The 72,089-nt window shown below is 37.0% G+C and overlaps 6 protein-coding genes across 6 annotated transcripts in view; 4 read left to right on the plus strand and 2 right to left on the minus strand.

The window, feature by feature from the left end:
* The first annotated feature begins 3,714 nt into the window (after positions 1-3,714).
* On the plus strand, positions 3,715-5,470 carry LOC117272935 (probable E3 ubiquitin-protein ligase RHY1A). Its single transcript, XM_009614811.4, has 3 exons — positions 3,715-4,144; positions 4,502-4,623; positions 4,986-5,470. Exons 1-3 carry the CDS (start codon positions 3,977-3,979, stop codon positions 5,305-5,307), a joined length of 612 nt encoding a protein of 203 aa, XP_009613106.1. The 5' UTR covers positions 3,715-3,976; the 3' UTR covers positions 5,308-5,470.
* Positions 5,471-31,780: 26,310 nt separating this feature from the next.
* LOC104106297 (uncharacterized) lies at positions 31,781-35,774 on the plus strand. Its single transcript, XM_009614812.4, has 4 exons — positions 31,781-31,893; positions 32,263-32,348; positions 32,442-32,542; positions 35,130-35,774. Exons 1-4 carry the CDS (start codon positions 31,785-31,787, stop codon positions 35,425-35,427), a joined length of 594 nt encoding a protein of 197 aa, XP_009613107.3. The 5' UTR covers positions 31,781-31,784; the 3' UTR covers positions 35,428-35,774.
* Positions 35,775-38,761: 2,987 nt separating this feature from the next.
* LOC104106938 (uncharacterized) lies at positions 38,762-41,924 on the plus strand. The gene is made up of 5 exons (XM_009615598.4): positions 38,762-39,366; positions 40,147-40,956; positions 41,036-41,115; positions 41,210-41,281; positions 41,359-41,924. The coding sequence occupies exons 1-5, from the start codon at positions 39,034-39,036 to the stop codon at positions 41,675-41,677; spliced, it is 1,614 nt and encodes a 537-aa protein (XP_009613893.1). The 5' UTR covers positions 38,762-39,033; the 3' UTR covers positions 41,678-41,924.
* A 942-nt stretch (positions 41,925-42,866) lies between these two features.
* On the minus strand, positions 42,867-49,058 carry LOC104106939 (uncharacterized). The gene is made up of 6 exons (XM_070188090.1): positions 48,796-49,058; positions 46,936-47,883; positions 46,680-46,853; positions 44,046-44,188; positions 43,717-43,827; positions 42,867-43,534 (listed from the first exon to the last, which is right to left on the minus strand). The coding sequence occupies exons 1-6, from the start codon at positions 48,907-48,909 to the stop codon at positions 43,453-43,455; spliced, it is 1,572 nt and encodes a 523-aa protein (XP_070044191.1). The 5' UTR covers positions 48,910-49,058; the 3' UTR covers positions 42,867-43,452.
* A 13,419-nt stretch (positions 49,059-62,477) lies between these two features.
* Positions 62,478-68,775, plus strand: LOC104106940 (110 kDa U5 small nuclear ribonucleoprotein component CLO). Its single transcript, XM_009615600.4, has 11 exons — positions 62,478-62,616; positions 63,629-64,382; positions 64,732-64,800; positions 64,899-66,092; positions 66,239-66,337; positions 66,417-66,575; positions 66,698-66,783; positions 66,853-67,051; positions 67,476-67,586; positions 67,686-67,892; positions 68,215-68,775. Exons 2-11 carry the CDS (start codon positions 63,642-63,644, stop codon positions 68,311-68,313), a joined length of 2,964 nt encoding a protein of 987 aa, XP_009613895.1. The 5' UTR covers positions 62,478-62,616; positions 63,629-63,641; the 3' UTR covers positions 68,314-68,775.
* An 883-nt stretch (positions 68,776-69,658) lies between these two features.
* Positions 69,659-72,089, minus strand: part of LOC104106941 (probable protein phosphatase 2C 27) — a 4,403-nt gene continuing 1,972 nt past the window's right edge. Inside the window, exons 3-4 of the mRNA XM_009615601.4 lie at positions 70,927-71,138; positions 69,659-70,532 (exon numbers count right to left, since the gene is read on the minus strand). Coding sequence (XP_009613896.1) covers positions 69,974-70,532; positions 70,927-71,138 — 771 coding nt within the window. The 3' untranslated portion in view covers positions 69,659-69,973. The remainder of the gene's footprint in view (positions 70,533-70,926; positions 71,139-72,089) is intronic.

Below are 72,089 nucleotides of genomic sequence, written 5' to 3' on the forward strand. Positions count from 1 at the left end.
TCGTCGGAGTTTGATCCTTACATATTGCTCTTATTAAATAAATTTTTGTAGCCGCTTACTTTCAATTATAAAATTTTAAATTTTAAATTTCAAATTTAAAACTTTAAAAAGTTTAATTCTAAGCCTTAAAATACTTATTTCCTTAATTAAAAATTTGCAAACACTTAAGTATCAATAATATTGAATAAGAAAAAATGTACTATACTTTAAAAAAAAAACGGCCCGGTCCGGATCCGCTAAGCCCAAACCCGGACGAGCCCTAATTAACCCGGAAATTCCCAACTCGTTAGCAGCCTAGTTAGTCAGCCCACTCCAGCACGGACCACTAATCGGACAGACTGTTTTTTTCGTGTCCAGCCCGGACCAGTCCGTCCTGTAAACAAGTATAGTTCCACCTTTATGTTCATACTATTGAATCAATTACACTTTTGAAATTATAGTTTCAAAATGTAATATTCTTTTATGTAATTTTTCACTTTTATATATATATATATATATATATATATATATATATTTTATGTCAAAAATATTGAGTTAAGTTGAACCAGTTAACTCTATTCTATATCCGCCACTTCTAAATGTCTGATACCAATTCTACTCCATTTCTTTTCATTCTTTGCCAAGAAAATTATGAAATGGAAAAAAAAGAAAGAAAAAGAGCGGATTTTCCATTTAATTAATATCTTATTCCAACAGTTAGGTTCATAATAGTACAAAGAAAGCTGATCATATCTTTTAGCCTTTTCATTGTCCTGAATGTACAAATCTATGTCAATTGCATTATGATTTTGAACACCCACATCACATTTGGAAGAATATACAGCTCACAATTGCATAAACTACAATCATTGAGGTCCTTTAGAATCACTTATTATCTAGAACTTATAGGAATATTAATTAAATATATATATATATATATATATATATATATATATATATAAAATTAATATATAATATATATTAAAAAGAGAAACGAAGTAACCATAAGATCAGATTCTCTTTATTTAACTAGGGAACAATATCTCTAAATAATTTGTAAGTTTTTTATTTTTTCAGCCATTAACTATAGAGCAAAGTCTGTCAGAATAATAAACTATAAGCTTAAGAAGAAAGAAAATCAGGAGGAAAAAAAGAACTGCTCAAACCGTATTTTAATTATTATTTCCGTTGAATTTCTTTTCTACATCACATTATCCTCTTTCTTTTTTCCCAATTTATCTTAATAGAAATATAAATCGACTTCAAAGAAGGTGTAAATTGAATATTCTGCACAATCCTTAACTAAGTTTTCCTCCTCACTGTTGATTTTTTTCTTTTAAATAAATCTCCAATGTAATAATAGAAAGAAAAAAAAAAAAGGAGAGATAAGATTCAAAAATACCATTTAAGCATGAGAAACGAGATATTACAAACTAAATTAGGAAATTTGCCAACTTGTCCTCTCTAATTAATCGTTGAACCAATCTCACCTTCCTAATAATCATATACGAAAAGAATAAAATAACCTAATGTTTCTGCAAAGCATCACCTAAATTACCAAACCCCTTTGTTAATTTGTTTGTTTTGTTAAAGAGAAAATGTTTCATTTTCCTTTAAATCTTTCTAAAAGATCATATCACATCCTTTTCTCTATTTTATATTTTTGTAATAGTCAGCCTTTATATTTTATTAGATTTTGACAGGGCAGCTCTTTTATTTAAATATGGTATCTTTGAGTACGTAATCTCAACTTTGATCATATACCGATTATAACAGTGAAGACCGGCCTAGACTATAAGTAAATAAATGACCATTGACCAATTTTTTCATACGAAAATTTGGTCATACAAGTTAGTGGTTTACTATGAAAAGATTGTCCAAGTTTTATAAGCAAACTCCTTCGCACAGGAAGCTAACTAAAAGAATATAATAGTAGAGTACCTTTCGTTATGTGCTATTTCTTGACGTTAAACCAAAAAAGGTAGCACGGTGAACAAAGCATTTCGCATTCATGCAGAGTTTGGAAAAGCGTTGCACTCTACCTTAAGAGGTGTGATGTAACAGTTTACCCTAATACAAGCATTAGTGATCGTTTCTACGACTCGAATCGTGACACATAGGACACACGAAGACAACTCAATGTTATAATTCAAAATTACTTTAATTGTAAGGGCCCTAACTAACGATCACGGAATATGATGCGATGGATATGATCCTTCATGCGTAATCAGAAATTTTGTGTTCGAGCTTTCAGAATGAATCTTTTTTGATAGGAAATATTTCCTTTTTAATGAATCTTACACGGCGTGAATTCGAATTAATCTAACACTCTAAAATGAGTATAATGAGAAACTAATTAAAGTAAGGGGCCTAATTTGAAAAACTTTTTGATGAAATTTTCTTTTGTTGTATTATCCTTTTTCATATTTTAATTGCTCAAAGACACAACACATGTCTATTAATCATGTGTATAGTTTGTCGATGATAATGTTTGGCCGTTAGGTTAGTCACGTGGCTCGCTTTGTACACTAGTGAAGTAGCCCCTTCTTGTGTAGTAAGTTTGTTAAGCTACAAGAACGGAAACACAAAAAATGAAGTAGAAAATCAAAAGTATTATTCTAGGTGAACTTAAAATTAAAATAATTGTAATTCATAAGGAAAATAACTTGCATCCATATTAGAGAAGTAATGGAGAATAATTTTCCTGAAAATAACTTACAACACACTTAAATGCACCTGAAATGATTATCAGATTAGATCATCTATAAATAAAATATAATTACATCCTAGTATAGTGTATATATAACCAGTTTCATCTGGAGTACTTTAAGTTACTTAACTCATGTATTGAGAAATTAATGTACGAATGTATAGTAAAAATCTAAAATTAAATTATGATACATATACATATAAAAGACTATATATATATATATATATGTTAGAAAAATCCCCTATAAATGCTTAGGTATCATGAGTGATTGTGAGTGTTTAATTTATCCTCTCCCAATTTCCAACAGAGAGTTTGATGATAGAATTGTTACTCTTATCTGGTTTTTTCTTTTACCCTTTCTTTATTATAATCTGGATTGTTTGTAAAATTTATAAGAACAAGTAGAGTGCAAGCAGGGGCGAAGCTATGTTGGCCCAAGGGTAGTTAACTGATCACCTTTCGCCGAAAAATTATACTACGTATAAGGTAAAATATTACTTGTTATTGATTAAAAATAGACTTTGAACTCCCTTGCATAGCCCACTGGCAAAGGGTGTTAAACATTTGAACATCCTTATTGAATTTTCTGGCTCTGCGACTGAGTGCAAGGGAAAAAAATTTAAAAAGAGAGAAAAAGAAAAGGTCATGTCCTTCCTAACACCTCCTTCTATTTAAGTGAAAAATTACAGCCTAGTGCACAAAGCATCTCGCATTCACGCAGGGTGATCAGAGAAAGGATCGAACCCAAAAGCTGTGATGTAGACAGTCCACCCTTATACAAGATCAGTGACTGATTTCACATCTCGAACCCATGACTTAAAGGTCACACAAAAACAACTTTACCTTGTTTCGAGGCTCACCTTCTATTTAAGTGAAAGACAGATGAAAATAGGAAAGTAAAGCTGAAAATGAGAGCTTATCAAAAAATGAATGAAATTAATGGTAGGGACCCTCTTGTGTATGCCAAAGAACTTTAGTCCAAAACTTTCAATTTTGGCCCCTTTTTTCTCAAGATTCAAATAAATAAATTAAAAGTTTCCCTTTCAAAGAAACTTCTGCATTGAGGAGTTGTCTTTTCTATCATTATAAAACAACAAAAACAATAACATTGACACAAGTTTTTGAGTTACTAAGGAAGGAAACTAACTCTAGTTAATTTATACACTATCTACATGGAGATAAATGATTGCCTCTTTCTCCTTCATTTTTTCTTGAAAAATTGAATATAGTTTTTGGTTTTACACTATTGTTTCCTTCTCTCTTTCCTCTTGAGTTTTGTGTATAAAAATGGCAGGCATGCTTCCTGGGGTTGAATGTGCTAGAAGAAGGAGATTTCATCAAAGTAGTGGATGGTTAGATTCATCTCATACCTTTGGATTTTCATCCACAAGAAGGTCTTCTTTTTGTCTCTACACTAGTAGCCATGAATACCCTCTCAACTCAAGCTCTTCTAAGGTATATACTAATACTCCCTCCACGTTTGTTTTGTGTATTAATTTTGCATAGGCAAATTTTTTTCTAGATGTAATGACATGATACTAATATAAGAGTGAAAAAAAGAAAGTTTAGCACGAAACATCTCGCGTTCATATAGGATAGGAAGAAAGCTCGCATTCGAGGAGGGGTGGGGTGATGTAAGCAATCTTATATAAGAGTGAGATGAGTTTAAGTGGAGCGATCCGGACAAGTAGGATTCATGTAGCCAATTTGAACTTACTAGAGATTAAAGTGTAATTATTATTATTATAGCTATTGTAATGACATGAGAATAATTCTTGTGTGTGTTCTTGCATAATTGAATTGAATTAACAGCAAAGGGGTACAACAAGCCAAGCATATATATACCAAGATGAGAAACTAGGTGAAGCTGCTAGAGAAGCCAGGCAAAGGTTGGATGATAGGCTTAGTGCAAGATGGAAATCACAAAATAAGAGGTAAAAAGCTCACTTCTCCTTTCTTGATATAGTCTTATGTAACTTTAACTTTTATGTACTGATAGTGTAAAAAAATATTTAACAATCGGATTATTTAAGAGAAAATTATACGTGTGTATATATATATATATATATATATATATATATGACAAACATTAACTGATAACCTAATAAAAATGGTAACTAATTTGTTATTACAGGTTAAACTACATTGATAGTTTAAAAAATCTTTACATTATCAACGTATATAACTTAAATAACGAAAAACTAGATGAGTTCTAACTTGCAATTCCAACCATATGTTTGACTCTTTTATCATAATATCACTGATTGCCTTTTTCATTTTGTGCAATTGAATTCAGGAGTCTCAATAATGGACAACAAAACCAAAGGCAGGGAATAGTGGAGAATAGGCCAAGTTTGGGTGTGGATAATTTGCAACAAGAAGTGTTTTCTGGACTAAAGAAGAGTGGATCAAAGAAGTTCAATTGGGCAAAAATGATTTGGAAATCTTCAGAACAAGATGAATGTGCTATTTGCTTGGACCAATTTAAAGTTTGTGATAACCTATTGCAATTGCAATGTGCCCACAGGTTCCATTCCAAGTGTTTGGTTCCATGGCTAGAATCTAATGCACATTGTCCATGTTGTAGAATGGCAATTTTGACTAGTACTAGTCCATAATTATGAGAAATGAGAAATTGAAAGGAAATTGCATCTGTCTTTTTCACCTTGTATAGGTGATCAAGAAATGTACAAAATAGATAATAGGTTTCTTGTAATTAAGCCTATTGACTATTTGTTTTTTCAAGAAATCATGTATATATGTTCAGAAAATTGTGACTTATGGTTAAAAATTCTCAACCATGATTACCAATCCCCTACTAAGTAATTTCTTCAAATAAAAGAAAACTAGTTCATTTGCCAAAAATATAGAGAGAGAAAAAAAATCAAGGAAGTTGCCAAAGGCTTTGCCACACATCACTTTAGTTCATAAATTCACAAGCAACCACCAACACAAACTCTATAGTCAGCCTTCCCTCTATCTTTCACTGGAATGTAATAGTTGTGGCAGTGACATAGCCAGAATTTTTTTACCACGAGATTTAAAAAATAAAATAAACAATTTAAATATGTGGAAAAGCCAAGAAGATTCAACATCCCATATGTATACATACATAAATATTTTGTATATCTTATATAGACGGTATAATTTCCCGACGAAGGAAGTTCAGATGGACCCAGGGGCGGTCCAAGAAGATTGGTGGCCTAAAGCCAATTTTTAATTTGGGGCCTTTCAGAAGGAAAAAAAAATTATCATAACATCGATGATTCATTCCGATATTCCTACACATAGAACAACACAATTTAGCGCAATTGTCGTGCAATAACTCACTTAAACCAACAAAATATAGGGCGAGTAATGTGCTAAAAGTATAGAATTTTAGCCTGACACCAGTTGTTAATAGTTTCTTTTATAAATAATTTAGTCACTCCTAAGATATTGTTGATCTTAGATAATAGAACCAAATTCATATAGATACCTCACTAATGACGTCACTCGTAAAATTTAAATAATGAAAAGTTTTATATTCGCTACAAGGGTTTAGGGGGAGTGATTCTCTTTCTGTATTTTTTGAATTTTTATAAAATATTTTATTTTTTATTTTAACATACCCAATATATTTAGACTCTGCATCTAAAGATTATTGTGAAATGTATTTAATCCAACTTACCTTAATTAAATATATTGGGTTCGAGTCCTGTAGTTAAAAAAATCTTGTTAAAACGTGTTCTCTCTTTTACTAGGTCTTACACGGTATGATCTAGATTAGTCGGGGTCTCAATACAAATACGAGTAGAAAAACAAAAGACAAATTTGGGGCCCTCAAAATTTGGGGGCCTAAAGCCTTTGCTTTAGTGGCTTGACCCTTGGGCCGCCCCTGGATGGACCCCTGCCGCTCCCTAGCTCCGCCATTGGTTGGTGGATTGGGATTTGGGAGAGCCACGGGTGAGGGGTGGGTGGGGGGAGGGGTTATGTTTGTTTAATTCTCCCTTTTCTTAGTGATGATGTTTGCTCAATTTTTACGTATCTCAACTATTTTATTAAATATCTATTATCTCGTTAACATGCAAATTTATGTTAAAATAAATGAGCTCTGTAGTATATCTGCACGATATTGAAAATTTATGTTAAAAAAGACACTAATTTTTCTCGCTAAAAACAAATTCAAGAAGTGTTTTGTCTTAAAAACTTCAGAATTAAACATAGATTACAAGAAGATAAAAAAGTACAAAATACACATTTGTTGAATTTTGTGAAAATTTCCGTATGAATTATCATATGGCTGTCGAGTAGCAGTTGAAACAAGTGATTTACATCGAACCGAAGATCACTATCTGACCCATTCTAAATCCCACCATGAAAAAACAGTGCAATAATTCAACTAGTTTTCACTGTATTTTCTGGTCCTATATAATAATGACTCTTTAGTAAGTTGGCATGAAACATGAACAGGGAAACTCCACTATTTCTATGATATATATAGTACACTTCTTGATTTATTTGAATTATGAATCAAAGTGACATTCACCAACTCAAATCAAATTGAAACTTATAAATGGGGCAGTGCACGAGGTAGTTCGCATCCACGTAGGGTTTGGGAAAGGCCCGTATTTTAAGGGTGTGTGATATAGGCAGTCTATTCCGATGCAAGTATCAATGACTGATTCTACTGCTCGAACCCATGACATATAGGTCTAGCATACGGAAAGGGTCACATCCCAAGAGGGTGTGATGTAGACATCCTACCCCGACGCAAGTATCAGTATCTGATTTCACTATTCGAATCCGTAACCTATAGGTACGCAGAGACAACTTTACTGTTGCTCTAAGACTCCCTTCAAAAACTGAAACTTAAACACAATTCAAAAAAATAAATCTAATTTGACAATAGACCGGTAGCGACTTTACTTGTACGAGTAGGAAGTCCAGTGTTTTAAAAGGCGTGGGCGTAAGGTGGGGCGTTTTACATATGCCTCAGCGGGGCGTAAGCCCCATAGGTATTTAATTTTTAATATTTTATAAAATAATATAATGACAATTAATATTTATAAACATGTAAAATTGTATAAAAATTGAAAAAAACTATATATATGTGTGCTCCATCCCCACAAAAAAACTAATCAAAATAATCTATTATACGTTACTTATAAGCACAAGTAATTTGAATCTAAAAGAATAAAGTTTTCTATATGGAGGAACAAAAAGGATGATTAACTTGCAATTTGAACTTTGAATTTGCTGCTATGAAGAAAAAGGTAGTTCTCTTTGTATTTGTAAAAAAAATTAAATATTCGTTGCTTTTGGGAGATATTAGCAGACTAGCGGACAAGATAAAAATTTGAAAAAACTATGAATTAGGGCTTAAATCAATAAAAAAGGTCTTTACTTTTAAATTTAATATTTTTGAGTTTCTTTTTAAACCTTTTAAGTAATTACCAAACTCACTTTTGAGAATTTGGGTATTATATGAAGGAATAATTCAACAAATTTTATTTTAATTTGAAAAAGTCTATGGGGCTTACTCCTTACTAAAAAACGCACCTCGAACGCCCCGAACGCCCGGGCGTACGCCCCAAATTGCGGGGCGTACGCCTCTTGAGACTTTCGCCCCACACCATCGCCGCGGGGCGTACGCCTCTTGAGACTTTCGCCCCACACCATCGTCCGGGGCTTTTTTGGTACGCCTCGCCTCGGGGCTCGCCCTAGAAATGCCTTTTAAAACAGAGGTAGGAACTATTTTTTTTTTTTTGGTAAATAAGCTTTCTATTTATCTGAAAAAACTGTACAGGTATGTCATCATCCTAAAGTTGAACATGCAGCCCCAACTTTAGCGTGCCTCTTCTACTAATTCTAACATTCAGAAATCATAGTTATTCCCTCCCTTCCAGTTTATGTGAACCTATTTCCTTTTTGATTCGTTCCAAAAAGAATGACCCCTTTCTAATTTTGAAAATAATTTAGCTTAAACTTTTAATTCTACCCTTAATAAGAAGCTTTTATAATCATGCAAATACTATGTGTCCCTTTTTGATTTGTTTAGGACCACAAATTTCAAAAGTCTTCATTTTTTCTTAAACTCCGTGCCCAGTCAAACAGCTTTACATAAATTAAAACGGAGGGAGTACTTAGTATCCTGTATCTTGTTGCACCTGGTTAGACCTTCTCCTTATTGCTTCATGGATAGAAGTTTAGGCTGGCCATTTGTTTTGCTAGTCTTGGTACTTTGCTTCCTCTGCAGTGTATATCTTGTATAATCATCTTTACAATCACATCCTCTGCTCTACGTTTATTCGGAACAATTTTAGATTCCTTTCCTGCCAGATATAGTAAATGCTCACGGCTAAAGTCATTCTATATATTTAAGCTTTTCCATATTTCCCTCGTGCATTATTTATTGCACATGTTACCTCCTCAGACCATCCCATTACAGCTCTACTAACACCCTGCCATGTGAGTAGTTTTTGCCAGATTTTAGCTGCTATATTGCATTCAAAGAATAAATGTTGTGTGGTTTCCTGCTCTTGCTCACATAAAATGCATATCGGGCTACTCTGCATCCCCTATTTGATGAGCTTATCTCTGGTATATAGCCTATTTTGTACAGCCATATATAAGATGAAGGACCACCTTGGACTGCTTTGATTATTACATATCAGTCTCCTCCAATGAACTCTGGGGTAATCACCTCGCATGTTGTTATACATTTTCCTTATGGAGAACATGTCCCTGCTCATAATCTCCTCTACTGTTAGCCCAGCCTCCTCAATATATTTCCCTGCATTGAAAATCTTTTGCACAACCCAGGATGTCTGCTTTGGTTTAACTTCATTCATCATATTCCCCTTTATATAATATGTGTGGACCCATTTAATCCACAATCTATCTTTTTTTTGCCCCAAACTCCAGTAGTGTTTTAGCATAGCTGCTTTGTTCCATAAGCCAATATTTGTTATGTTCAATCTACCAGCAACCTTAGGCAAGCATTACTTTTCCTAGGTAATAAGAGCTTTTTTGGAACATTTTGTAGCTCCCGTACAGAGGTAGCTTCTGCAAGTTGCTTCAATCACCTTAATGATCTTTTTAGGCAATATGAATATTTGAAACCAGAAATTTTGTATAGTTGTAAGTACACTCTTAATCAGTTGCAGCATGTCAGCATAAGACAATAATTTTGTTGTCTAGATAGTGATCCTTCCTGTCATCTTGTCTAATAGTGGTTGACATTACCCAATTGATAGACTCTTAGAGCTCAGAGATACACCTAAGTATCTAAAAGGTAATGTGCTAGCTTGGAAGCCCAAAGTTTGCAAAATTTCCTGTTGTATGTTAGGAGCAACTCCTCCAAAGTAAACATAACTTTTCCCCTGGTTAGCTACTAACCCAGATGCCTTAGAAAAATTGTCAAAACAAGCATACAATAGCTTTGCAGATATCACATCTCCCCAGCAGAATAAGAGTAGGTCATCTGCAAATCCCAATTGCACTAGGTTTAGCTTTGCACACCTAGGGTGATAGTTGAAATCAGGATTGTTCTTTAGAGTCTTCAACGGCCTGGTAAGGTATTCCATTTGCTATTACAAAAAGATATGGAGATAGGGGGTCCTCTTACCTCACTCCTCTCTTTGCAGCAAATGGAGTACTTACCTTACCATTAACTACAATAGAGTAGGATATTGTTTGAACACAGGTTATAATCCATTTCACAAATGTCTCAGAGAAATTCAACCCAATAAGCACCTGCTCCAGGAATATCCATTCTAGTGAGTCATACACTTTTTGCATGTCTATCTTGATCATGCATCTAAGTGATATTCCTTTTTTTTTCCATACTACTTTATTAGCTTATGGCTAAGTATAATATTATCATTGATCACCCTTCCAGGTACAAACGCAGCTTGTCCTTTATAAATCAAGTCATCCATGACCCCTTGTAGTCTGTTGGTTAGCATTTTTTATATGATTTTGTATATTGTAGTATAGCAGAAAATTGGTATGAATTCCTTCACATAAGATGGGTTATTTACTTTTGGCACTAGTGTAACAACAATACAGTTTATTGGCATGTACATGTCTTGAGTTTCAAAGAATTTAAGCATTATATTGGTCACCTCCTCCCCAACTATTATCCAAGCTTTTTTGAAGAAGCATGAATTGGAACCACCCACCCATGGTGCTTTAGCTTTATCTATCCCCTATAGTACCTGATATACTTTTTTTTTGTCAAAAGGTCTAATGAGTGCTTGTTGCTGCCTTATATTAAGTATAGGACATGTTCTCATTATATTAGGCTGGATTGTTGGCATTGTTGTATTTGCATTTCCTAGCAATTGCTTGTAGAATTTGAGTATTTCCTCCTCTATGCCCTTATCTGTTTGCAGCATACTTTCTTCAGTAGACATTAAAGTTTTGATATGGTTTTGTGCTCTCATATTCTTTATGCTTGCAAAGAAGTATGCTGAATTGGAGTCTCCTAGCTTTAGCCATTGCACCCTGGATTTCTGTTTATATATACTTTCTTCTATCAAATCCCATTTCTCAAGTTGTATCCTCAACTCCTTTTCTGCTTCAAATAACTCATGTGGGTGGTTTGGAGTTCTCATGTCTTCCTGTACATTCTTAAGCTTGCCTCTGATGTCTTTGATTCTTTTTGTGACCCCATTAAACTCTTTGACATTCAGTTCTTTGATGGCATTCTTAACATGCTTCAGCTTCTCCCAGATTTCCTTCATATAGTGTGCATTATTAGTTTGCCTCCAGCTGCCCTCTACTACTTTGGTGAAATTTGGGTCTTCTGCTATATAGTTCATGAATCTAAATGCTTTCCTGCATTTGTTTCCTGGTCTGCTCAATTCAATGCAGAGTGGAAAATGGTCTAAGAAGATAGGGTCCATAACTTGCACTGATAAAGGTTGCATTGTAGTCATCTAGTTTGAGTTGACTATGGCTCTATCAATCTTACTATATGTGTGATTATTGCTCCATGTGTATGATCTTCCTATTGTTTGTAGTTCTGTCATCCCAGCTTCTACCATAAACTTTCTGAAATCTCTTGTTTCTGCATCCTGCACCTCTGTACCATGTACTCTGTCTTCTACATTCAATACGGCATTGAAGTTCCCTATTATTAACCTGGGTCCTTGCTGCAATGACTCCATTTGCTTCAGTTGTTGCCCCAAGACCAGCTTGTCCTTTATACTATGTAAGCTATAAACTGCAATGAAGTGATATTCAATGTTCACAACTATCCCTTTCACTTGAACATATATGAATTTAAGTTGCACATCCAGTTCAGTTATCACTGAAAGGTTGGGGTTCCATAGCAGCCATATTCTCCCTCTTTATATACGAGAAACATTAGTGATCCAGCTCCATCCAGATGTAATTTTATTAACTATACTTGCAACTTTACTCTCTTGAGCTCTATGCTCTATTATTGCTATAATACTAATGTTATTCTCTCTAATAAACTCCTTTGTCTCCTTTTGTTTATACAACTTATTCACCCCTCAAACACTCCAAGTAACTATCTTCATCTTGGTAGAAAAGGAAATTGAGCCATGTCCTCCACCCTTATGCTACTTCCTCCCCCATATTCATACTGTGCATGCTGTGGTTCCATTCTCTGGTGATTTGCTTCTTCACTGAGTGAATTGAAACCATTTATGCCAACCAGCTAATGTGTACTCTCTAGTTGGCCTGCTTTAAATGTCTTGCCAGCTGATCTGACACGCACTTTTGTCCAGTCTTCCTCGCCTTCTTTGGTTTTCCCCTTATTGCCTGGTACTTCCCTGTCAGTTTTGGATTCCACTTGTGTAATAGTTTTGCTTTGCCCTGCTTTCACCCATACCTGCTTTGTAGGTTTCTTCATAGTTTTTGGTTGTTTTTCCTAATTCCTTGTGATTTGGATTTGTCTCACATTGTCTTTTTGTTGGCAGCAATGCCCTACTTGCAAGCATGTAGGGAAGTACAATAGTCTCCGGTTGTATGTTATCTCATGTTCAAATATCTCTCCATCGGGATCTTCTACGGTCACATTTGTTGGCAATGGTTGAGTGACATCCATCTCAATGAGCATCCTTACATATGAGACCCTTCCGACCTTTGTTATACAATCATCAACATATAGAGGGTTCCCTAGTCCACTCCCTATTCTACTTAATGAGTTCATACTCCAACAATTGAGAGGTAAATTTGGAAGTTTAATCCATAGGGGTATGATTTTTAATACCTCCTTATCAAAATTGAAATTCGGAGTCCAAGCTTTGGTTATTATAGGTTTGTTATTGATTGTGTATGGCCCTGAGAACAGGACCTCATTCTGGTCTTCCTAGCATGTGAATTTGACAATGAAGTAGCCTTTATTGTGCAGGTAAATTTTAGGTTTGGCTATGAAGTTCCACTATAATGCAATGAATCGTTCGACAGCCCCAATTGTAGGCGTTTCCCCAATTACATACATTATCACAACATTACGCCATTTCTCTGTCTCCCTATCCACCTCTTCCTTTTTCAATTGCACAATTTTGACACCAATGCGAATTTAAGGAGTAATGAAAGTGAGATTCATACCTTTAGTAGCCATTCTATTTCCTTCAAACAAGTTTGCCCAATTCTTATTCTCCTTCCCATTGTTTGCCTTCTCCATCTATTGTTCTGCAATAATAGGCTCTTTTTCGTTATTTTTTGCCTCGATCGCTTCACTTCCTTGGATTATAACATTTGAATTGCCTTGCTGCATTCCAGTGTTTGGAGAAGTTGAATTCTCCAATCGAACAGTAGTTTGCAGGTTTTTCCCCTTCGACTAGGTATAGTCCTTGCCATCTGTTGCAGCACTTCCGGCGTTACATTTACATTCTTTTCCCGTAGTACCGAACGATTTGTTGGCGTGTTGATTTCTCCAATAGGCTTCTTCAGTCCCGGTGTTTTGCTCAAAATTTCCGTAATTGATCGCACTTTTCCAGATCCCAACCCTAGATTCCCTTCCTCAGTAAGTCGTTCCGTCAATTCTGTTATTATCTCCTTGGTCACTATCCTCCGATTCCCCCTTCTAGGCATTCCAGCGATGGCGTATGTTAGATCTCACCACTAATGTGCGCATACAGGAGAGAGAAGAGAGAGTTTTTGGATCAATCTATGTTTAGCTTTTGATTCTTGAATCAATTAATAATCTGATGTAAACTCTCGTGACACTACAACTCTGAACAATAATTCTTGTTTGGTGGATTGTTGGTATTAGCACTTGGTATGCCAAAACATTTAAAGGGTATTGTTACGTAACAGATGGAATAGTAACAATTAAATTAGCACTAATTATGTGATCTAACTAAAAAGAATTTCCCTACGGTGAAGATGATAAGATAAACTATTGTCCCATTTATATTTGGGAATATTGCTTAGCTATTTTTTTTTATATGCGTTTGGTGGAAAAGGTTCTAAGTATTATATTTGAGAAACATGTTTAGGTGTTTTTCCATATAAATAAAATAAGTGAGAAAATTTTTACTACAACATTTTAGGCCTCTAGCCACCCTTGAAAAGAGTGGCCTAATATGCCATAAGTATAGCATTTGATCAAAGGCAACACTTTACGGCTTTAGGTAACGCTTTTGGGGTAGCCTAAAGTACCATAACCTTTGACCTATGGCCACACTTTTTACGTGTCGCCATAGAAGCCACGCTTCAAAAGTGTGGCCGATGCAGTAAAAAAGCCACGCATTTATGACGTAAAGCTACATATTTGAAGTGTGGTCTTTGGTTCCTTATAGACAACGCTTTTAAAGCGTGGCTTCTAAAGCAAAAGTTATAGAGCATAGCATCAAATTGTCGGTCCCTATGGCCACATTTTCTAGGCGTGGTATATTTGTCTGCGCTATGAAGTAATTTTTAATCCATAATTTTGTGGTTTAAAAATTTTATTTGTTTATATTATATTATGTATTCACATTTATTTCAAGTATATTCATTATTATCTCAAGCATTAAATTAGATGATAAGTAACAGAATAAAATAATTCAAATGTATATACTTGAAATAAAGTTCAACAAAGAAACATAATTTGTATACTGACAATACTAATAAAGTACTGCTTCAAGAAGTTCACTAGCAATGAACTCTACAAAATCAAATATATTCATATAGATATAGTATCAATAATAATAATAAACATCATAATTTTTCAAAAAGTCTTAACCATTCACTTTAATAGATCAAATTGACTTGTGGCCTACATCACCAGCATTTTCCTGCACATTCAAAATAAAATTAAAAATTAGAAAGAAACGTATATATAGTATGTAACAGTCATTGCAATATTTGTCTTACTAAGAATTAATGAGATTTATTTCACTACTATAGCATAACTAAGTCAAACACAAAACAGAGGTACAAGCGAAGGAGAAGCAAAAATATAAATTAACATACATTTCGCCTAAAAGTCATGTTCACTTATCTCAACTTGCATGTGCAAATTAACTTGCAGTTCTTATTGTCGATAAGGATCAAATGTTTAAGTGTAGTAGCTAGCTAAGATGAATTTGATCCTAATATATGTGGCAACGAATCCAGAAAATTAGATACTGTAGCAGCATTATCATAATCTCTAATAAATTGCTAACTTGTTTGTCTAAAAAGTGAACCAAAGTCTCCCATAATGCTGGCGGATAGCAACTTATGCGATTTCATGTCAGCAACAACTTAACTCTAGCATTCAGATAACTCTACTAAATAAAAAAAATAGATATTCAAAGAATAGTGCTTTCCCACAAAAAAAATATACTAGCAGAACCCAATTCCAAGCATCAAAGAGAGAAAACTATAAGTTTTCACTTTATGTTGCATCATAGAGACATCCCATGTAACCTCTTAAACATAACATGAAAATACAGTTAATATGGCAAAATAAACTTATTTTCCTTCCATTCATTGATAACTCCAATTATCACATAATAGAACCATCAAATGCAAATAGTTTAGAAAAGTGTCACGACCCAAAACTCGACTTGTCGTGATGGCGCTTATCATAGTATTAGGCAAGCCAATACCTCGCACATACTAACACTTTTAAAAGAAAAATAAGAATAACACAAGTTTAAATCAACAAACTCTCAAAAACTAGATAGAAGGCCAAAACTCAAATCAGTAATTCCTAACATCAGGGTGTCGTGTCTATACAACATAAGTCTGAAAATACTGTCTATAAAAGACTAAAACTAAGTACATAAAGCGAAAAGATTAGGAAGGAGAGACAATGTTTGCGAACACCGGGCAGCTACCTTGGAATCTCCAATGATCAAGCTGCGCAAAGGAATCAACACCCACCGTGACCAGAAGCACCTGGATCTGCACACGAAGTGTAGGGTGTAGCGTGAGTACAACCAATTCAGTAAGTAACAAGACTAAATAATGGACTGAAAGTAGTGACAAGCTTCACGGATATAATTCAATTACAGAAATTTCAACATAGAAAGATAGGCATGCTTTCAAGTTCAATAGTTAAACTCAGTGCAAATAAGATAGATCGATTCTAAATGATATGAGGAATACAACTTCTTTATGTATACATGCCAATATACATAATGTATGTAATGCACCACACTAGAAGCTTTGTGCACTCACACTTTTGGAATACTCAATCACTCAGTACTATAATGGCCAATCCAGCCCATGAAAGATCCATCACAAATATATATGTATCGACTGACAGTCAGTCACTCAGTACTGTATAAGGAAAATCCATCCCAGGGAAAATCCATCCCTAAATAAAAATGATTCGGGCAAGATCCATACCCAGGGAAGATACATCCCTCAATATAAAACCATTGCGCTCACTGTGGGTGTGAGGTCCGGGGGGAGGGGGAGGGGGGCTTCTTCAGCCTAAGTGCTATAACAAGACAATCATGGCACAAATCAATAAAACATGCTGCGACGTGTAGCCCGATCCCATAATATCTTTACAAAAATCAGGCCCTCGGCCTCACTCAGTCATCAACCTCTCCAGTCTCTCGGGCTTTCAGTAATCATGATAATCAGTTCAAACAACAATGATATAAGGTATCAATAATGAACAGTAGAGACTGAGATATAATATGCAAGTAAAACTGTGACTGAGTACAAAACAAAAATTTAGCAGATAATTCAATATGTACACGACCTTTGTAGGTCCTTACAGTGCCAACACATAGCCTAAACATGATTTCTAACATGATTTGCAGTTCGTTTTCTATAACACATGAAGAATATATGGATAATAACAGATTTTCCAACTATTCGGTTCCATGGAATTGACTAAGTCATAATTCCTACGGTACATGCCCATCACCTAGCATGTGCGTCACCTCCAAAACCAATCACATCACACATATTACGGGATTTCGCCAAATTTAGAACTGTTACTTACCTCAAACCATGCAAATCCCTACTCCAATACGCTCTTGCCTCGTGAGTCGGCCTCCAAATGCCTCGAATCTAGTCACAAACAGTTCGATACAATCAATACGGGCTAAAAGAATCAATTCTATAAGAAAATATAAAGTTATTAATTAAAAGTCAAAATTTGACTCAAAAGTCGGCCCTCAGACCCACGTCTCAAAATTCAATAAAAGTCACAAAACCCGAAAGCCCATTCAACCACGAGTCTAACCATACCAAATTTGCCAAAATCCGATACTAAGTCGCCACCCAAATCCCCAAATTCAACTCTCCAAATCCCTAGCCTCAAACCCCCAAATTACACCTTAAAACCACACAATCTAGGTGGGAAAATCAATAGGGAAACAAGAATATCAAACAAAAATGAGCACAAGTGACTTACCTCTAGAAACCCCTCAAAAATCCTCTCAAAAATCTCCCAATCCCGAGCTTAAAATGTTTGAAATGGTGAAAAACACGGAACCCTCATTTTTAATACACTGCCCAGGCCTTCTCGCACCTGCGGCCACTTACCCGCTTTTGCGATGTCGCAGAAGCGACCCTTTTCCCGCTTCTACGATTTCGTCCGCTCCTGCGGACTCGTTTCTGCGAGCCACAAAGTCGCTTCTGCGGATCCAGCTCCCACTTCCATTTCTGCTTCTACGCTCCAATCGCCGCATCTGCGGCCACGCAGGTGCGGTAACTCTCTCGCACCTGCGACCACTGCACACTCCCCTCCAAAATTGAATCTGCGCAACACAGCTCGCACCTACGACCAATGTTCCACAGGTGCGATTGCACCAGAAGGCTTCAGCTACAGCAGTCTTTTAAACTCAAATTTTGATCCGAAAACTATCTGAACTCCACCCGAGGCCCCCAGGACCTCAACCAAACATACCATCAAGTCCTAAAATACGATACGAACTTAGTTGAGCCTTCAAATCACATCAAACAATATCAAAAACATGAATCACACCCTAATTTAAGCCTAATGGAACTAAGAAAATCAAATTTTTACAAACGACGCTGAAACCTATCAAATCACGCCCGATTGATCCCAAATTTTGTACACAAGTCACAAATGATACCACGAACATAATCCAACTCCGGGAACTCCAATCCGTGCCCTGTAACCACAAAGTCCACTCTCGGTCAAACTTACAAATTTCCAACTTTCGCCATTTGAAGCCTAATTCAACTATAGACCTCCAAATCAAAATCAGGACACACTCCTAAGTCCAAAATCACCCAACAGAGCTAACGGAACCATCAAAACTCCATTCTGGAGTCATCTACATATAAGTCCACATCCGGTCAATATTTTCAACTTAAGTTTTTATCCTTGAGACTAAGTATCTCAATTCATTCTGAAATCTTACCGGACCCGAACCAATTACCTCGGTAAGTCACATAGCAGTTATAAAGTACAAAATGAGTAGTAAATGAGAGAACGGGGCTACAACTCTCAAAATGACTGGCCGAGTCGTTACATCTCCCCCTCTTAAACAAACGTTCGTCCTCGAACGGGTCTAGAAACATATCTGGGTTTTCTCAAATAGGCGTGGATAACTGCTCTGCATCTCCCGCTCGGTCTCCCAAGTAGCCTCCTCAACTGGTTGACCTCTCCATTGCACCTTCACTGAAGCTATATTCTTTGATCTCAACTTTCGAACCTGCCGATCCAAAATGGCCACCAACTCCACATCATAAGCCAAATCACCATCCAATTGAACCGTGCTGAAACCCAAAACATGAGACGAATTGCCAACATACTTTCGGAGTATAGAAACATGAAACACTGGATGCACACTCGACAAACTAGGTAGCAAGGCAAGCTTGTAAGCCACCTCTCCAATCCTCTGAAGTACCTCAAACGGCCCAATATACCGAGGGCTCAACTTTCCCTTCTTCTCGAACCTCATGACACCCTTCATGGGTAAAACCTTGATCAGTACCTTCTCCGCAACCATGAAAGCAACATCACGAACCTTCCTATCGGTGTAACTCTTCTGTCTGAACTGCGACGTGCGAAGCCGATCCTGAATCAATTTATCCTTTTCCAAAGCATCCTGAACCAAGTCAGTACCCAATAGCCTAGCCTACCCCGGTGCGAACTAACCCACCGGAGATTGACATTGTCTCCCATATAGAGCCTCATACAGAGTCATCTGAATGCTCGACTGGTAGCTGTTGTTGTAGGCAAACTCCGCGAGAAGCAGAAACTGATCCCAAGAACCCCTGAAATCAATGACACAAGCACGTAGCATGTCCTCCAATATCTGAATAGTGTGCTCGGACTGTCCGTCCGTCTGAGGGTGAAATGTTGTACTCAACTCAACCTGGGAGCCTAACTCTCACTGCACGGCTCTCCAAAACTGCGATGTAAACTGCGTCCCCCGATCTAAAATGATAGACACTGGCACACCGTGAAGGCGAACAATCTCACGGATGTAAATCTCAGCCAACCGCTCTAAAAAATAAGTAGTCCCTACTGGAATGAAGTGCGCGGACTTGGTCTACCGATCCACAATCACCCAAATAGCATTGAACTTCCTCGAAGTCCGTGGGAGCCCAACTACAAAATCCATAGTGATCCGCTCCCCTTTCCATTCTAGAATCTCTAGCCTCTGAAGCAATCCAGTCGGTCTCTGATGCTAATACTTTACCTGTTGATAGTTAAGGCACCGAGCTACAAGCCCCATTATATCTTTCTTCTTCTCCTCCACCAATAATACTGCCTCAGGTCCTGGTACATCTTTGCGACACCTGGATGAATGGAATACCGCGAACTGTGGGCCTCCACAAGAATCAACTCATGTAGCCCATCTATATTAGGCATACAAATCCAACCTTGCATCCTCAACACCCCATCATCTCCGATAGTAACATCCTTCACATCATTGTACTGAATCGTGTCCTTAAGGACAAGCAAATGAGGATTATCATACTGGCGCTCTCTGATGCGATCATATAAGGAAGATCGAGAAACCACATAAGCTAGAACCCGACTGGATCCGAAATATCTAATCTCACGATTTGGTTGGCCAATGCCTGAACATATACTGCAAGAGGTCTTTCACCAATAGGAATGATTGCAAGGCTACCCGTACTCATCGCCTTTCTACTCAAGGCATCGGCCACCACATTGGCCTTCCCGGGATGATACAAAATGGTGATGTCATAGTCCTTTAACAGCTTCAACCATCTCCGTTGCCTCAAGTTTAGATCCTTCTGTTTGAATAAGTGCTGGAGACTCCGATGATCTGTAAATACCTCACAAGACACACCATAGAGATAGTTCCTCCAAATCTTCAATGCATGAACGATGGAAGCCAACTACAAGTGAGGAACAAGGTAGTTCTTCTCACGGGGCTTCAATTGACGCGAAGCATAAGCAATCAATCTACCCTCATGCATCAAGACACACCCAATAACAATCCAAGAAGCATCACAATACATTGTATAAGAGCCTGAAGTTGAAGGCAAAACTAGAACTGGAGTTGTGGTCAAGGCAGTCTTGAGCTTCTAAAAGTTCTCCTCACACTTATCCGACCACCTAAAGTAGCACCCTTTTGGGTCAACTTGGTCAAGGGAGATGTAATAGACGAGAAGCCCTCCATGAAGCGACCATAATAACTTGCCAAGCCGAGAAAGCTCCGAATCTTCTTTGGATCCACCTGAATCCTCTCACTGGACACCACATGCCCCAATAACGCCACCGAACTAAGCCAAAACTTACACTTGGATAACTTGGCATAAAGCTTCTCCTCCCTCAACCGCTGCAACATAACTCTCAAATGTTGGGCATGCTCCTCCTGGCTACGAGAGTACACCAGGATATCACCAATGAACACTATGACAAATGAGTCGAGATAAGGCTGAAATACATTGTTCATCAGATGCATGAATGTTGTTGGGGCATTGGTCAGCCCAAAAGATATCACAAGGAACTCATAATGACCATAACGGATCCTGAATGATGTCTTTAGAATATCCGAGTCACAAATCGCCAATTGGTGATACTCAGACCTCAAGTCAATCTTAGAGAACACCCTCGCTCCCTGAAGCTGGTCAAATAGATCATCAATGCACGGCAAAGGATACTTTTTCTTGATTGTAACTTTGTTCAACTACCTATAATCGATGCACATCCGTATAGTACCATTCTTCTTCTTCTTCTTCACAAACAGGACTGGCATACCTCAAGGCGACACACTAGGCCTAATAAACTCCTTATTAAGAAGTTCCTGAAGCTGCTCCTTCAATTCCTTCAACTCAGCTGGTGCCATACGATACGGTAGAATAGAAATGGGCTGAGTACCGGCACCAAGTCAATACCAAAGTCAAAATCCCTATCGGGCGGTATGCCGACAGGTCTACGGGAAACACATCCGAAAAATCTCGTACCACCGGAACAGAATCAATAGTAGGAGTATCAGCACCAACATCCCTCACGAAGGCCAAATAAGACAAACAACCCTTCCCAACCATCCGCTGGGCCTTCAAATATGGAATCACTCTGCTGGGAACATAGTCTACAGAACCTCTCCACTCAATCCTTGGCAACCCTGGCATCGCCAACGTCACAGTCTTAGCGTGACAATCAAGAATAGCATGAAATGGAAATAATCAATCCATACCCAAGATCACGTCGAAATCAACCATACTAAGCAATAAGAGATCAACTCTAGTCTCCAATCCCCCAATAGTCACTACATATGATCGATATACACGGTCCACAATAATAGTATCGCCCATTGGCGTAGATACATGAACAGATAAAACTAAGGACTCACGGGGCATATCCAGATACAACAACAACCTAGTAAAATCCCACTAATGGGGTCTGGGGAGGGTAGTGTGTATGCAGACCTTACCCCTACCCCGAAGGAGTAGAAACGACAAATAGGGGAATATCCAGATAATGAGCAAAATACTATGATACATACAAATAAGTGGAACCAGGGTCAAATAATACAGAGGCATACCTGTGGCATACTGAGATAATACATGTGATCATTGCATCTGAAGCAACAACATCCGGTCTGGCAGGAATAACAGAGAATCAAGCCTGATCGCCAACTGATCGGCCTCCCCCTCTTGGGCGACCCCTAGCTGACTGAGCCCCACCCCGAGCTAGCTGGGCGGGTTGTGAAGTAACTGGTGCTCAAGTCATAGTCTAAATCCTCTACTGAGCTAGACCTCCCAAAAGGCGAGGGCAAACCCTCTCTGAAAATGGCGGCAAGTACTGAGGTGGACCCCGAGAACCAGAATACCCGCTAGTAGCACCCGGTGTAGATGAACCCTGAACTGAAGGAGCATATGACGAACTCTGAGCTGGAAGGGCACTGAGAGATGACTGACTCTGACGAGCACTACATGAACCATGGCTGGATGATGTACCACGGTGAACTGGACAAGACATTTGAGTGGGCCTATATGGATGACCCATGTTGTGGTAAGACTGTCCCCCAGAATGAACACCACTAGGACTAACCGAACCTCGAGGCCTATTGGCCTCCCTCTCCTCATGCTCCTGACCACAGACCATCTCTATCTGCCGAGCAATAGCTACCACCTCCTAGAAGGTAGCACTAGATACCCTCTCCCGAATCATAAGCAACTGCAACTGATATGCGAGGCCATCAATGAATCTCATAATCCTTTCCCTGTCATTGGGAATCAACCAAACTGCGTGACAAGCCAACTCCGAAAACCTCATCTCGTACTGGGTCACAGACATGCCATCCTGATAAAGTTGCTCAAACTATATGCACAGCTCCTCCCTGCGAGACTGTGGCATGAACTTCTCCAAAAAGAAAACGGAGAAATCATGCCATGTAAGTGGTAATGCACCGACTGGCATGCGCTTCTTATAGGCCTCCCACCTGTTGTGCGAAAAATCCGCTGGCACCTGTTCAAAAAGTCCTGGGTATCCTCAGACTCATCCCCACTGAATGATGGAGGTTGGAGCCTCCCAAACCTCTCAAGTCTCCTCTGATCATCATCAATCATAACGGGACCCACCTGGGTTGAGCACCTGTAACAGGTTGGTTTGGTAGTACCCCCGGTATCTGAAGTCCCTACACTATCTGCTCTAGAGTACGGGCGACTGGGGTATGAGTACCTCCCCCGACCTGAGAAGTGGCTGGTGTGACCTGAGCTGAAACCATATGAGCAAGGCCAGTACAAATAGTCAATATTTGGGCCAAAGCCTCCTGAAGGTCTGGAATCACAATGGGCATAGTTGGTGCCTGAGCTGGCCCCACCGGCTCAACCACATCCGGAACTTGTTCCTGAGACAGAGCAACTGGTGGATCTGCAGGTTCTGCTCTAACTGTTGTACGAGCTGCACCTCTACCCCTACCATGGCCCCTACCGTGACCTCGGCCTCTCATGGCCCTAGTTGGTGGTACTGGTGGCTGGATGTCCTGTCCGATAGCACGCGTCCTCAACATATGTGAGAGAATAGAACAACAAAAATTTAGTGACCAGAATCAACAAATCCGTACAACAAGAATACAAGAATGTGAATTTTCTTATAGGTTCGGCAGCCTCTCAAAGATAAGTACAGAAGTCTCCGTACCGATTCGCAAAACTCTACTAAACCTGCTCATGACTCGTGAGACCTATGTAACCTAGGCTCTGATACCAACTTGACACGACCCAAAACTTGACCTGTCGTGATGACGCCTATCATAGTACTAGGCAAACCGACAACTCGTACATATTAACACTTTTAAATGAAAAATAAGAATAACACAGGTTTAAACCATCAAACTCTCAAAAACTAGATAGAATTCCAAAACTCAATATAGAAATTCCCAACATCGGGGTTTCACGGAGTACATGAGCGTCTATACAACACAAGTCTGGAAATACTGTCTATAAAAGACTAAAACTAAGTACATAAAGTGGAAAGATGGGGAAGGAGAGACAAGGTCTGCGAACGCCGGGCAGCTACCTTGGAATCTCCAATGATCAAGTTGTGCAAAGGAATCAACACCCACCGTGACCAGAAGCACCTGGATCTGCACACTCAGTCATCAACCTCTCCAGTCTCTCGGGCTCTCAGTAATCATGATAATCAGCCCAAGCAGCAATGATATGATGTATCAATAATGAACAATATAGACTGAGATGTAATATGCAAGAAAAAATGTGATTGGGTATAAACAATAATTTAGTAGATAATTCAACATGTACACGACCTTTGTGGGTCCTTACAGTGCCAACACATAGTATAAACATGATTTGCAGTTCGTTTTCTATAACACATGAAGAATATACAGATAACAACAGATTTTCCAACTACTCGGTTCCATGGAATTGACTAAGTCATAATTCCTACGGTGTACGCCCACACGCCCGTCACCTAGCATGTGTGTCACCTCCAAAACAGTGTACGCCCACACGCCCGTCACCTAGCATGTGTGTCACCTCCAAAACAATCACATGACACATATTAACGGGTTTCATACCCTCAGAACCAAATTTAGAGTTATTACTTACCTCAAATCGTTCAAATCCCTACTCCAACACGCTCTTGCCTCGTGAGTCGGCCTCCAAATACCTCGAATCTAGTCACAAATAGTTCGATATAATCAACACGGGCTAAAAGAATCAATTCTATAAGGAAATACTAAGTTATTAATCAAAAGTCAAAAATCGGCTCAAAATCCGCCCCCTGGGCCCATATCTCGAAATCCGATAAAAGTTATAAAATCTGAAAGCACATTCAACCACGAGTCCAACCATACCAAATTTTCCATAATCCGACACTAAGTCGCCACCCAAATCTCCAAATTCAACACTCCAAATCCCTAGCCTCAAACCCCCAAATTACACCTTAAAACCACACAATCTAGGTGAAAACATCAATGGGGAAATAAGATTAGCAAACAAAAATGAGCACAAGTGACTTACCTCAAGAAACTCCTCGAAAATCCTCTCAAAAATCGCCCAATCTCGAGCTTGAAATGTTTGAAATAGTGAAAAATAGAGGACCCTCATTTTTAATACACAACCCATGCCTTCTCACACCTGCGGCCACTTACCCACTTCAGCGGTGTCGCATTAGTGACCTTTTTCCCGTTTTTGCGGTTTTCTCTCCTCCTACGGTCCATGATTCCGCTCCTGCGGACTTGCTTCTGCGAGCCACAAAGTCGCTTCTGCGGACCCAGCCCCCGCTTCCATTTTAGCTTCTACGCTCTAATCGCCGCATTTGCGGCCATGCAGGTGCGGTAATTCCCTCGCACCTGTGACCATTGCACACTCCCCTCCAAAATTGCATCTGTACAACACAGCTAGCACTTGCGACCAATGAGCCGCATGTGCGATTGCACCAGAAGGCTTCAGCTACAGTAGTCTTTCAAACTCAAATTTTGATTCGAAAACTATCTGAACTCCACCCGAGGCCCCGGGGACCTCAACCAAATATACCATCAAGTCCTAAAATATGATACGAACTTAGTCGAGCCTTCAAATTACATCAAATAATATCAAAAAATGAATCGCACCCCAATTCAAGCCTAATGGAACTAAGGAAATAAAATTTCTACAAACGATGCCGAAACCTATCAAATCACGTCTGATTGACCCCAAATTTTGCACACAAGTCACAAATGATACAACGGACCTACGCCAACTCCCGGAACTCCAATCTGATCCCTGTAACCAAAAATTCACTCTCCATAAAACTTCTACATTTCCAACTTTTGCCATTTCAAGTTTAATTCAACTATAGACCTCCAAATCAAAATTCAGACATGCTCCTAAGTCCAAAATCATCCAACAGAGCTAATGGAACCATCAAAATTCCATTCCGGAGTCGTCTACACATAAGTCCACATCCGGTCAACCTTTTCAACTTAAGTTTTCATCCTTGAGACTAAGTGTCTTAATTCATTCTAAAATCTCACCGAACCCGAACCAACTACCCCGGTAAGTCACATAGCAGTTATAAAGTACAAAATAAGAAGTAAATGGGGGAACTAGGCTACAACTCTCAAAATGACCGGTCGGATCGTTACAAAAGGCATGGTCTTGTAACTTAAGATGAGGTAGTTTTTTGGGAGTGCTGAAATATAAATACCTTCTCAAGACTCGGAGCATAAGTTGAGCGAGAAGAATGGAGTAGATTTTGGCCTCTCATAGCTTGTGCACTACTCGCATCAACAGGTGAAGGAAGATTAGATCCAGCACACATTTGTATATCATGAACATCTAATCCAGGGTTGTTTTGCACCAATTGACTTAAACAATGTCACATTTCTTCTCTTATCATTTCCTTCATTTCTTCCTTTAGAGAAGTCATTTCATTGGCATACTTTTGTTTAAGCTTGTTGATTTCTTCATCTTTTTTCAGAGAGCTCGTCGTCACCGATCTACCATAGCATTTAACCCGACCAAATTGTTCCTTTCCAAACACAACCCTAAATGCATCATCTATTGTTTCTCTAGAAATTTGACGATTCTGAAGTTCAGACTGTGAAAAGAAATACTCACTCTGTTTCAAATTAGATGAGGCACTTTCCTTTTTAGTCTGTCCCAAAACAAATGACACATTTCTAAATTTGAAAATAATTCAACTTTAAACTCTTCATTTTACTTATTTTACCCTTAATGAGAAACTTTTATAACCACACAAATGTCATGACCCCACAAAGCTTTTACCCCTTAAGCTTTTAAGACCACAAGTTTCAAAAGTCTTCTTTTTTTTCTTAAACTCTATGCCGAGTCAAACTACCTCATCTAAATTGAAACGGAGGGAGTATTATTAAGCATCATTTACAAGTCAAGCTTTTAAGACCACAAGTTTCAAAAATCTTTTTTTTTTCTTAAACTCTGTACCGAGTCAAACTACCTTATCTAAATTAAAACAGAGGGAGTATTATTAAGCATCATTTACAAGTCAAGATAGATTGAATGTAGGGCCTTGTTTCTAACTTAAAAATTAACAAAGTTTTTTAGCGCCAGAAATCAAGGCTTCAGGAACTCCAAAAAGATTCAGATAGAAACCAATAAAACTAAAACATAAGAAGTTTTATCAAAACCCTGAAAAATCACAAAATATTATCTCTCAGTTCATGAAAAAAATGCAGTAAGGGCACCGGATAATTAACTTAAAAAAAGAGAAAAAATGTAATGTCTACAGGATAATAACATTGTGAGAAGCTCTCCTGTTGGACGGGAAGTTGGCCTGACTGGGACCAATTATATGGATCAGGTAGGGCTTGATTTTATTCACTAGGATTTTGGTCACAGTTTTGTAGACAGTGTTGCAGAGACCTATGGGCCGGAAATTTTTTAGCATGGAGGCCTGTGGGCATTTTGGTTTGAGGCATAAGAGGGTCTCATTCATTTTAGGGTGCATTATTTTGGATGAGAAGCAATCTTTGCAAAACTGTATAACATCATTTCCCACAATGTCCAGTATATTTGGTAAAAGAAGAGGTGCAATCCATCAGGCCTTGGAGCTTTAAAGGGCTTGAAGGAGAAGATTGCTCTTTTGATCTTAATATCTCTGAGAGGTAGTGCCAGATTGGACTTTTGAACTGTGGACAGTGTATGACAATGTGAGTTTGTACTAGAGGTAAGGATGGGATAATGGGTGTGTAAAGAGGTGTAGAGAGCACTAAAGAATATGATAATGGATTCTTTGATTTCATGGGGCTCATGTTGCTAGTTACCGGCCTCATCTTTGAGCGAAATAATTCTATTTCTCCTCCTTCTATTTAGAGTAGAAGTGTGGAAAATCTGGTATTGACATCACCATCAGAGAGCCAGTTAATTCTATATTTCAACCTCTAGAAATCCTCTTCATTTTTTAGGATTGAGTCTAATTCCTCGATTAAGGTGTTTTATAAATTTAGGAGGAATTGACTAAACTGGTAGTTTAGAGATTTTTGGATACCAGCAATCCTAGCCAACAGTCTCTTTTTCTTGTGGAATATATTACCAAAGGTGTGTTTATTCCAATTAGTGACATTAGTTCTAAACCTTTGAGTTGAGGGAAGTAAGGTGGAGTTTAGTGGGAAGGAGTCCTGAATGAGGCTAGGGAAAGCAGGGTGACTGCACCACATTGACTCAAATCTGAAAGGCCTTGTGTTAACATTTTGGGGGGCATCTTTTAACTTAACTAGAAGGGGACAGTAATCAGAAAGGGTCCTAGGTAAGTGGGTTATAGGGGCTTCAGGAAATCCAGTGATTATTAGCAAAACACCTATCATTTCTTTCTAGGATTATGTTTGTCATGTTCATATATCTCTTGTTTGTCCATGTGCATTTACTACCTTTGTAGCCTAGGTCAACTAATCTACACTGGTTAATGCAGTTCCAGCATAAATTGCTTCTTCTTGTGTTAATGAAGTTTCCGCCAAACTTGTCTCTTGCTTTTAAAACTTCATTTAAATCCCCACTCACAAACCAACTACCATTTATGCTATTTGAAATATCTATCAGATTTTCCTAAAGGGTTTTCCTATCCTCTATATTATTACTTGCATAAATAGCAGAGAATAACCAATGGGGGTTAGATGGTAGTACCTTGACCATTGCATGGAAACCTTGGGGTGTGACTAATATCTTATCCACCTGGGGATATTTTCTTTCCACATGATGATGATGCCTCTAGAGTGACCCACTGCTGGGAACTGGATATGCATATCATATTGCAGTTCATCTGTTAGCTTCTTGTGGTCTACCATCTTTGTCTCTAGCAGCACCAACATAGTCGGCTTGTGGATTTTGATCATCTCTGAGCAGTGTCTCCCGAACTCCACATTGTTTGCCCCTCTAACATTCCATATGATAAAGTTCATTAGGGGGTTGTGGTTTGTTTGGGGAGCCACTACCGGTGCCTTTTCCTTACCCTGGGTAGGCATCATTTCCTTCCTCCTTGCTGCTGGTATTTGTGATCGCATCACTGAAGTCAATGTCAGCAATGGTTTCAGCACTTCATGGCTCTGATGAGAACCCAGGCTCAATCCATATCTGGCAAGTGTTTTGGGGCAGAGCAGTATTAGGGTCTCGCTGTAGTCCACACTGAATTCCACTACCCTCACTATCTCCAGCCATAGGGAATCTGTCCTCAGTGGACAATAGGAGCTCTGGTTTGCCACCTCCTTGTTGGTTTCCTGTCCTTTCAGTATCTCTAGTGCTTTTGTTATCTCCCTCGAAATATTCCCTGGTGGTGGTGATTGTTGTTTCTCCGATGCTGAAGATGAAGGTTCCTGCTGGGGCCATTGTTCTATCACTGAGAACTGTGGCATCGCCGCTGGGCCTGGTGTTGTTGGGTCTTGGAAGAAGGGGATCGAGTTGAAGATTTGTTGCATGAGGTTGTGCACTGATGGAGCATCGTTGGGCTGCTATGGTGGGTTGAAGCTACTCTGTAGAATCATCGATTGCCAGAGTTGGGTTCTAAATATCGCCAAACCCGTGTTTAGAGCCTCCATTGTTATCCTTGCTAGATGAACCGGGTTTTGGATGATAAGGGTGATTGGCTGATTTTCCAGCTGAAAATTATAGCACGGGCCATTACCTTGGAGTGCCACTTCCAGCCAAGATGTCGGTGTGTAGTATGGTGGCGGCGGGGTGGAAGTCAAAATGATCGGGGGTTTGGTAGGTTGGTCCATTTTAGGGTTTCTTTGATTTTCCCTTTTTTGGACTAGTATTAATTAGGGGGTTTGAGGGTAGTCAAGAGTCATCACTGATATTGGAGTTAAATCATCACCCGTATTTTGGGTTTTGCAAACTGTGTATAATACCTAAAATATTAAATTAAATATGTATCCGGTTGAATTGATGGAAAGTGTCAAATCATCTGAGCTTTGGTGGTTTCTCAGATACGGCACTTGAGTGTCCATGGAGGGTTTTTTGCAGGATTGTTTGGTAGGGGTGATGTAGCTCTGTAGGGGGCATCATTGGTAATAGGGTTCTCCAAGTGGGTATGGATCCCTGTGACGGAAGGGGTAACTGGGTCTGGGTGGGTCGTGCTTTATTGACTTGACATGCCCCACTTGTTCCATTTGGGCATGTTGCTCTGTTTTCTTTGGGGGGCCGTTTGAACTAGACCTTTTGAATTTGTATGTCCATTTTCTTTGCTAAGAGTTGGGTCTTTACCTGCTGGGGCTGCTTTCCTCTTTGTGCTTGTGTTGGGTTGTTCCCGCATGGGCTGTTCCCGGGTGGTTTGGCTTTTTAAGAGCGGGGTATTCTTCCTTGGACCGTGATTTGTGTTGGTAGGGCATTCAGAATTGACCTGTATGGGATTAGTCTTAGAGTTGTATCGAAATGTCTTAGTTTTAAGAAACTTACCGGAGCTTGCATCGAATATTTTTGACTTGGATACCCCTAATTGGGGTGGAATCTTTTTCATTTTTTGCCGGTGGCGTTGTAATCTGGCCTTGTGGTGGAGGGTGTCCCTGTTTCCTTCTTCTGGGAAGATAATTGTTTTCCATTCTTCTCCCTCATCGGCATTGACTCTTGAAGAGGAGCATTCAAGTTGGTCTTGGGTTGGAGGAGTGCACAGGTGATATACTTTCCCCTTCGTATATCACCGCTTATTTGTGATCCCCAATAGTGATGGATGTTTCTACTGGTGTGTCTAGTGGTACTTGTATACCAATCCGCACATGTCTTCCCCTTAATGTAGATGATGTGCACGTATCAAATTTGAGTAGTTTCCCTAGCTTCCTCCCAACCTTCTCAAGTATCTCTTTGTCGTAAAATTCTGTTGGTAATTGTGGCAACCGCACCCATATAGCAGTGAACGACAGTGTTGCCTCTTGTGGGACAAATTTTGGTTCCCACCTTCTGACTGAGAGAAAGTATTCTGACATGAACCATGGTCCTTGGTGTAATGCCTTTATCAGATTCTCCTCCTTTCCAAATTTGACTATAAAGAAATCCCATCATAAGTCAATTAAGATTAACTTGTTCGGAGGGGTTCCATAGGTCAACTAGTTTGGATTGAAGTAGATGATGTGGCATTCTTCTACCAAAGATTTTGATAATAACCGAGAAACGTCATGGTTCATATAAGCGGGTTTTATCATCTTGGGAGAGGATGATTGGGCCTAGATTTTCCTTGCTCTTTTCATCTTTTTCTGTTGTGCCAAGCTCATTTGTGTAGTATTCAGTTTGGGTTGTGTCTTTCTTGTCTAATAGTATCTAAGTTGTTCGGACACGGATGCGGGTGTCTGACACGGCTGTGGATCTAGAGGTCGGATCTTTCGAGATGTAAATTCTAAGATTCGGGAATACAGATCCTAGTACGGATACGGATGCGGGGATCTGGCCAAAAATAATTCAAAAAATAGAAATATAGAAATATCTCTAAATTATGAGAAATTTGTGGAATACTTACGTATAGCTTGTAAAGTGTGGATTTTTTTTTTATTCTCAAGTTGTAGATAAGTAAATAATTGATTTTCTAGATAAGGTATGCTATTTTCTTCAAATGCATCCTAGGTTTGGTTATGATTTCGGGAATCAAATTGTATCTCGTCTCAAATTTTTTCATTTGTCGTGGTCAAAGTACACAAAATTGTCTGACCAGATGCGGTACGGATCTCATACCCACACTCATACTAATGTCGTATCGATACGAGTGCGATACCTAAATTATCGTGTCGGAGCAACTTAGAATAGTATTTCCTTATAAGAATGTGTTGGGTTAACGTTTTCATCCATGGGGTTAATGTCCGGTGTTTCCGGAGGTATGTTGATTGGTTTGGTTGTATTCTCCGTTCTATGGGTAGTGAGACGTGAGAGTTTCTCACACAAAATAAGTTCTCCAGGTAAGCATTTGTGCTCATTAGTTTGCCATTATCTAAAGTTAGAATTGGTAGGTCAATAAACCAACAGTTTACGTCCAAGTCTCAAATAATTACTTTTTTAGGCACGTTAAGCTAAGCTATGCACGCAAACCGTCATTACTCCAACATAAATTGTTAAAAATATTATCCTATATTAGATTAACACTTTCTTTATTCCTAAAGGTTCCTCCTTTTCTGGAAATTTATCCTATTAGATTCCTAATATCTTCTCAATGGACAACGCTTGGCCAGAAATTCAAAAGGCCATGTTCATATCAAATTGTAAATAGACATATTTTTTTCTCAACTTCTCCAAAAATTCGTTAAGATCACAACCTTATTAAATGTCAGGTTTGTTTGTTGGAATTCTGTGTATTGCAAAAAGGGGTTTTCAGTTCCGATCATTCGATTCACTTTCCCATTCTGCTTCTTCCCAGGTATGTGTACTCAGATCTTGTGAAATTTTTTCATGTGAATTTAGTTAAAAGAATAAATTTATATATTTCTTATTTTTGCATTTGAATGAACAGAAAGAGCAAAGAATTAGTATAGGAAGCCATGGATACAAGGATGAGGAGCTAGGTGAAAAAGCTAGAGAAGCCAAGCAAAGATTGGATCACAAGCTAAGAAGGTAATTTCAGCTTGTCTGTGAATAATTTTTGTTCTTTTGCTTACCTTTAGTTTACTACGTAAATTTAGGTAAAAGTTTAAGAATTCTTGGTTAATTGCTATGCTAATCAAGTTACTGTATTAAGATGAGGAAGTGTATCTGTTCTTTTTTGTTTAAAAAAAAAATCTTTTCTTTTTGTGTGTTTCGTTCTGTAACTCATAGGGGGGACCCAGGATTTGATCGTGGCGGGTGCACTTTTGGATTCAACCAAAATATGCTTTGTATATAGGGTGTCACTGCTAATATATCACTATTTTCTAAAAATATATACATGCATATATGGAATTTTTGCCGAACTTTACGGGTGCCGTGACCCCTCTTGGTATAGCATAGTTCCACCTCTGCTGTAACTCTTAAGACTCCAAAATCTAATTAGGAGAGCTTATTTTGCTTGTCTTCTAGAGATTTTTCCATACTACTGTATATTTTTTCTTTATGATTAACCATTTGGTATCTGAAACCAACTGGCTAGACTAATCTGAATGCGCGTCATATATGGTCCACTAAAAGGGGAACGATCTGTACTCAATGTTAACTTACAAGACTCCAAAGTCTAATTAGGAGAGCATATTTTGCTTGTAGTCTAGAGATTTCTCCATACTCTAATATAAAGAAAGAACCTTCTCACTTCTTCAAGATAAAGTAAAACTGAGCTTTTAGCTAAAATTATATATCCCTTATGTTTTGGGTAGGTAAAAAGGTGTCCTCCATATACAACCTTGGGCATCTTTTAACCTTTAACTTTCCAAAACATGAGTGGATTTAGTTCGAGTAATGAAATGAACTAAAGAGAAGCTAAAACTAATGGACAAACCACAAGTGATTTGCCCATGAGAGGGGGATAACGAGTTTCATCCATTCTAACTTTTCATAGATATAGTTAATTTCAATTACAGGCATCTATACATAACTCAGCTTGTCAGTTTGATCGGGCTATTTTACCTCTGTAATGAATAGAGATTGTGTATACTTATATGATGTTAGATTTACTTCACTCTTACTCGTCAACTTTCTGGTAACACGGCAAGGGTATTCAAATCTTATGTGCGGTTGTCATTCTCCGTTGGAAATCACTGGTTTGATCTTCTTTATATAAAGTCCTAAAATGCGTTCTGAGGGAAAGTTGGCCTCTTGATGCGAGGGAATTGTAACTTGTGGGATTTGAAGAAGCATCTTGTTTTGTGCTTGCCTTGGGAAGTTATCCAATGACGGAAGGTGGGATAATGTGAAAAATGAGGATTTGGTGGAGGTTTCATCTTTTTTCCACATCTGGCTACTGCCCTTAAAAGGGACTTCTCTTTTGTTAACTGACTTAATATGTTGTGCTTAAGAAATATATATAAAGATTCTGTTTGATCATCCTCCCAAGTACAAAATCTGCACTCTGCATTCTGGTAATTTGTTTCTCCTAGTCATGAGCTCATAAATTTTATTTTACTACTTACCTCTGGAGCGTCTAGGAACCCGGGGTGGTGGGGCGGCGGAGAAGATTTATCATCAGTTCACTGTTATGTATTTGCTGGTTGGATTTCATCAGTTGTATGGGATGGGGTGAAGTACAGAGTTGGGCGTTCTTTTTGCCTCTCATGTGGCTTTCATATGTGAGCTGTTGTTTCTTTGCCTTGTCTGTTAGTTTTCTTCGAAGAATTGGACCAAATCCGCTCAAATGTTTCTTACTGAAAGGGTAAAGGATGCTCAGAATTATAAATGGAGGACTATTTTGACCTATCTTTAAACATAAAGGATAATTTTGGCTAAAAATTGAAGTAAAACCTGCATGTCGTGCTAATTATAGGAACATTATAGACCTAAGTTTCACTCCTTTTAGCTTTGTTATAAAATGAAATTATCTTTGTAAAGGTCCTTAAACTCTTCGGCTCATATTGATTTACTTAAGACACATTCTAACATAGTACGGGGTGTAACATCCTTCCCCCCTTTAGGAACATTCGTCCTCGAATGTAAAGGCGTCTTAGAGGAGAAACTAGCTCTTATGTATTTTATAGAAATTTCGATAGAGTCTTCTCGGTAAACATAATTACCCCATACCTGTCAAATAGCTAGAAACATACTATATGCCACACATGGCATAAACAATAAACAATATCTCTTTGGCCTCACATGGCCATCAGCTTCAATAAAAATACCATAAACTGTAACTTACCTTATGCCCAAATAATTCTGCTTCTAAAAATGTTGTACTCAAGCATTTATAATATTTCATTGATAAAGGATTCCATCGCATATCGGATAGCAATAATGGAAAATACCTACTCACACCCGTTGTTTTACCCCGAACTACATTTCTTTATCATGGTTATTTTGATAATTTGATAAATTGTACTGTGTGAAAAGTATATGTCATGTATTAGTTGATTCAGTACAAACACCGGGTGTGAATAAGTTTTTCCTATAGCAACAACCATGTGATTGTTTTTCTTAAGGCATGCATCTCATTATTACATCCTCATATTCGGTGCAGAGTTAAAATATTTTATGTTAATGTGACGTCGGTGAGTTTATACTTCATTGTGGTTACTGAAAACAGGACAAGTAAAGAAGAAAGAGTTAATGATGTTGAAAATGGGCAAGTAGAATCAAATACTTTGCAGAAGAATTCAGAGATGCTTAGATTGAAGCAAAATGGAATAAAGACGTTTAGCAGGGTAGTAAAGCAATGGAAGGATTCAGAAAAGTATGAATGCACCATTTGCTTGGACCAATTCAAGGTTGGAGATAACTTAATGCATTTGCAATGTGACCACAAATTCCATTCATGTTGTTTGGTTCCATGGTTAGAGAATCATGCTTACTGCCCTTGCTGCAGAGTGGAGATTGTCACTTGAAAAATGGATTGCTATGTTGCGCGGACTCTCCAAAATACTGCCTCACGCCCGCACCCGTATCGGATTCTCCAAAAATACACTACTTTTGGAGAATCCGACACGCACCCGGCTACATTTTTGGCGAGTCCGAGCAACATAGATGGATTGTGCAGAGTTTGTACAGATGAAGTTTTAAATAAGGATTATATTAGTAGTCCAACCTTTTGTGTTTAATAAGTTGGTGTTGATCTCTAGAGAAAGAGAAGTGAGAGATACTTAGGGCTTCATTTACATATTATACTAGATTTAAAAATGATGTAATTTGAATCCTTGTCTTATGTATAGTAATGTCTTCTGTTATTTTGGTACTATAGCATTTCATTCCTCCTTCTCTAGCATCATCTGATTTCTGCAGTTATGCACCGGGAAGATGCGGAGGTCAAGGATTAGTGTTGTACATTGACATATAGTAGTATGTTCCTCCTAGGCCGACTAGTAGTACTAGGACTATTTTTGTAACTTCCTATGTATGGTTCTTTATTATGCATGTTGGGACATTCACGCCCGTTACCATGTTACATTGTTGCTAATATTCTTTGCTACTTGGTTGCTTTATCTTCACTGATCCTTGAGCCGAGAGTCTATCGGAAACAGTCTTTCTATCTCTATGAGGTAGGGGTAAGGTCCGTGTACACACTACCCCCGAGACCCCATTTATGAGATCAAATTGAGTTTTTTTTTGTTGTTGTTGTTGCGGCGCTGGGAAGATGCAGAATCTTGCTGCTTGTATCCGAAGAAGTTTAGACAACCAATTTTGTTTGCTTATGGATAGAAAACTAAGGTAGGAGGCTAGTAGGTAGTTGAGAGTGTGTTTTTCCAATACTAATAGTAGTGGTGTTAGTCTTGTATTCTATTATTATATGTTGTTCCATTCGCTTCATTTTCTTATTATCTTGTTGTTACTGCTTGTTGCTACTACTTTCTTTTCATCTTTTCTTGAGTCAAGGTCTATAATAAACGGTCTCTCTACCTTCGAGGTCTGCGTACATACTACTCTCGCTAGACCTCACTTAAGGGAGTATACTGGGTTTGTTATGAAAGTAAAAAACTAGAAAAATTGGAGCATAGCGTGCACCTATGCAGGAGTTGAAACGATTGCTCATTTTACAACATGTTTTAAACTCTTCTTTCGATCACTTTTAATGGTGGTTACCGATAAGCTTATTTTTCGAGTAGTTGCTTTATTATTAATTTTGCGTATCATTTCAGATGGCGCCGAGCTATAAACTGAGCTATCAATAATGCCTATACTCAGGGTCTTAATTAAAATGGTTAATGTTCTTTTTATATTATAAATATATATTCTTAATTATAATACAAATACATATTCTTGATTACAGATTAGGGTTGGCCTAGGAAAAGGCATATTATGGTCTCATCAATGGTCGATCTTCCACATCTTAATGTGTTAACAATTTAACATATAGGTGTCGAGATCGAAGGTTCATATATAACATGGTACAACAATAATTATGCTTCAGTCTCAAACAAGTTGGGATCGACTATATGCATTCTCACTTCTCTTTACATGGTTGGTATAGTGAAAATATTGTTAATATCTTAGAGCCCGTTTGGACATATAAAAAAAATCACTTTTTTCGAAAATTTTTTACTTTTTTCGAAATTAGTGTTTGGCCATAAAATTTCCAATTTTCACTTGAAAATGAATTTTGGAATATTTCGAAAATTTAAAAAACTCCAAAAAGCTATTTTTCAAAATTTTCACTCAAATCACTCGTAAAACTTCAAAAACAACCCAAAATAATATTCATGTCCAAACACAACTCTAATTTTCAAATATCATTTTCACTTGAAAAAATTTTCACTTTTTTTTGGAATTTTACAATTTTTGTGTCCAAACGCTCACTTAATCTCCTGACAAAACTTTTAAAAAAACTTCATTTATGGCCATCCGCTAGAAACTAATATCAGCCGCTAGCCACAAATTGCAATATGCATTTTATAGCCCAAAATCAATTATAACGGCTAGCCAATTAAGTAGCTAGTCCATTTAATATCAATTATGACTAAGCTATCAGCCCAATTCCAAGCCCAAACGATCAAAGACCAAACCTGCAATCCCAAATATCTCACCCTAGAGATAAAAATCATATTTTTAATCTCCTTCTCTTCCTACCATTCCCTTATCAACCCTTTCCTCTTCTATGCTAAAATTTAGCTTGTTTTTTACCATGGCAGAAGCTTGCCCCCTCCAATTTTGAGTAAGTCTTTTGTCTCTCTCGATTTTCCCTTTAAAAGCCATGACTTTTTCTTTTCTCTCGTCTGTAACGAGATTTGGTCAACACAATAAGTCAAATAATTATGATATTTTCTTAAGCAGATCACGTGAACCCCTCGCCCCCCCCCCCCCCAATCTTTTTCTAGAGATATGCTTATACAAATGGTCAATTTATCTGCTGCATTTTAAAACGGCTCTTTGATCGTTTGGACTTTGAAATCCTACTCGATCTATAAATACCAATGTTTAGGAGTTTTGGAGAGCGATTTTTACCTCTATAGAAGCTCATTGCTTCTTTTCTGATCATTGTCATTTCCTCTTTGTAATCTGTTTCAGAGGGTTGGCTCCCATTTGGCCCCCAAGTATCAATTACTCTCCCTATCCTCTGTTGCATCTCGTACATATCAAACATGAATATTTTATCAATCTCTTTTTTGGACCAACTTTTTCATTAAAAAATTATATATGAGGCTAATATTTAAAAGTCATTTTAGATTATGTATTAGACTGGAGAGCATTTCTTTTGAAAATTGGTATATATATATATATATATATATATATATATATATATATATATATATATATATATACAAAATAAACTGTCACTATACAAAAATTATACAAAATAGACTGTCACTATACAATTTATATATAATAGATTGTCACTATACAAAATATATACAAAAATAGACTGTCATTATACAAAAAATATACTAAATAGACTGTCACTATATAAAATATATACTAAATAGACTGTCACTATACAAAAAAATATAAAAAATATACTGTCACTATACAAAATATATACAAAATAGACTGTCACTATACAAAATATATGCTAAATAGACTGTCACTATACAAAAAAAAATACAAAATAGACTGTCACTATACAAAAATTATACAACATAGACTGTCACTATACAAAATAGATATTTCGGGCTATTAGATGTAATATGTTTGGGCCGAAGGGCCATTTTGTGTCAATGGGCAAAAACATGGGCTATTAATTTTCCAAAACGTATCTGGGCCACCTAGTAATTTTCTTTTTGGGCCTATAGTTTGCCATGGCCCAAACGCATCCAATAAAGTCAGAAACAGTTGAAACTTTAGAAAATGACACGATATCGTTTTCATACTAGCTCAACGTTTTAAAATTCCAACGGCTAGTTTTTCCACTGACCGTTTGAAACCTCTACCTCATTACAACAAAACCTTTCACCATCAAACATACAAGAAAATTTTCGCATTTCAAAATACAAATAGGATCAATTCATAGCTTTAAATTCTCAAATCAAATTCTCATACAAAAAAAGAAGACAAATTCAAGAATGGTTTATTCATACACACCAACATACTACAGCTCACTCCATGATTCAATTACTTCTCTTTGTAAAACCATTCTCCCATTTCCATTCAAGAAAAGGCGATTACCCGCGATTGCAGCTGCTGAGCAGAGGTTGTCGAAGCAGCAATCCGACAACCTTAAATGGCAACAAGAATCTTTTCATCAAATTCTTAATTTGATGGGTCTTTGTAAAGAAGGAATCTTGGCTGAATCCGAAGTTTCTGCTTTCAGATCACATCTGCTCGATACCCTTATCGCATCTCCTGCTGATCATGAACATTCTTCCATTTTAAGGGATAAGTTGATCTTCTTGCAGGTAATTTTTCCCTTTTAACTTTGTCTCAATTTTTTCAATTTGTGTCATTTGATGGGGAAAAAATAGATAACTCAATTTATTTGCAATTTCAAGTAGATTTTCAAAATTGAACTGAAATTGCCGCTTTTCGGAGTTGGGGTGCTTTTACTTCTTTTTTCTTTTCTTTTTTGGGTTGTTATTTTTATAATTTTTTGGCTTTTCATGTAAAGCTTAAATTTCTTTATAGTTGTTCTTTTTTAAGGAATTAGGCAAGTACATTTTCCAAATTAAACTCAAATTTTGAGCTTTTGGGATTTGGGATTTTTCTTTTTATTTTGGTCGTGAGTTTCTTTTACATAAATTTTTGGTTTTTCTTGTAAAGCTTAAATTTTTCCTTGTAAAGTTGGGATTTTTCTTCTTATTTAGCCTCAACTCTTGCACTTTGTGTCCTTAGGTGAAGTGATTGTTGATTTTTTTTTATCATGATTTAAGATGATCCATAGATAGCTATATTTATTTGTAATTTCAACTACAGTTTAATAAGTGAACTGAAATTTCAGCTTTTTGGTAGTTGGGGTTTTTCTTTTTCTTTTGGTTGTTTATTATAATTCTTTGTTTTTCCTGTAAAGCTTTAGTTTTTTTGAAGAGCTTGTTGTCAATTACATTTTCCAAATTAAGCTGAAATTTCAGCTTTTGAGACTTGGGATTTTTCTTTTTCTTTTGGTTGTTTTTATTTTTATAAATTTTTGGTTTTTTCTTGTAAAGCTTGAATTTTTTTTTTTATGGTGTTTCTTCTTGAAGGAGCTACTGTATGCAAAATGTATATCAGAGGAAGAGTATCATACATCAAAGAGGCCATTATTGCAAAGGCTAGCAGTTCAAGGAGCTGAGATTGAGGCAAAACATGTAGTTGTTGGATCAAAGAAAGAAGGCACAGATGAGGAATGGTCTGTTATTGATTTAAAGGATGAAAAATCATATCTTGGCAAAGAGAATTTGAGTTCGAAGCAAAAGCAAAACTCAGCTATCAAGCAAATCAAAGGAGGGGCTGCTTCAGTTTTTGGTTTTGCACCGTCCAATAAAAATGGAAAGATCAAAGAAGAAAGAGGCATACTTAGTGAAAATTGTAAGCAAGATTCTAAATATGAAAGAAATGAATTAGGAGTTTCAACAGAAAATCCCTTTTGGAATACTCATTTGAAGGAAAAAGATAGTGAAACTAAGTCTATTCTTATGGTAGAGAGCTTACCTAATGAACCAATGAAGGTAAAGAAGCAAAGTGGAGGTGACAAATCAAGAAAGAAACCTTTTAAAGGTCTGTTTTTGAGAGAACAAAATGAAGGGCAGAGCGATGATCATCAACGTGCTGAGCCTGAATCTGAAGGAAAGACGAAATCAGGGAAGAAACAATGGGGATTTGATGGATTCAAGAAGTGGAAGAAAAATGACTGTGAAGATGAAACAGCTCCATTGTCGCTTGATGAAAAATCGGATGGTGGAACTTACTTAGGTCAGCTTGTTGCAGAACCTGTTGGAGAAGGTCCAGATACTAAGCAGATTAAAAGAAAGCTGCATCCAAATGGTCCACCCTCGGATTTCTTTGTCGATAAGGTCTCATTCATACAACATTCATTTATTGAAGAAAATACTTACTTCAATGTGATCTAATGTTTTTGTTGCACATTTTCAGGTTTTAGGAGACAGTATCAAGAAAGAGCTTTCAAGAATTCAAACAGAACTTGGTGCCAAAAATTCAAGTGTTGCGTTAACGTAAGCAAATATCTGTTTCTTTATGTTACTCTTTCTAGTTTTTTTAGACCTGTTGAATAGAGTTGGATTTTTACTAATTGGTATCACACATCAGAGATGATCAGATTGAAGCAATTTCAACTAGGCTTCCAGTTGACAAGGCTGACCTTAAAAAGTTCTTCCCTAAGTAAGCACACTTTTGTACTGCTTTGTGTACGCGAAATCAGACATTACTTCACACTAATTTTTCTTTGACGATTTCAGAACGTGGTGTGATCGATATGGAGACGTTGTTTTGGATGTGGTAAGGAAGGAATTCAAGAACCATGTTGGAGAAATGGGAAACTTAAGAGGAGGTGGTGGTATTATTACTAAGGAGAAGAACAACTCAAAAAGATGGACAACATTTGATGAAAGTGATGATGATGAAAATTGCCACCCAAATCTATTTGCACCTCAACAAGATCATCATACATTACCTTCTAAACAAGCCAAAGTCCTCACTCCTTTGAAAAGTGGTCAAGTTTATGTTAATAGTAGCATTGATAAGGGCTTCAAATATAATCCTTTCTTTGATGTTTAAGAGTTAAAGTCATTTGGACAGTAAAAGAAAGCTGAGAACTAATCAGCTTTTTTTGTGGACTCTACTTATTATAGCTTTAGCCAAATCTATGGCTTTCTGTTAGGTTGAAGATTGTCTTTATTTGCCCCAATTGCTATTTTGTGCTCTACCAGAGATACACTATTAATGTAAATCATCTTTGGATGGTTTTTTCCTGTTTATTTATACCGGACATGTTGACATTTATAGTAAATGTGATTGACAACCATATTGAATGGAGCCAAAACATAAGTTATTAACATCTTTGTACTCCTTTTGGTCTATACTGCTTCATACTATTTGAGAACAATAACAATAATATACCCAGTATAATCCCTCAAGTGGAGTCTGAATAGGGTAGTGTGTACGTAGTCTTATCTTATCCCTGTTTTTGTAGGCAGAGAGGCTGTTTCCGATATACCCTCGCAAGCATGCATAATCAATCACAACAGAATAGAGAGAGAAATGCAGTAATGAAAAAGTCAAAGAAGCGGTAATACGAACAAGAGAGTAGAATAACCGGAGCAAAAGCATCCAAGTGGTAATAGAAATTTAGGAATATGATTAATACTATTTGAGAAATCTTTAAAAAAAAAGTGTAACTACAACTTTTCAATCGTGTCCTAAATATGTACTAATTTGTTACTTGGAGTTACATATTTTATAATAGTTGTTGTAAGACTAGCTTGCACACCCTCGCATTATAGCCACAGGTACACTCTGCACAAGGCTTAGGCAGACAAAGAAACCACCTATCTTTTCCTCTATTTTTTGCCATTTCTAGGATTTGTACACTAATCTCAGATTATTTTCACCCCATTTCATTGGTAGGTCACATCCTTTGTTGCGGTATTTTATCTACATTATACTTCAAACAAAATAAGGAATCAAAAACCGAATTCATTGTAAAACTTAGATGTCTCAATTCTCATACCTAATCTCATCTTCTTTTTCCCTTTTTTTGGAACATTATTTTCAAGGCAGTCCCAGGATTTGCAGGCCGGGGTGTCCACTACTAATATATCAATATTTTCTAAAGACACATAAAATTTTTGCCAAACTTTACGGGTCCCCTCTCGGTATAGCATGGTCCGCCTGGGGGGGGGGGGGGGTTGAGGAGTTTGATGGAGGGAGAATGTAGAAAATTGTCTGCTGACATTACTTTACAGACTTCTGCATCAATATATGACTTCTCATCTCAAAATGATCAAACAAAACAAGCAAGGATTCCAATTGCAGGCAAGACAAGCCAGATCTTGGCTATGAAAGTCTCTACTATAATATCATATAGAGATATGGAGCTTCCCCTATTACAGACATCTGTATACATTAATAAGAATACATATATTCACCTATTTCCTAAGCCTCAACCAAGTACAGTGGCATGTGCATTGTAATATTATCTGTTCCATAAACTTTAAAATGTGCCTTCTTAACAAGGATGTGTCGCAGAGCGAAAGCTGCCATATACATCTGTACATGCTCTCCACAAAATTGCATGGGGCAAAGTCAGAAAGAGGAAAAGGAAGAGGCCCTTATTCTCTCACCTTGTATTGAGAATAAGGCGAACGAAGAAAACTTGGGGAACTGAAGCTACCCATCATCCGATCCTTCTACGTTCAACGTGCTCCGATAGGTGATACAACAATCTTTCCTTCGCTATATTTACCAAATAACAGATTATGGAGTCAGGTTTTTAGCTTGCGTTCCTTTTCCCTCTTCCCCTCCCTTTCCCTCTCTATTACACTAGAGATACCTCAAAGAGAATGTACTGCTGAGTTAGAAACTGAACCTTCAACAAAACCATTTCGGACATCTCCTCTGCAAAGTGGGCATACACTGTGAAGAGCCAACATATGGAAAAACACCATGTTAGTAAAGGATAAAAGGTCTCCTCCTTTAGTACCATTCTCTCCGCCGCCACCCTATTGGTCTCTTGGTGGAGACAAGTGGAAAACGGTGAGAGAACAGAACTAATGTAAAGAAACGTAAATCAAGAGTAAGGTGCAGTTTCATGTTACCCGTGTATCTCTTTGAGCCATTTATCCACACATGATACATGAAACTCATGGTGACAAGGTAGAACTCGTATTTTATCTCCGTCCTCATACTCGGCTAAGCATATGTGACACCTACAAATTGTATAGCATGATCATAAATTACAAAACTTGAACCATCAAAAAACCATGACTAGTTTGACATATAAAATTACTACCACATAACGCATCATTTGTCAACAAAAAAAAAAAATTGTTTGCAAGTCATAACGCCTTATTGCACATTGTAACTGGTTTTAACTCGTTTTCATATAATTCTACTCCTTCAACTCCATAGAGACAGAGAAACTTACTGTGGAACATTGTTGCCAGTATCTACTTCGTCTGATTTTGAGTAACTCTTCACTGGGAATGAGTCCACAACTGACTCTGGAGCTGGAAGTGATAATACAGATAAGGACAATGACATCGGTTGCCGATGTATTTCATCCAGGACCTGCAATTTGCCATTAGTGTCAAATAGTTGATGACTTCCACTAATGAATGGAAAACCACTGCTAGAACATGATGGATCTGTCGAAGAAAGAGAAAACTTAAATGTAATATAATGTATCTCTAAACCATGCAAATTAAGGGTATTTAACAGGTCTACATACCAAGCATTGGGTATTACGTATAGCAACAGATTAAGCAGACCTATGTAGATATTTATCTAACATTACAACTGCTTCCTCTCTCCCAACCTCATTCCCCTCATCTCCGTTCAAATATGTTGCTCGGACTCTTCAAGAATATTGTCGGGTTTGTGTCGGTTCCTCCAAAAGTAGTGCATATTTGAAGGAACAACACTGGTGCAGCAGCATATTTGAAGTCCGAGCAACATAGTTAGAAATAGCTGATTGTTGGGCTTCTTACGATACTAGCATTTACCAAAAGATTTTATCATTCATTGTGGTCATTCATAATTATTATCTTGGCTTCGGTTTTCTATATATCTTGTGTTATTACTACGTGTTGCCACTGCTTCTTTCATCTTTTCTTTAGCTGAGGTCTATTGGAAACAACCTCTCTACCCTCCCAGGGTAGGGTAAGGCTGCGTACATCACACCTTACCCAGCCCCAACTTGTGGGAATCCACTGGGTTTGTTGTTATTATTATGGTCTTTCATAAGATTTTACCATTCATGAGAACCTTTTAAATCAAACAAAAAAAAATGAGAACCTTTTAAATAATCAATATTGGCTTAGTTCTTTAAGCTGGATTCAACTTCATTTACAAAGATTCACTACCAATGACCCATTTCTACATGTACTTCTTTTGGTCCTTCCAACATAAAAACTCTCTCCCTCCCTATTTATAAGACCCACTTTCCATTGTGAGACGTGCCAATTTAATTCAACCTACACATAGTATTGTTTTATACTTATATTATTAGATATAATTCTTATTTCTTCCCACAACTCAAATTCATTTAAACAATTAAATTTATACAAAGACGTGTTGTTTTCGCATCACATAGCTTTGCATCACATAGCTTTTCGATCATTAGTCTTTTGTTCTCTTCTACCAATTCAATCAACGAGTCAAAATTCCTTATTAAGCTTCATACGTAGAGCCCGTTTGGATTGGCTGAATTTAAGTAGCTTTTAATGAACCAAGTGCTTAAAAGCATTTTTTAAGTGCTGGAGTTGGTTTTACAAATAAGCAGTTACGTGTTTGGATAGAAGTGCAGAAGCTGAAAAAAAATTGTTGAAGTGTTTGGTAAAAAGTGTTTATCAATATATTTTTGGATAAAACAACTGAAATATCCTTAAAATTGTTAACTCCATAAATGAGCTGATTACCACAAAGACTTTTAATTCTAAATTAATTCAAATATAAATTAATTTATGTCTCAATCCATTTTCAATATAAATGGATTAGATAAATTTTAAATTTGTTTTGCTTACATTTCTTTATCAAATCAGTTTTCTAGGATTAAACTTTATATTCCTTCCATTTTAAATGAATAGAAGCCAGCGAAATGCAATAGAAGCCACTGCAATGAAGAATTAGAGTACTAAATACTTGAGTTTCTTTGATGAAAAAAGCATACTGCATCAAAATATATTCCATGTGACATTTAGCTCATATTAAAATAAAGATATATTCCAACTCTATGCTAGGGCACAAATCGGTAGAAATTACAGCAGGTTTCTTCACACTAATTTTCTTGAGCATAATGTTATTGGGTGATAGTAAGAAAGGATCCCTGAAGCGATGCCGACAAATCTCATTAATAATTACTCCGTATACCTACCTGGTTATGCTATAACCAAATTTAAAAATTATCCTAGAGAAAAAAGAAAGAATAAGCCACATAAAAGAAGAAACAGAAAGATAGCATAGTAGGAAGACAGAGACGAGATGGACAAATGACACAGGAAAGACGACGAACGAGGAAGGAAGGTTAATTTTGGAATTATATAAAAGATAAGGGATAGGAAAGTAAATTACTTGGCCAAACATGGACGGTTTTTAATCCAAAAGGCAATAAGTCGGGCACCCCCCAACTTATGGCTTTAGCTTGTTTTGACTTAAAAGCCAAGTACTTTTAAGCACTTTAACTTGCCAAACACAAAAACAAGCTAAAAAGGGCTTAAAAGCTAGTTTGACCAGCTTTTAAGCCCATCCAAACACCCTCCTAGTCAAATTGCATTACATGAAATGGAAGTGTATAACGTGGCGAACTGAAAAGAACAGTAGTACTAATTGTTTGCACCAGTCCTAATACGTGATGACCCTAAACCGTAGTAGAAAGTATATTCCTACTAAGTAGGTGACAATCTTAACGAAACAGCCTTTTCCTTAGAAAGTAAAATGAACTCTTATTGATAATGAGGGAAACAATGGACTGCTGAGCATTTAATAGGGAAAACTGCTCCACATATTAAACAATACTGGAGAGGCCATAAAGAGACTAAAAAGTTGCAATATGAAAAATTACCTCAAACAATGCCTCAGCAAGCATAACTATTCGTGATATACTTGCGCGACTACCAGTTTCTCGACTCATCAAAATTGTCTCACATGAACATGGGCCATCTGCGTGAATCCCAGTTGGACAAGTTGCATTTCGATGATCACTAGCAATAAGACCACCAGGAAGTCTTTCCCACATCTGCAAAGAGATAATAGCCATAACTCAGTGGAGCAGCAATCAGACCTTCCACTGCAGCAAAAAATAAAGTACATCACGTCACCTCAGATCTGGAATGTCGTCGCCGTTCATTACTCCCACTAGTCCGACTTCCATTTGATGGAAAATTACCTCCAGCCCCCTCATGAAGGGAATTATCGCTGAAGTCCAGCAGTAACCTGTCATGAGATACTACATCGTCTGAATAATCATTTGGAAAACGAAAATTCCGAGGATCAGCACGCCTCCTAGGACTTCTCCTTGAAAAAGAATCCCAAAAAAGTCTTCTACTATTCCGTCTTGCTTCGCGACTAGTTATTTCAGCAGGACTATTAGAGAAAACATTGGGAGAGACATTCGCCATATCAACGTGAAGTGCACTTCCATCTCTTAAACTCTCTTCCCTTTCTGACACCAGAAACTCGAGACCTGATGATGGTGTATCCTGACGCAAATCATCTCCCGCCAAATGTGGCGTAAGTGAAGAATCCGAAAGAACAGATACAGAACCAGAATCGGAATTATTGAAGATAAGGATTTCATTTGTATGATTTACAACAAAATCTTCACTTGATGAAGACTCTCCGTTTCCGTGATACAATGGACTGCTAGAACGAGAGGACCCAGCAAATATTTGAGAGACATCTCCATTCGCTGTAGTATCAACACTATTTACAACATCATTTTCTGCCCTTTTGTTTAAAGAAAGTGGATAGGGAAATGGTCTGTCGTCTCGAGACGTACTAGCAGTTTCACAACCTGTACTTCCAGGTCGATATCGAGTGACTAATTCCATGTCTTTGGTTGAGTTTTCTCTTCGGTTACCTCCCTGAACATTAGCATCTCCAGATGCAGATTTTTCACTATTTACCAAATTGCTCGCAGATGAAGCTCCACGTTCAGCTCGAGAGGGAATAAAATCAGCTGACGGGTCCTTCTCAGAGTTTTGGAGCTTTCCTTTGTCAGCGTGTTCTGCAGAATCCACCAGCAATTCAGCTGGATCATCTTCCATCTACAGATTAACAAATATAAAATATGAATTGAATTTAAACACCTAAAGTACCTAACTCTACGTCAAACTTCTCGTTTAAGATATCTAAGCACATGGCCCAAACGGTCATGTAGCTTTAAACAAAATGAGAAATACAAGAACCCCAGATATCAGTTCATTGCCTGATAAATACATTCATCTTTCAATGGACAAAAGAGCATGAGGCCAAATGCTAGAAGCTGAAATTTGAAATAAATTCATCTATCAATGGATAAAAGGGTCTATCGGAAACAACCTCTTTACCTTCATAAAGTCTCTGCGTACACATTACCCTCCCCATACCCCACGTCACGTGTGGGATTTCACTGGGTTTGTTGCTGTTGTTGATTCAATGGATAAAAGAGCATGAGGCCACATACTAGAAGCTGAAATTTGAACATGGTCTCCAAGGGTTCCACCCACTTCATTGACCGCTAACCCACACCCTCGGATGCCAATTCTCATAATAATATTTTATTATCCAAAACATAGTATCAATTTCTTTAGACCATTTTTCCTTTTGCGCATGTCATCCAATTTTATGGGATGTTCTCAAAGGGACCAAAACATCTGACTATGATGTTTTTTTTTTGACTGTATCATCTGACTATGATGTACTTTTAAGGAACTGAATAGAAATGCAACAAAACAAGCCCTATAAATCAATTAAATCTCATAATATGAAATCAAGCATTAAAGGGCAACTAAAATCAAAATCAAAATCCCGGGGTCTATCAAGATATTCATAACAATCACATACAAAAATGTTGCTTCATAAATAGCAAAAAGCAATAAAAATCAAATCTTGAAATTGCATTTAATAAAATAATCAAAAGGGGTTACCTTTTTTTCTTCTATTTTCAGCAATAAAAAACAAATCTTGAAATTGCATACCTCAATGGCTGAGCGAGAGGATGAAGCCCCACATATGAAAATGGATGAAAATGTGTATTTGGTGCGATTTGGGCGACTTGGGTGTGACCCCAAACGGCTACTGCTTGAACCCATTAGACTCAACCACCCCTTCTCTTCTTCCTCAAGAGAGAGAGAAATAGAAATAGATATAGATATAACAGATAGAGAGAGAGAAAGAGAGAAGATGGAAAGTCACTCTCCCATTCAAGTTCTTGAAAATCAAGAATCCATTTTTATTAATTATTTTTTCCTCTTTGTTATGTTCTGTGATGTGGTTTTTTCTAGAGGGAACAATGTTTTGTTTGTATGACAAGGTGATGACTTGTTGCTTTCAAATTGATTTGTGGTTAAGACCTAATATTGAATGTGATGGTTGTAATTAATTCTTGTGGTATGTTTTTTCGTACAAGAATTCTTGTGGTATGTTACCTATTATAAAGTCTTGTCTTATTTGACTTGTTTTGTATAGCTTCCAAAATTTAGAAATGCTATGCTAGGACAAGTAATAAGTTGACTAGTTTGAGTTCAAATTCATCAAATTATTGTATTGTTGAATTTTTTTTGTAAATTAACCATTATATTGAAATAAGACCACCAATCATTTCTCTCCTTTGAGACTAAAGCCTAGTTGTTATACAGTCAAATATCTTTATAACAACCGCGTTTGTTTATAAAAAATTGAATACTATATTGAAGTGTTTTATAGAGGACATAGTATAACATAAGAGTTCGGTTCCGAAACAAACTTGACTTTTATAATGAATGATTGTTATATAGGGTTGATGTTATAAAAAGTTCTAATAGTAGATATCAAACCTTATTAACTTAAATTGTTACATGTGCCTAGTGGAACAACTAGTCACCAATACATAGCGTTTACATAATATGATCCAATCAAAACCGCATGAGCAACTTGGAGCTAGTGTTACTCGTGTATTTGCTCCTTGTGAGATTGATAGGATGATTGCTTTAGCTAGAGCCCTAATCCTCTTTGTCATCACAACAACAATAACGACAACAACAAATTCAGTATAATCTAACAAGCGGGGTCTGGAGATACTAGTGAATATGCAGCCTTACCCTTACCTTATGCAGATAGAAATGTTATTTCCGATAGACCCTCAGCTCCAAGCAAGCATGTAAAATCACAACATTATAGAGAATATATATAGTTGTGTACAAGTTAGGGAAGCATAACAACAGCAAGATAGTAGAACAATCAAAACACAAGCAACATTAGGTAGTTAGAATTCTAAGAATATGAAAATACTATAATAACGCTAGTACTACTGGAATGAAAGGAAAGACGCTCAACTACTTCTAGCCTTCTATCTAATCCTCGCCCTCAACACTGACCTATCAAGGATCATGTCTTGGGTAAGTTGAAGATGCGCCATGTCCTGCCTAATTACCACTTTCCAATATTTGTTTGGCCTACCTATTCCTCTCCTCAGACCCACTCCCATCAATCTCTCACACCTCCTCAACTGGGATATCTGAACATCTCATCTTCGCATGCTCGAACTATATCAACCTCTGACGAGCTCGAAACACACACTTAAATTATGCTCGCTAATCAAATATAGTATAGTATAATCTCGTATCCACAAGAATTGGATTTAAATAGTATTCTCGTAGTTTCAAGCTTGATTACTATCCAATATGATCAACAATTGAGACTTATATGATTTCTAGCTTAAATTAACTAAGAGCCTAAAGCTATTGACTAGTGATAATTGAAACAATGAATAAGCAAAGAAAGTTATCAGTGGGAGAATATAGGGTTTTGATAGGATAGGTGCAAGATAAATGTTTGTGATATAACTCTAGATAATTCACTTTTAATATTCAAGTGAGTCTCTCGAATTCACTCAATTATTAGTTCAAACGTTCAGCAAAAACTCATTTCTCAATTAAGTTTTAACCACACAAGATGAACCAATTTAAGCACCTAAAGATGTGTAAGAATGCGTAATGGATTGGTCTTTAGGAGATCCTCTCTCGACTATCCTCCTAACTAGGTTTAATCAACAATTCAACTAGCCTCTTTCAATTACTAAGAAGAATTAATGAACTCAACCAACAATATAATGCAAAGATATCACAAGTAATGCCTCTCTCGATTACATGAACTAGTGAATATAGATGCAACAATTAAATCATTCAAAAATACTTCAATACATAAAACTAGAGTTATAATCCACAAACAATCACCAATACACCAAATCCATCAAAACCTAAAGGAACTTACACCATAGATATGGAGAAATTAATCACAAATATAGGAAAACATAAATTCGATCCAAACTCGAGTCCTGAGCGAGGAAGAAATGATGAAATCATTGTGCTTGTGTTCTTCCCACTCCTCCTTAGCCTCCTTAGGTCGAATATGTGTCAAAAGTCCAGAAAATAATATTTTTCCATGTATTTATACCAAGCAGGGTCGGGCCCAAACGAAATCACCATTTCCTAGATGAAATAGGAAAACTTGCAAACTTAATATTTTTCATGCGTCGCACTATGCTACGCCCAGTTCGTCGCATCTGTGCAATTTTATCGGTCGTAAACTCTCTCAACTTAGCTTGTCTGACAGAATTTTGTACTGATACTACGCACTATGCCATGCACTATGCCTAGCATTAGTGTATTTTTCTGTCATACCCAAAAATTACAAGTCTCTGAACTTCTCAAATTTCCGACGCACATTTGCACTGATGCGTCGCACAGTGCTACGCATGGTGCATCACATTAGTGCATTTCCTTAGAGTGTTGCTTCTTCCTTGATTTTTGACATCCAGAAATGATCCTCGACTCCCGAACACGATCCCGGCTTAATCCTTGGCTTTTACTCAGACTTCAAAGCTCTAATTATTTAATTTAGCTCCACAACATCTATATAATTCGGAATCATTCTTACAAGGCATAAAATATGCAATAAGTGCAAAATAATACTAATTAAAGCTTAAAACAAGTAAAGTGTAGTAAATTAGAGTGCGATAAGCGACTAAATTCGAGATTATAGCCTATCTTCGACACCCCACACTTAAACCATTACTCGTCCTCGAGCAATCAGACTACACTTCATATAGATACGACCTTTTTAAACAACTCTCCTAACTCATCATACTAAGAATATTTAAAATAAATTAAGCACAATATCGTAACATCCTCACCTCAAGAATTGACTCACAAGCACCACGCATTATTTATAACCTACTCACTTACTCTAACATAGAGGTAAACTGCATTACCTTTTCTTCGTGAATCAAATGCCCCCACACAACAATGGGGAGTAGTTCCACACACAATCAAATTTAAGAATAATTAGGAACTCAAGATAGAAAAAATTCGCTCACTCTCAGAAATAACATTAATGTGCCACAAGAGACGTACCATAAGTTTGCCCGTAGTGTAATACTCTACTAATTGAGCTCATTCAGACAAGGATCAAGTAGGACTTTAACTGGTTGTAATGTAGGTTACGGGACGAGTAGGATACATTTAGATATAAGAGTGACCACACCTCCCTAAGCACTTTGATACATACAATTAACCATTCAAAATCTCACACTTATGTCAAACCATAACTCCATATTCACATCAATATATATTAACTCCCTACGTCTTTAAGCACAGATACATCAAGAGTTACCACTATCAAGGAATATTTTTCCCAATCATACATTTTTTTTTCTTTTTCAATTCAAATGGCTCTTAATTTTTTTAAAACAGTGCACATTTTCCCTTATTTCAGTAGTTCCACTCAAAAGCCAAACCAACCGCCCCACACTTCAACTTTTGCAAAGTTCATATCAAATTCAAGTGCTCACGAGAGATAAAAGGTTCAAATAGATGGTCAATTCAAACAAATGGGTAGGGCTTGTAATATGGTTGCCAAAGAAATAAGATTACAGGCTCAATGGGGTTAACTAAGATACATAACAATTAGGTGGGTAAAAGAATATAAAATGCCTATATCACTTCCAAGACTGAATAAAACTACTATTTTGCTTTGCAAATACACGGGTCAAGTTCTAGACATCAAATGCAATGCATAGAATAACACAAAACCTCACACCCACATGGCACATAACTCACTGAGTATTGGATTATCAAGACACTCTAGTCAAAGCAGTTAAGCAAAGTTAAGATCATATAATTTAAGGTACTTACATAAGAGTAAAAAACTAAGCCTAAACGTCAAAATTAAAGCACTTACTTTTCTCAAGGCATAATAGAGTCAAGAAATATAGCCTTCCATTCAAATCATGACACAAGGTTTCCTACTATTCTAAAAAAATAAAAACTAACTACACCTGGTTCAAATAAAACCCTTAAAAAAGAATCGCGGCCCAAAGAATAACCAAGGAGAAATTAATACACTTCCTAATAAAAGAAAAAAAATGTCTTTTTCTTTCGACTTTACTCCCTCAAAAAAACCGCCGAATGATATCCATCGTCGGGAAAAATAAAAAAAATTCAAAATTTTATGTTTTTTTTTCAATTTTCCAACTACTACAACTAACAAAACTAATACATATACATATAATATACAATTATCCCCCACCCCACACTTTAAGTTGTGGCATGTCCCCATGACATACAATTAAAAAGTATAAGGTAAATGAAACTTCCTTGAACATCTAGTCGGGGTCTGAGTCGAAGTCGGGCTCCATTCCTCGCCTTCGGACTAATGCGCACATCCATGTAGACAGCTTCTTCTTGGCCTTTTTGTGGTACACCTCACACGTATCTTTCTTGCTCACTACAACCTTTTCCTTTGAGCCCTTCACTTTTCACACAACACTGGCAACTATTTTTTTCTTTTGTACCCTCTTTACTACATTCATATCAAAAGTCATCGTCTCCTTACGCACTCTAAGCATGAGTTTTCTCTCGTGTATATCTAGTATAGCTCTACCTATTGCTATTAAAGGTCTTCCTATTATGAGGGGGACCTCCTTGTTCTCCTCCATATTTACCACTATAAAATCTACAGGAAATACGAACTTATCCACCCGAACTAATTCATTTTCCACTATCCCCTCGGGTATTAAGGTCGTTTGGTCTAACAGCTCCAAAGATATTGGCACCGACCTTATCTCTCCAATCTCCTTCTCCAGTTTTCTATAAATAGGTAGAGGCATTAAGTTAATTGATGCACCAGAATCACATAAAGACTTATCAAAATTTATAGTCCATAATGAGCAAGGTATAGTAAAACTCCCTGAATCTCCACACTTTTGTGGGAGTTTGTTTTGCAATATCGCGCTGCAATACTTTGTGAGCTTGACCACCGAGGTCTCTTCTATATTCCCCTTCTTTGTAAGGATCTCCTTCACAAATTTGGCATAAGCAGGCATTTGTGAGAGCACTTCTATAAATGGTAAGTTTACATGAACATGTTTCAGCACATCCAGAAATCTCTCAAATTGCTTATCCAGCTTTTCTCTATATAGCTTTTGGGGAAAAGGTAAAGCAAGCATATGCTCGCTCTTCTCAGGTTCCTCCCTTCTCGATTTTTCTTCTTTTTTTTTTCTTCATGTGTTCTTCTTCTTCTTCTCAGTTTTCATCGGGCCTTTCTTATTTTTATCAACATAATTCTCTAGTTTTTCCCCACTTTCTTTTTCAAGTATCACCTCTTTTTGGATCGGGGTGAGATCTTTCAACACTTGCCCACTTCTTAGAGTTACAACATTCACTGTTTCTTTGGGATCCTTTCAAGTTTCAACGGGGAGAATACCTGGAACCCTCTCAGATAATATTATTGCAATATGTTCCACTTGTCTCTCCAGGTTTTGCAAACCAGTGCCCAATTCTTTGATAGTTGCTCCATGAGCGTCCAGCCTATCATATGTTTTGATAATAAAAGCCTTCATTAGATCCTCTAGACCAGGTTGAATGTGTTGTTGAGGCTAAAATTGTTGCCTCTGCTGATTTTGGTATGCTGGAGCTCCTTGTCCCTGAGGTCTAGAGTTATTTTGCTGCCAAGCATTCGCAGTACCTCCAGGTGAACTCCATGAAAAATCGGAGTGCCTCTGACCCATTGCATTGAAATTATAGTTTCCCACAAAATTTACTTCCTCAGTTGAGGCTTGACACTCATGAGTAGAGTGTCATCTTCCATATATATCACAAGCTACGTGAGGCTCACTTTGTATCGAGGCTAAGGTCAACTTACTTATCTCTTTGGACATAGCATCAAGCTATACCTGCACAAATGTGTTAGCATCAACATGGTGAACACCAGTTGATCTTCATCCTTCCACACTCTCAGAGGGCCATTGATTTGCATCTTCAGATAACTCATCAAGAATTGTAACTATCTCATCTGGAGTCTTCTTTTTCAACGAGCCTCCAGCTGCATTGCTCAATGTTTTACGTGAGGCCGGTGTCAATCCATCCCAAAAGTCCTCGAGTTGCATTCAAAGTTCAATTCCTCTATGTTGATACTTTCGAACAATCTCCTTAGACCTCTCACATGCTTCAGTATATTTCTGGCAGAAGTTATGGATTTCTCTTCTAAACATGCCTTTTTTAGCCGAGGAGAAATATTTATCAAGGAATTTTTTGGTCATCTCCTCCCATGTTGTAATCGAACCTGTGGGCAAGATTCGAAGCCACTGCTTTGCATCATCTTTAAGAGAAAAGGGGAATGCCCTTAAATACACCGCATATTGTGACACACCATTGTATTAAAATATGTCCATAATCTCCTCGAAGTCAATTAAATGTGTGTTTAGATCTTCGTTTGGATTCCCTCTGAAGACACAACAATTCTAAAGGGTTTGAAGCAACCCCTGCTTTAACTCGAAATTGTTTGTTGTAATTGGAGGTGGTCTCACACTTGATAATCCTTGATTGTAGATTAATCTAGCATAATCTCCAAGTGGTCTCCTAGGCATGGGAGTTATATTTTCGAACTGGTCTGCACCCAAGGGTTAATTTTGAGCAATTCTATGACCCTTCTCTTCTTCGTAGATAATCTGTGCAACTTTAATAGCTGCTTTTTCAGCATCCCGTGCAGCTTGTTCTCGTCGTTGGGATGCTTCTCTCACAGCCAAATCTACATTATCCTCTACGTTTTCAGCCATAAATTCTTTGGTTGAGGATTGCCCATCCTTTCTAACGTCTCGGTGAGATTTATTTCCTTCCTCAACTGTCATAGTTGTTTTTCTTTCTCAGGCTCGTATGATAGCACTTCTTTCGCAGAAGCTTGAGTCATGCACCAACCTACACCTATAACTTGCGCACAGTCAACGAACACCAAACATAAAAAGGAAAAAATAAAATAAAAAGAAAAAATCCTGAATTAGCACTACAAACTATTTCAAACACTATTGATTGCCAATCCCAGACAATGACACCAAAATTTGACAAGCTTGAGACACACACTTAAATTATATTCGCTAATTAAATATAGTATAATATAATATCGTATCCACAGAGATTGGATTTAAATAGTATTATCGTAGTTTCTAGCTTGATTACTATCCAAGATGATCAACAATTGAGATTTATATGATTTCTAACTAAAATTAACTAAGAGTCTAAAGCTAATGACTAATGATAATCGAAACAAGAAATAAGCAAAGAAAGTTATCAGTGGGAGAATATAGGGTTTTGATAGGATATGTACAAGATAAGTGTTTGGGATCTAACTCTAGATAATTCACTTCTAATGTTCAAGTGAGTCTCTCGAATTCACTCAATTATTAGTTCAAACGTTCAGCAAAAATTTCGCTCTCAATTAAGTTTTAAACTCACAAGATGAACCAATTAAGCACGTGAAGATATGCAAGAATGCGTAGTGGAATGGACTTTAGGAGAACCTCTCTCGATTATCCTCATAACTAGGTTTAATCAATAGTTCAACTAGCCTCTTTCGATTACTAAGAATAATTAATGAACTCAACTAATAATATAATGCAAAGATATCATAAGTTATGCCTCTCTCGATTACATGAACTAGTGAATATAGATGCAACAATTAAATCATCCAAAAAATACTTCAATACATAAAACTAGAGTTATAATCTACAAACAATCATCAATACACCAAATCCATCAAACCCTGAAGGAACTTACACCATAGATACAGAGAAATTCATCACAAATAAAATTAAAGTATAGGAAAACATAAATTCGATCCAAACTAGGGTCTTGAGTGAGGAAGGAATGATGAAATCCCTGTGCTTGTGTTCTTCCCACTCATCCTTAGCCTCATTAGGTTGAATATGTGTCAAAATTTCATAAAATTTTTGCATGTATTTATACCAAGTAGGGTTGAGCCCAAACGAAATCAACCTTTCCTAGCCGAAATAGAAAAACTTGCAAACTTAATGCTTTTCATGCGTCACACTATGCTACGCCCAGTGCGTTGCATTAGTACAATTTTCTAGGTCCTAAACTCTCTGAACATAGCTTGTCTGACAGAATTTACTACTAATGCTACACACTATGCCACGCACTATGCCTAGCATTAGTGTATTTTTCTATCAGACCCAAAAATTATAAGTCTCTGAACTTCTCAAATTTCTGACGCACATTTGCGTTAATGCGTCGCATAATGCTATGCATGGTGTGTCGCATTAGTGCATTTCCTTAGAGTGTTGTTTCTTCCTTGATTTTTGACGTCAATAAGTGATCCTCGACCCCCGAACACGATCCCGGCTTAATCCCTTGGGCTTTTACTCAGACTCCAAAGCTCCAATTATTTGATTTAGCTCCACAATATCTACATAACTCGGAATCATTCCTACAAGGCATAAAATATGCAATAAGTGCAAAACATTACCAATTAAAACTTAAAACAAGTAAAGTGCAGTAAATTAGAGTGGAATAAACGACTAAAATACGAGAGTATAGTCTACCATCAACCTCACTTATCGCATCTTGTCCACTATGGATGTCACACTTACCTTGTCCCGAATATATTCATTCCTAACTTATGTCTCTCCTGGTATACCCACACATCCTTCCCAACATCCTCATTTCTTTTACTTTCATCTTTTGGTCATGAGAGTTCTTGAATGGCCAACACTCAGTCACATACAACATAGTTAATCTAACCATATATTGTGTAGAACTTACCTCTTAGTCTTGGTGGCACGTTCTTATTCTAGAAGATATCGAATGCTAGCCTTCATTTTATCCAACCTGCTCCAATACAATATGTGACATCATCGTCGGTTTCTCTATTGCCTTGAACTACTGACCCAAGGTACTTGAAACTATATTCTTATGGATGACTTGTGAATCCAACCTCACTTCAATATCAGCTTCCTAAGTAACGTCACATAAAAGGATTATTGAATACCTAAATATTACTATTATAAGTAAATAATAATCAATAATAAGGACAAATAAAGGTAACCTAATTACAATCATAAGTGAGTCGCATATAGACTACTAAGGAAATGAACGTTAGACCTAACTCAATCTCAAAACCTAGCTCATGAGGTAGGAGTCCACATAGGAACCGGAGCATGGATAATATTATATGAGGGTCCAACATTGGTTAACCAAGAATTGGAATGAGTTTGGCTCTAATACCGTGATAATTAATATTGTTTAAGTCTATACAAGGAGACTAAATCTCCTTATCCCATCACTGATGTAGGACTCAACAACCCCCTACCCCTTCCAACATACCTAGACATGCCAACTGAAGCGTTGACAATACAATATGGACCTTCAACCATTTACAAAAAATATGGGGAAAGGAGAAGGAATGAGAGAACATAGTAGCGCAGAAAACAATAACACCGATAATATATTCAATAACTATCTAATAAGGTTTTCAACATTCCACACATGAATATGTACTTAATCAAGGACATTAGATACATGGGGCGTGAAACTTAGGCAAGAGATCTTTTGACCTCCACACTGTCATTGCTATCAATTAATTGACAACCATGACACTAGCACAAAGAGATTTTAACTGGATTCAAATAATCCCCTTCGTTACATGACTTCTTCTTCATATAGATAGATATAGGATCTATGGGGCAATTACTTAGAAGTACATTTTGTGTTACAGTCCTTCCTATATGATAGAAAAGGATCCCATGATCCTGAATCGATCTTACCTGAGATTGCAAATCCCAAGTTTGTCTATGAAGAGCGGATCTAATTGTATTAGTATTTGTAATTGATTTATTCTGTGTAATACTAATCGATAGGACCTCATTGGTAAGTGCTACAAGATCTCGTGCATTGGAACCCACTGAGAAAGAAATCCAACAGGGCAAAAATATTATAGATGCAAGATAGAAAAGAGGAGTGAATGCTTTTTTTTTGCCATTTTTTCATCTGTGAATTGTTAATCAACTCATTCGTACACTCTATGCAATCAAATATTTCTTACACACATGAGTTTTATACAAAGTATCAGACTAATGAATCTATTCTTTGTAATTTTGTGGTTAGTCTTTGAATCTAGAAAGAATCCAGAAAAAGTTAAGAATTCACTTCGAATGAAGAAATTCAGAATATTATTTTGTGATACTGATATCTCAATTTCTCAAAATACTCCAATTGGTACACGCAATAAATAGGCTAATTCAACGACCCTTTGTTCAATTTCTCGTGGAGTCAAATTCTCATCCGTACGAGTCAAGGTAATGGATCCATGGCCTCGGATGTCTATCTGATAGAGTTACTACCTATATAAAATAGGTATCAATTTAGATCCAATTTGCTCAAGTTTGTAAAGGTGGCAATGAAATAATTGCGCACATCTTCTGTGAATGTACAATTTTTGGGATTCAATTGGCTGGCACTCAACCCTTTCAGACAACACCTTGCACTGGTTAGATTACTATAAATATGCTCAAATCCCCTTCCTCAATAATTTTCTTGGTTGGGTCTGATTTATTTTCATATGTAATATGGAATATCTTGAATAATAGAAATTTTAATAATCATAACAATACATGCTTTGAATTTTCCACCAAAAATATCACAAATCAAGGACTTAAAGTTCAAGTTACCTCCTACTACTGGACAACCATTTCCATTAAAAAGGAAATAATAGTTATATGGAAAATCCACAAAAATGCCGCGCGAGGCCTAGGTAACGCCCACAGTGACAATAATATGGTTTGTAATGCTTCCAAACTTGTTGTTTAATATTATTGGGACCAAAAATATTTCAATAGTCAACATTTTCAACAAAATAAATCAAGTGATTGCAGTAATTTCTTCCACCTTAGGAGACTGTTCAGTTATTAAAGAAATACAGTCGGCGATCTAAGTCTTGAGATTCGGAAGTGGTACACTATTTTGACGACAACAAGATATGCAACCAACTAAAATAGGAAGTGGTACATTATTTTTTTGTATGTGATTCAGCAATCCCAGAGTTAGCGAACAAAAACACAGTAAGGTAGGTGGACAATGTAAATCATATCCTAATCAATCTACGCCGGAAAATTACTGATAAGAGGAGCAATTCAAACTAATTAGTACATTAAAACATGATTGAACAACTACCAAATGTGCAGATTGACGCACATAATGTGCATCTTATCATTCTCAAGCATATAGTGGAGAAATCTTATTTCTCAATAGAATATAGTATACAAAGATATCAATTTTGGAAAGTAAGCAAGTAGGTATTAGCTTACGACAAAAGAACATCCTTTAAGCATTCTTAGCAATGTCGGTCGAGGCTTATTTTTAGGAAAACTTCTACTGAATCTAAACTTCATTACATATTTATATTCAAACTAAACACATAAAATCTTTATCTTTAAGAACAATATATGGTACATCAACATACAGATTAAAAATAAATTTCGTACAAATTTAATGCAAATTTGAATATCTACAACAACATACATAGTAAAAATAAATTTCATACAACTAATTATATATTATACAATTTATTTACAACTTATCTACAACTTTCATGCATTATTTCTACCCAGTTAAATATAACTACCATATCATACAACTTAAATATAATTTTTATATAAATTTTATGCAATTTGTCTTTTGTATATTTTGTATCTGATATATACATAGTAAAAACAAATTTTATACAACTAATTATATATTATACAACTTATTTACAACTTATTTATAACTTATCTATAACTTTCATACATTATTTTTATCCAGTTAAATACAACTACAACATCATACAACTTAAATATAATTTTTATATAATATGTCTTTTGTATATATTTTTTTATCTGATTTGTATATATTTTGTCTGTGGTGTGTGTTTCTTCCTCTCTAAAATTCCAATCAAAACTTGCCCTCTTAATACAATTTTGATACATATCAACAACTTTACAACTATTCAAGATAGTATTGATAACTTAAATACAAATTTTATACAACGATTCATACATTATACAACTATTTTTCAACTTTCATACAATATTCCAATAAAAAATATATATAACTACAATATAATACAATTTACATAAAATTATAATACAACTTTACTACAATTTTGTAAGTATATTGTATGTCGTGTGTTCTTCTTCTTCTTCTTCTTCTTCGACGGGTTTCAATATGTAATTCAACTAAAATCAAGTCTAATCATCACCAAAATACCCTCAAAATTGAGATATAAATTTCAAACAATATTTCCAATTATTTGCAACAATACCCAATTCAAATAAATAATGGTGTTTGAAAACCCAAATTCGATTTAAAAGCTTCAAAACTTTTTAATGGATGTCAATGGTGGAGAGTCAAACACCTTTAAAATTTATTGGTTGACAATTTCAATTTGAACACCAACTGTGCAACATGAAAGAAAATTGCTAAGTTAAAACGATTGAAATCCATTGATGAACTCCATTAAAACTCTATACGACAAGAAAACATAAAAAATAAAGAACATCAAATGAAGAAAAATCGGGGAAAAAAAACAGAAAAGGAGAGTAGAGAGACGGAGAGAGAGTGTGAGCAAGTATAAAGAGATAAGGAAATAACTTATATTCCTTATTCAATTCCTAATATAAAGGGATATTCATTTAAAACTTATTTGTATATAATTGGTAAATTATATATGATCATGTAATTAAATTGAAACTTGAGTAGGGAGGGTAATAAGGTTTCAAATAGTGATAGGAAGGTAAAAATTCCTATATTATTTCTACTACAATCGCTCAACTTAAATATAAGACTACATTTTTCATCATAACTCATAGTCATGGGGTCAGTTTGGTTGCAATGCGGGATATCCATGTGATTAACAATCTTAATTCTTAAGATTATAATTCTGGATTGTTATCTCATATTCAATGTAGGACAGTTAACACTATCAATTTGGTATAAAAAGATTAGTTAATATTCATTAACAAACATAAAATAAATACAATCCCAAATTTTATCCCCAAATAATAATGGGGTATTATCACTTTTACCCCGCTCCAGAAACTATTTACATTTGGTGGCCGAAAAAATGTATAAAATTTGTATAATTTTTGTATATAACATATAGAACGTATATATACACAAAAAAATATATAAATTATATATATTTTTTCTACTATTATTTTTACAGCGGCTATACAATGTCATTTTTTAAATTATTTATAATCCTAATCTCCATAACCAAACGATACCTAGTGTAATTAATATTCAGGGTCACACCCGATTCATTTTGGGCTTTTGGGTCCAAGGCGGTTCCAAATCCAGTTAAGGCCCATTTTATAGCACTGAATTCCAACATTACAAGCGTTCACTTTGCAGCTGCTTGAAAACTGCTTGAACCACCGCTGCTTTGCTGCCGTCGTCCGCCGTTTGTCTCCGGCAGAGTTCTTCGAGTTAAAGGTACACTTTTCTTCTTCTTCTTCTTCTTCTTCTTCTTCTTCTTCCTACAACTTGTGCGTTACTCATTACTCATCCCTCCCGTTCGCCGCATTTCATCGCTTTTAAACCCTATGTTTTAGCTGCTAACAGTATTCCCTATTTGATGTTCAAATCTAGCAATATCTGGTAAAAATAGCTTCTTAAGCTTGTTATTTTATGAGTTAAAAGGATCAAAATTTCGGAAACTATTTTTCTCCTTATTGTTAGCGTGATGGTTGATAAAAGCTTAGAACAAGAAGAAGCAAACAGAAAAATTGATTGTGGTTTCTATTCTTCTGTCGGTCCCATTCTCTGCATTTTATCGCTTTAAAACCCTATGTTTTAGCTGCCAAGTGCCAACAATATTCACTATTTGTAGTTTTAAACTTTTAAGAAATAGTTTAAGCTTTGTATGTGTCTTATACTTTGTTCGTTTGCACTATAATTGTATGCATTAAGGGTGTAAAAAGTATTTACACAATTAGGTCATTTTAAGGTAATCAAGAGTGGGAAGGTCCAGGGATCGAGTCTTAGTTTCTTCCCTTTCATGTATATTTTTTATATTTTTTTTTTAATAATCCATTTCCTTATAAAAAAAAGGTAATTATAGGTAAATATGTATGATATTCATTAATTCATAACCTAGTAAAAATAGTAACTAACCTATTATCGCATATAGTGTAAAATATACAAGATTAATTGGTAACCTAGTAAAAATGGTAAATTGGTTCTATTATCACGGGTTAAAAGTCACTAACAGTGTTAACAATCTCTACATTGTCATTGCATATAACTTAAATTTGTCTTAGAATAACAAAATTAACAATAAAATAGTTTGATAAGACGTTTTGGGAACTTTGTTCTGATAAGTTGACCTGTGCATAAATGCTCCATTACATGGCTTGTTTTGGTGAAATTGTGTTTTTTCTGCCGTTGGTTTTTGTTTGATTTAGTTGAATAATTAATAAGATGGGTGATTATTTTGTTTAATCAGGTAGTAAAGAGCCATGGATGAAAGTTTATATGATGAATTTGGGAACTATATAGGTCCTGAAATTGAGTCTGATCAGGAAAGTGATAGGGAAGAGGAAGACGAGGAGCTCCCCGAGAGAAGTGATGATGAGAGGGCTGCATCTGATGGCGAGCAGCCTGGTGCATCGAATGGATGGCTGGCCACTCAAGAGGATGTTGACATGGATAACCAAGTTGTCCTTGCTGAAGACAAGAAATACTACCCAACAGCCGAAGAGGTTTACGGTGAAGAGGTCGAGACATTGGTGATGGATGAAGATGAACAGCCTCTTGAAATGCCGATAATTAAACCGGTGAAGAATCTCAAGTTTGAACTTGGGGTAAAGGATTCGTCCACCTATGTTTCGACTCAATTTCTCTTAGGTCTGATGTCGAACCCAGCATTGGTTAGAAATGTTGCTTTAGTGGGACACGTACATCATGGGAAGACTTTGTTTATGGATATGCTGGTGGAGCAAACCCACCATATATCTACTTTTGATCAGAATAGTGAGAAGCATATGAGGTATACAGACACAAGAATAGATGAGCAAGAAAGGAGGATATCAATTAAGTCTGTCCCTATGTCACTCGTCCTGGAAGACAGCAATTCAAAGTCTTACCTCTGCAACATTATGGATGCTCCTGGTCATGTCAACTTCTCGGATGAGATGACAGCTGCTTTGAGACTTTCTGATGGTGCAGTTTTGATTGTTGATGCTGTTGAAGGAGTGATGGTAAGTTCCTTCTTATTTCTACTATTAATCCACTTGCAGACATACAGGACGGGTGATTATCACTCTGTCTTGATGTAAGCTGCTAAACCTGTGTGTGTTTTCTGGGAAGCTTTGCAGTTTAAGCAGATGTATCATCAAAGGTTTGGGGATCATACGGGGGATGGGTGGGGTTTAGTTGGATTCGGTTAATCAGGTAGACGAGCTGGGTGGGGCAGTTGTCCCGTTTCTTCTTTCGATTTATTTTTTAAAAGCTGTATTCCTATCATTGAGTTCTATGTGGACTTTATCTTGTATATGCGCACTGGATAGCTAGACCATTTACAATTGTTGCTTGTGTCATGAGTGACAGGTAAATACAGAAAGGGCCATTCGGCATGCGATTCAAGAACGTATTCCTATTGTTCTTGTGATTAACAAGGTATCTTGTCTATTACATAAAACTAGTGAAAATATTAAGTGTCTTGTAATGTTGAGATACAGTTGATTTTCCTCTAATAATTTTTATTGTCCTTTTAGGTTGACAGATTGATAACTGAGCTTAAATTGCCTCCAAAGGACGCCTACTTCAAATTAAAACACATAATTGAAGCTGTCAACAATCAAGTTACAGCTGCCTCGTCCATAGCTGGAAATGCACAAGTTTTCGATCCTGCGTTAGGGAATGTCTGCTTTGCAAGTGCAACAGCAGGATGGTCGTTCACACTGCAGTCATTTGCCAAACTGTATGTTAAGCTTCATGGAGTTGCATTTGATGCCAACAAGTTTGCTTCGCGGCTTTGGGGGGACTTCTACTTTGATTCTGACACAAGAAGTTTCAAGAAGAAACCGCCTGCAAGTGGGGTCGAAAGATCTTTTGTGCAGTTCGTTCTTGAACCTCTTTACAAAATCTATAGCCAAGTGATTGGAGAGCACAAGAAGAGTGTTGAAGCAACCCTGGCAGAACTTGGTGTGACGCTTAGCAATGCAGCTTATCGTCTAAATGTAAGGCCTCTGCTGAGGCTGGCTTGCAGTGCTGTTTTTGGCTCTGCCACTGGGTTTACTGACATGTTGGTTCATCACATTCCTTCTGCTAAAGCTGCTGCAGCTAGGAAAGTGGAGCACATATACACGGGTCCAAAGGATTCAGCAATTTACAAAGCAATGGAAGATTGTGACTCCGCTGGCCCTTTGATGGTTAATGTGACCAAGCTGTATCCCAAATCAGATTGTAGTGTTTTTGATGCTTTTGGTAGGGTTTACAGCGGGGAAATAATGACAGGGCAGACAGTACGCGTTTTGGGAGAGGGCTATTCACCTGATGATGAGGAGGATATGACTGTAAAAGAAGTCACAAAGCTGTGGGTATATCAAGCTCGATACAGGATACCCATAAGTAAGGCTCCTCCAGGTGCTTGGGTGCTGATTGAAGGAGTGGATGCTTCAATCATGAAAACTGCTACTCTTTGTAACGCGGAATTTGACGAGGATGTGTACATATTCCGGCCCCTTCAGTTCAATACTCTTCCCGTGGTGAAAACAGCAACTGAGCCTTTGAATCCTAGCGAGTTGCCCAAAATGGTGGAGGGGCTTAGGAAAATCAGCAAGAGTTATCCTCTTGCAATCACAAAGGTTGAAGAGTCTGGTGAACACACAATATTGGGTACTGGTGAATTGTACCTAGATTCCATAATGAAGGACCTTAGGGAGCTTTACTCCGAGGTGGAAGTGAAGGTGCTTTATAACTCTCTCTTCATACATTCACCTTTGTCAGTTCTCTGCTTGTTTCAGGACAAATGCAAACTTTATTGACATTAAGGATTCATTTGTTAAACTTGACTGATCTCGAGGTGCATTTTCGTTGTGTGTGCAATATTCAGGTGGCTGATCCAGTTGTTTCATTCTGCGAAACTGTAGTGGAGTCGTCTTCAATGAAATGTTTTGCTGAAACACCTAATAAGAAAAATAAAATTACCATGGTGAGACAGTTCGTTAATTTTTAGATCTGTGCAAGCTGAGAAAATTGTTTCCCTCCTTGCTCACTTATATTGCTTGTAGATTGCGGAACCATTAGAGAGAGGACTTGCTGAGGACATCGAGAACAGTGTTGTAAGCATAGATTGGCCTAGAAAGAAACTTGGTGACTTTTTTCAAACCAAATATGACTGGGATCTGCTTGCTGCACGATCTATTTGGGCATTTGGACCTGATAAGCAGGTCAGGGTTGCATTGGCTTAGATGCTTTACCACTTGGTTATTTTGAACATTTGCTAATGGATTGCTTCTATTGTTTAGTTGAACATAAGTTTTCTGTTTTGACACTTCAAATGTATTTGCAGGGACCTAACATCTTATTGGATGATACACTCTCCAGTGAAGTGGACAAGAGCTTGTTGAATGCCGTTAAAGATTCTATTGTTCAGGGGTAACTTGAATTGCTTAGTTTTATGCTTTCTTTCCTTCCTGAGATATTGGACTAACAAAATTTTAACAGGTTTCAATGGGGAGCTCGGGAAGGACCCCTATGTGATGAGCCCATTAGAAATGTTAAATTCAAAATAGTTGATGCAAAGATTGCACCTGAGCCAATTAATCGTGGAACAGGTCAGATTATTCCAACTGCACGACGTGTAACCTACTCTTCTTTCCTTATGGCGACACCCAGGCTTATGGAACCTGTGTATTATGTGGAGGTATAACCCGTGTGTCTGAAGTTAGTCCTTTTTTTTTGGGTATCGTTTGGAGCACACTTTGGTGAATGCATTTATGATAAATTGTTTATTATGTTCTTCAGATCACCATATAAGAAAAGAAAGGAAAAAGGGGTTTAGAACTGGACCTATAAGCTGTATAAAACACATTATTTTACCTATTAGAGCTGCTAAGCTATACCCATTTATATTATGCAAAAAATTAACAGTGAAACTGTCACGACAGGATATTAGTAATGTTCTTGCTGGTGTTTTTACTATGTACAAATGATGAGATAAGTACATTGTTAAGTCTTAGTTAGGTTCAATTATTTACAGAAATAGGGATGACATTTGAACAAAAAGATAGATTTTAAGATGTTTTCTTATGTGAAACTGGGGCTAACTTTCTGGTGTCTTGATTCAGATCCAAACACCCATGGATTGTCTCTCTGCTATATACACCGTGTTGTCTCGCAGGCGTGGACATGTTACTGCTGATGTTCCTCAACCTGGGACACCTGCCTACATCGTCAAGGTTTGATTTCGAAATATAGATAGCACCCTGGATTTTTTATATAATCTTTTCATGTTATAACATCAGGTTTTCTCATATGCACACTTCTTCCTTCTCCAGGCATTTTTACCTGTTATCGAGTCCTTTGGTTTCGAAACCGACTTGAGGTATCACACCCAAGGGCAGGCGTTTTGTCTTTCAGTGTTTGATCATTGGGCTATTGTTCCTGGAGATCCTCTTGACAAGAGCATCGTTTTACGACCACTAGAGCCTGCCCCAATTCAGCATCTGGCTCGTGAGTTCATGGTGAAGACAAGGCGTAGAAAGGTATACATTCTAGCAGGGTTAATTTGAGATTATTTACTCTTCAGGTTTCTTGAACAACACTTGATTTGAAGTGGTGCTTGCCCCCTTCCAGGTGTCTCTTGTTCCCTCTTCTATTATGATCTTGGCGCAAGCCCCCTTCCTCATATCCCTTGTTTCCCATTTAAGGCTTCAACTCTCATCTTTTTCGTTTTTTTTAAAAACACAAAAATAAGGGGAATGTGGTAATCTAAGCTGGACTGACAGGCCCTTACAAAAAGTAGCTATTTAGCTCTATTGACCAAGAGTATTGTCTTAAATGATGGATCTATCCCTTTTCTTTTAGGGAATGAGTGAAGACGTTAGCATCAACAAATTCTTTGATGAGGCTATGATGGTGGAGCTTGCGCAGCAGGATGCAGATCTTCACCTGCAGATGATGTAGATATCACATAGTTGAGGTGGTTTTGTATGTCATGTAGCCGACAGCCTCTTGAAAGATGTTGTAGATTACTGGTTCTTGAATCATCATATGTAATAGTCTAGTACAAATTTGGCATACCAGGATCATGAATAGTTCCTGCGTAACTCTCCCTTTGAGCTCATCTATTTGTTGGGATAATCCCTTGCTCTAACATTCGAGTATTTGTGGTGGTTTCCTTTCCGTCAAAGGGTAGGTTCTCGCATGACTGGCATTGAGTATGAGATTTCTGTAAGCTCAGGTGCATTGAATTACTGGGCACTTGTTCAAGTTCTTACTTTATCCTCTTTTAGCACGTTCTTTGGATTCTATGTAGCCTAAAGGTTGAACTCATTTTAGCTTTGGCAGAAGTTCCTTTTTTATTTTAGGTGAATTTTGTAACATTTGATCCCAGTTTTACAGGATGAGAGTCTCATATTTGGTTAACTATGTAAGCTAAAGATCGAAGATTATATGAAAATTCACTGCTAGATAACTTGTTTACTACACGAAAATGTTATAAATTAATTACCACTAGTTTTCTCATGAGGACTCAGTTTGATTATCCTAATTTTTTTTTGTTTGATGATATTCAGACTTCAAGCTAGGAAATGAGATTGTACAATAAGAACAATTTTTCGTGGTTAAACCAAGCAATCTTTCTCCTCATTTTTTTATTTCATTTCCTTTAAAGTTTTCACATTTTTCTTTGTTTCTTCCTATCATGGTTAACATTCAATTGGTCACCAGAGTCGTAGGAATGGATGGATTTAGACAAGTTGGAGCTTTTCAGGGTTACACATTTATGGATTTCGTAGAGTAAAGATTATATGGCAACTAAAATTACCAATTCCAATATGCAATATACAATAATGTCATATTAATCCAAGTCCTCAAAATTGAGATTCAAAATCCTAATTGATATTAAGCCAAAGATGCCTTAGCATACCCGTTTTCTTGCTCGTGAGGCAGACCTATGAGTAACCTTGAGGGGTCACCAAAACCCGTAAACTTCGGCAACAATCTTGTATATGTATGTGTATACCTTGAAAATGGTTAATTCAAATCACTTCTTGAATACTAAAAACTTTTAGGGGTACTGGTTGAGCAGAATACTGGTGCCCCCATCACGTTAAAATCCATCACGTTAAAATCCTGAGTCCGCCTCTGCTCGTCAGTGCAATTGTTTGAAACAAAGGGTAGCTTGAAAAAGCAAAGCGAGCCTAAAGTACACTCTTATGGAGGCGCATGCATAAAGATTTAGAACTCTTAACACATTCACAACCAAGAGATGCAGCATTACACAAACTTTGCTATGACACCAAAAAGGTTGGAACATAACCAACAATCAATTTTGTCTCACCAGAAGGTGAGATTCAGTTGAGTTCCCTTTGGTCGGGGAACCATACAATTGAAGAATAGATTAATTTATGTACAAAAATTTGTCTCCATAATTTGCTTGTTTCCCTCAAGCTTTATTTCATCTTGCACTTGGACTAAATGGGAGAATTACAAGGAAGAAAATAAGTTTACCTCTGATGTATTTACAAAGTTGTCCAGAAGTAACCAATTAATCGTCATTATCGCTGTTGTTTAAGTGGATATGCAGCAGGCAGCCAAAAAATTGATATAGTAAACTGCAGCTCTAGCCTTCAAGTAAAGATCTTAGATTCTCAAGCCCTTCAGCGGAAATACTTTTCCTTATTTTTGATCTTTGAAAAACAACTGGAGGTGGAGGCTCCGCGTGAAAACATACCATGACTACTGTTAAGTTGTCTATGGCACCGCGCTTTTTGGCCTCGTCTACTATTTCCTTGCAGCATAACTTCACATTGTTATGCTCTTGCAATCTCCGACGAGCAAAATCCACAGCATTTTGGCTTCGGAAAACATCCCAAATTCCATCACTACCGATAATCAGGAACTCGTCTTCCTTTGTCAACGTCAGCAATTTCAGTTCAGGTTCAGCGCTCAATGGCCCGCCCTTTTCAACCTCCTTCAGTCCTTTAATGTGCCAGTTACCTAATGCCCGGCTCACGCCTAGCTGTCCATTCAAGTAGCCATCATCAACAAATCCTCCCACGGACTCGATACGAGTTCTTTCACTAATACAACAAGGTCTGTGGTCCTTTGACATTTCTATAGCAAGTCCATGTCGAGATACAACTGCTCGACAGTCACCAGCATTTGCCACAAGTAGTGATCTGTTCATGAGAAAACACATCAGTATAGAGAATCGATAATATACTAATCTTAGAACATAGAATTCTGAATGTAGCGTAATTAGATTAATGTGCAAGGGGACAAATGATATTATAAAGCTAAAAAAACGATGCATCTCAAATGTCAGCTCACAAGTGTAACTCGCAATTTGATATTTCGAAAAAGTTAATGGTACACCTTGCTGAAGAAATAATATTCTCACCAAGTACCCGCTACTTAGATAGGAATAAGTGAATAACAAAAAGCTCAACCATACTCCAGACTCTCTGTCGTTTTACAATTGAAACATAAATTCAACAACATAAAAAAAGAAAAGATAGTGAATGGAACAAATCAAAAACAAGATAAAAAGGATTATGCATGGGAATAAATTACCTTCCAAATATCATTGCAGTGAGTGCAGTAGTGCCTGAGGACAAGGCTGAATCAAGAGAGCATGACTTGGCAAAGGCAGCATCTGTCTCTACGAAAGATCTTGTGACCACTTTCTCAAGTTCCAATGGAAAATCAGCATCCTCAACAATGATCCTTGGTAAGTAGTCACGAACAAATTGTGATGCTCCCTTCCCACCATGTCCATCAAAGACCTGTCATAAGAACCGTTTGCATTAGACATCTAAGATATAAGAATATCAAATAGAAGAAACTCCCGAGTATGGTAGATAACATGGCTTATAACCTCTTTCCCTCACTCGCTCTAATCCCCTCCCCCTCTCTATGCTCCCCCTCCCTTCTCGTACAACAACAATAACAACTACGCCTAAATCCCAAACAAGTTGGGGTCGGCGATATGAATCCTCATTCCTTTCATTAAGCTCAACTCATATCATCATCATTAGCAAAATCAAATAAAAGTGCAAGTAAAAAAAGATAAATATATATAAATTATAATAATAATACTAAAGTTCTCTACCAAGTCTAAAATCTGTTCCCCAGTGGCGAAGCCAGGATTTTCACTAAGGGGTGTCAAAATATAAGAAATTAAATACACCAAAAAATCAAGGGGAGTCAACGTATAGTAAATATACATAAAACAAAAAAATTTATCTAACAATACAGAGAAAACAATTACGCATGGTCCTAAGTAGAAATAAGATATGAATTTCAGGCGGAAGTAGTTGAATTAGGGGTGCTCTACCTACTGCTGTTCAATAGTACATTTACAAGACTCCTAATAAATGAAGGACAACACATTAATAATACCATGGTGCATTTGGTCAGATTATACTCCAAATTTTTTTTAAGGGTATTATCATGCTTCAACTTTGGAGAGAGGTAGTCTCTTCAGTTCTTTTGTGGTTCCTTGTAATGTCATTGTCTGATATGCAACTAGTTTGAAGAGCTCTAAACATAAGTTGTCACCTAAGCTTTTCATACTTTACTTTGATAAGCAGCTATGGCTTTTCTTCTGTTTTGCAATAGCATGAAGGAAGCACCTATATGGTGAAGAGATGTGCGCCATCTCACAACTCTGACGATCAGAGACCTTCTCTAGTTTGTGTCCAATCTCTAGTGTTATTCTATTTTACTATTCTTTC

The sequence above is a fragment of the Nicotiana tomentosiformis genome, chromosome 11 (assembly GCF_000390325.3).
Source record: "Nicotiana tomentosiformis chromosome 11, ASM39032v3, whole genome shotgun sequence".
In the NCBI taxonomy this organism is placed as follows: Eukaryota; Viridiplantae; Streptophyta; class Magnoliopsida; order Solanales; family Solanaceae; genus Nicotiana; species Nicotiana tomentosiformis.

Excerpts from the sequence above, each read along its gene's own strand:
- LOC117272935 (XM_009614811.4), top strand. The coding sequence starts at position 3,977 with ATGGCAGGCATGCTTCCTGGGGTTGAATGTGCTAGAAGAAGGAGATTT. Across the intron at positions 4,145-4,501 it reads TCAACTCAAGCTCTTCTAAG|CAAAGGGGTACAACAAGCCA; the intron begins GTATATACTAAT and ends TTGAATTAACAG. Across the intron at positions 4,624-4,985 it reads TGGAAATCACAAAATAAGAG|GAGTCTCAATAATGGACAAC; the intron begins GTAAAAAGCTCA and ends AATTGAATTCAG.
- LOC104106297 (XM_009614812.4), top strand. The coding sequence starts at position 31,785 with ATGGGGTTAATGTCCGGTGTTTCCGGAGGTATGTTGATTGGTTTGGTT. Across the intron at positions 31,894-32,262 it reads ACACAAAATAAGTTCTCCAG|GTTTGTTTGTTGGAATTCTG; the intron begins GTAAGCATTTGT and ends ATTAAATGTCAG. Across the intron at positions 32,349-32,441 it reads CCCATTCTGCTTCTTCCCAG|AAAGAGCAAAGAATTAGTAT; the intron begins GTATGTGTACTC and ends TTGAATGAACAG.
- LOC104106938 (XM_009615598.4), top strand. The coding sequence starts at position 39,034 with ATGGTTTATTCATACACACCAACATACTACAGCTCACTCCATGATTCA. Across the intron at positions 39,367-40,146 it reads ATAAGTTGATCTTCTTGCAG|GAGCTACTGTATGCAAAATG; the intron begins GTAATTTTTCCC and ends TTCTTCTTGAAG. Across the intron at positions 40,957-41,035 it reads CGGATTTCTTTGTCGATAAG|GTTTTAGGAGACAGTATCAA; the intron begins GTCTCATTCATA and ends GCACATTTTCAG.
- LOC104106939 (XM_070188090.1), bottom strand. The coding sequence starts at position 48,909 with ATGGGTTCAAGCAGTAGCCGTTTGGGGTCACACCCAAGTCGCCCAAAT. Across the intron at positions 44,189-46,679 it reads TTGCTGAGGCATTGTTTGAG|GTCCTGGATGAAATACATCG; the intron begins GTAATTTTTCAT and ends GGCAAATTGCAG. Across the intron at positions 43,535-43,716 it reads TGGCTCAAAGAGATACACGG|TGTATGCCCACTTTGCAGAG; the intron begins GTAACATGAAAC and ends GGCTCTTCACAG.
- LOC104106940 (XM_009615600.4), top strand. The coding sequence starts at position 63,642 with ATGGATGAAAGTTTATATGATGAATTTGGGAACTATATAGGTCCTGAA. Across the intron at positions 64,383-64,731 it reads ATGCTGTTGAAGGAGTGATG|GTAAATACAGAAAGGGCCAT; the intron begins GTAAGTTCCTTC and ends CATGAGTGACAG. Across the intron at positions 67,587-67,685 it reads CACCTGCCTACATCGTCAAG|GCATTTTTACCTGTTATCGA; the intron begins GTTTGATTTCGA and ends TTCCTTCTCCAG.